Raw genomic sequence first — 72,089 nt, 5'->3', positions numbered from 1 at the left:
TGTTTTCTTTGAAACCAGATGATCATATTCTGACTAATGTGAATGCATTCTTTCAAGCTTTGGGGTTGTTGTATGACGAACCTAATGCCATTGATCAGGCTGAAAAGACCCTGCTGGCATTGAGCCAGGGTCATGATTCTGCAGAATTGTACTGTCAAAAATTTCGAAAGTGGGCAGTACTTACTACCTGGAATTATGGTGCCTTGGCAGCCCTCTTTCAGAAGGGGTTGTCAGAAGCCGTAAAAGATACTATGGTGGGATTTCTTGTTCCCTCTGGTCTTGACGACTCTATGTCACTAGCCATTCAGGTTGATCGGCGTTTGCGCGAACGCAAAGCTGCACGAAAGGTGTTGCCACCTGTTGAACAAATGTCTGAACTTATGCAATGTGATAGAGTTTTTTCCAGAGAGCAGCGTCAGGAGTTCAGAAGGCATAATAAGTTGTGTTTTTTCTGTGGAGATGCCTCGCATATTGTTTCTGTCTGTCCTAAATGAGAGAAACGCTTTGCACACACGTTTTCTGTTGGGGGTGTTCAACCTAAGTTTCTTCTGGCTATTACTCTGATCTGCTCCCTGTCCACATTTTCCGCCAAGGCTTTTGTGGATTCGGGAGCAGCCCTAAACCTAATGGACTTGGATTTTGCTAAACGTTGTGGATTTCCGATGACACCTCTACAGACACCTATCCCTTTGAGGGGGATTGATGCTACTCCTTTGGCTAAAAATAAACCCCAGTTTTGGACCCAGGTGGTAATGCGGGTCGCCCCAGACCATCAAGAAAATTGCAGATTTTTGGTGTTGCATAATCTGCATGATACTATTGTTCTGGGGTTTCCCTGGTTACAGATTCATAATCCAGTTTTGGATTGGAAATCTGTGTCTGTGGTGAGTTGGGGTTGTCGGTGTGCCTCTAGTGAGGCTCCGGTGTTTTCCACCTCTCCTCAGTCGCATGATGTTCCTGATTATTTGGCGGACTTTTATGATGTATTTAGTGAGAATGAGTCTGCGTCTCTGCCTCCTCATAGGAGTTATGACTGTGCAATTGAACTGAGCCCGGGGTGTAAATTTCCCAAGGGTCGGCTCTTCAATTTATCTGTACCCGAGCACGAGGCTATGCGATCCTATATTAAGGAGGCGTTGGAGAAGGGTCATATTAGACCATCCTCGTCACCCTTAGGTGCCGGGTTTTTTTTTGTAGCCAAAAAGGATGGATCATTAAGACCTTGTATTGATTATCGTGCCCTCAACAAAATTACTGTTAAATATCAGTATCCGTTACCCCTGATTTCTGATCTATTCTCCAGAGTTAAAGGTGCTTGCTGGTTTACCAAGCTTGACCTCAGGGGGGCGTATAATCTTATTCGCATTAAGCATGGGGATGAATGGAAGACGGCGTTTAATAATCCGGAGGGACATTTTGAGTACCTGGTGATGCCTTTTGGGCTCACTAATGCCCCTTCTGTCTTCCAGTGCTTCATGAACGATATTTTCCGAGATTTTGTCGATAAATTTTTGATTATCTATCTGGATGATATTTTGATCTTCTCCAAGGATTGGGATTCTCATGTGGAACATATTCGGACTGTGTTCCGGATCTTGAGGGAGAATTCCCTGTATGTCAAAGGATCTAAATGCCTTTTTGGAGTACAGAGGATTTCTTTTTTGGGATTTATTTTGTCCCCGTCAACTATTGAAATGGACCCGGCCAAGGTACAGGCCATTCACGATTGGGTTCAGCCCACTTCTTTGAAGGCCCTCCAGAAGTTTTTGGGTTTTGCTAATTTTTATCGGAAATTTATAGCAAAATTTTCTAGTATTGCCAAGCCATTGACTGATTTGACTAAAAAGGGTGCTGATGTGTTAAATTGGTCTCCGGAGGCTGTTTCTTCCTTTCAAGAGCTGAAGCGAAGATTCACCTCTGCCCCGGTTTTGCGGCAACCTGATGTCTCACTTCCATTCCAGGTAGAGGTGGATGCTTCTGAGATTGGTGCAGGAGCTGTTTTGTCCCAAAAGGATCCTGTAACATCTAAAATGAATCCCTGTGCTTTCTTTTCCCGAAAGTTCTCTCCATCTGAACGTAACTATGATGTGGGGAATAGGGAACTGTTGGCCATGAAATGGGCATTTGAGGAGTGGAGACATTGGTTGGAGGGAGCTAAGCATCAAGTCGTGGTCCTCACTGACCACAAGAATTTGATTTACCTAGAGTCGGCTAAGCGCTTGAACCCTAGACAGGCTAGGTGGGCCTTGTTTTTTACACGTTTTGATTTTGTGGTTTCTTTTCTTCCTGGAACAAAGAATGTCAAGGCAGACGCCCTCTCTAGGAGCTTCTTTGCTGATTCTCCTGTGGTGACCAAGCCTGCTACTATCTTAGGCAAAGGGGTAGTTCTTTCTGCCATCTCGCCCGATTTGAGACGTGCTCTGGAAGAGTTCCAGGAGGACAAACCTGAGCGTTGTCCCAGTGGAAAGTTGTATGTTCCTGACGAGTGGAAGAAGAGAGTGATGTCTGAAGTTCATTGCTCTGCTTTGGCTGGTCATCCAGGTATTTTTGGTACTAGAGATCTGGTGAGTCGGTTTTTTTTGTGGCCCTCCTTGTCTCGTGATGTCAGGAATTTTGTGCAGTCCTGTGGGACGTGCTCCCGGTCAAAATCGTGTTCTCGCTCTAGTGGGTTGTTGATGCCTTTGCCTGTCCCCAAGAGGCCATGGACCCATATTTCAATGGATTTCATCTCTGATATGCCTGTCTCTCAAAGGATGACTGTTATTTGGGTGATTTGTGATAGGTTCTCTAAGATGGTTCATCTTGTAGCACTCCCTAAGTTGCCGTCTTCCTCTGAGTTGGTGCCCCTGTTTTTACAACAGGTGGTTTGTTTGCACGGGATTCCTGAGAACATTGTATCTGACAGAGGAGTCCAGTTTGTGTCTAGATTTTGGAGAACTTTCTGTTCCACGCTGGGAATTCAGTTGTCCTTCTCCTCTGCTTTTCACCCTCAGACCAATGGGCAGACAGAGAGAACAAACCAGACCTTGGAGTCATATTTGAGATGTTTTATTTCTGCTGATCAGGATGATTGGGTTTCATTTTTGCCCTTGACCGAATTTGCTTTAAATAATAGAGCTAGTTCTGCCACTTTGATGTCACCTTTTTTTTGTAACTTTGGGTTTCATCCTCGATTTTCTTCAGGGCAGGTGGAGCCCTCTGCCTGCCCACGTGTTGACACTGTGGTGGAGAGAATGCACCAGATCTGGGACCAAGTGGTGGATAAGTTATCTCTCTCCCAGGAAAAGGCCCAGCGGTTTTCCAACCGACATAGGACCATTGGTCCCCAGTTTATGGTTGGTGATATGGTGTGGTTATCATCAAAAAATATTGCTATGAAGGTGGCTTCTCCTAAGTTTAAGCCTAGATTTATTGGACCTTACAAGATTGTGGAGATTATTAATCCGGTCTCTTTTCGTTTGGCTCTTCCTGTCACATTTAAAATCCATAATGTGTTCCATAAATCTTTGTTGAAGAGGTTTGTTGAACCTGTTGTTCCGGGGGTGGCACCTCCAGACCCTGTATTGGTTGAAGGTAACATGGAATATGAGGTAGAGAAAGTACTGGATTCCCGTCTGGCTAGACGGAGACTCCAGTATTTGGTTAAGTGGAAGGGTTATGGTCAGGAGGATAATTCCTGGGTCTCTTCCTCTGATATTCATGCCAAAAGATTGGTGCGTGCCTTTCATCGGGCTCACCCTGATCACCCTGGTGGCGTAGTTGAGGGTTCGGTGACCCCTCCTCAAGGGGGAGGTACTGTTGTGAGTTCATTTTCCCCTTCATTACTGAGGCCCGAGGAACTCCCTCTTCTGGTAAAGAAAGGTAGTGAGCCTGATTATCAAACACCTGAGGCTGATGATGATGACTGGCTGAGTGGAGTTACGGACTGGATATAAGGCTGCCGACGCCCTTCTGCCCTGCGGGTGATTTCTCTGTGGGATCCTTGGAGACCAGTCTGAATTCCTGCTCCTCTAAAGCTAAGTTTGCTGCTCGGCCTTTTGCTTTTGTGCTTTGACTTTGTTTTGCTTTGTTTTTCTGGATTTCTGCCATTCCCTGCTGGGGTGTGCTGAATTCATTTAGCTCTGTCTTCTGAAAATACCTGAGTGCTGATTTAGTTTTGGAAGCCTAGCTGCTTCAGGGCCTTTTTCATATCAGCTTGTTGGCTTATGTCTTTGATAGGGTTTTGGCAGATTGCAGATAGCAGCCTTCCTGTCCTTTCCTATCTAGATAGTTGCGGGCCCCGTCTTTGCTCAGTCTATCTTTCTGTCTGTGTTAGTATTTTCATCTTGCTTCACCGTCATTATATGTTGGGGGCTGCCTATTGCTTTGGGGTCTGCTCTGGGGCAGTTAGATTTCAGCTTTCTTTCTTTAGGCCTATGTAATTCTCTGGCTGTGATCGAGGGGTCTAGGGCTTCGTAGGAACCCCCCACGGCTACTGCTAGTTGTGTTGATAGGTTCAGGGGTCTGCAATCTGATAGTTGCCAACTTCTCTGGTTTTCTGGACTTAGCTTGTATTTCTGCTTTTGCCTCCTACGGTGACTCATTCATAACAGGAGCCGCTATGTAGCATGACCAGCAATGGCTGCTTCGCATTGAGACATGTTTTTAAGGGTTGGATCTTTCCTATTCATTTTAATGGAAAATCATCTTTGCTGTCTATTTTCTGAGAATATTTTTTCCCTGATAAGGTTTTGAAACCTTGCAAAGAAAAAAGAAGAGACAAGTCACTTCTTTGAGATAGATTCCTTGTGGCATCCACTGTAAACTTTACACTGTTAAATCAAAAGGTTACATAAAACTGTGTGGGGAAAAAAAGGATACGAGTGAGCCAGAAGAAGCGTGCACTCACTCGAAATGGCTGTTGCTCATTTCATTGATGTCTCTGTGCACTTTACTGAAATTGCAGGTGGTGAGTGCAGCTCTCTTCCTCTCCTGAATCTTCAAAAAAATATTCAAAAATCAGTTTGAAACTTGTCAAAACAACTTCAAAAATATCTTTCAGACAATATAAAATGTAACATATGTAACATAAAAGAAATACATAAAACATAACATAAAACATGTAACATTTGTAACATAAAATATAACATAGTACAGTATGTGAACAAGGCAAAAACAAAGATGGTCATTTACCTAAATGGTTTAAATAAAAGTGGCATATTCTGTATAAAAATGTGTTAATGATTTTAACTGGCCATAAAGATTAGAGTTTTATCTGTAGGCCATTGGAAAATCCAAATTATTCTAGTAACATCAGCTGTAAATTTCCCATACATATAGGACTAAAATCATACAAACCTCCCAAATTTGTAGTGATTGATCATTATCGTATGTGTATGGGAGACAACCAACTATTAATTCCAGACACCATGTTGCGTTATAGAAGGATCACATGAAAATGAAAAGTTCGAGAGAAATAGGTGTTGACTAAATAGCTGTTGATCTTGATTTTTAAAGCATTCAGCTGGCTCTGCCACTGATATACAGACAAATGTCCCTTTGTTTGGCCAACTTCATTCTCTTAATTCATAAAAATGTCCATCTAAATATATCTATAGTCTGTCCCATTGACTATATGACAGAAGATATCAGGTGGCAAAAAGATGAAGCGCTGAACATTCAGTCTCCCAATACCTTTTTTCTATCTTAATAGCTGTCTACAAATCTCTCAATAGCTGTCACATTGTAGAAGGGTCACCTTTATTCTCATTTGCACAAGGAAAGGCTAGAAGCAATGGGATAAAACTGAATGGGAGAAGACACAGATTAGATATTAGAAAAAACTTTTCGACAGTGTGATCAATGAGTGGAACAGGCTGCCACGAGAGGTGGTGAGTTCTCCTTCCATGGAAGTCTTCAAACACAGGCTGGACAGATATCTGTCTGGGATGATTTAGTGAATCCTGCTTTGAGCAGGGGGTTGGAGCAAATGACCCTGAAGGTCCCTTCCAACTCTACCATTCTATGATTCTATGATTTTCATTGGAGATAAGTGGCCACCAAACATGCAACATCAGTTTTATTATGGTATATATAGTAGGTCAGTAAAATAAATAAATTTAGGATTAAACGTTTGTAAATCCAAACTGCCCCCAATTTAGCAAAGTCAGACTGCCTCATAGACATGAGATTGAGGTTTAGGAATTGATGTCCCCCCAAAAAATTTCCTATCACCTTGGATGATGATTATGTGTTTGAATACAAGGTTTCTATGTGAGATCTGGGAGATCTGGGAGGTTATTATAAACCGTTTTATGTGTATTTTTTTTAGGAAAAGCAGTGGCTGCAAAATTAGTGAGGAAGGACAGAATTCTACTGAAAACCTTTCTGACAGAGTTTTCTTTTTCAATCACCTTATCTGAGCACCCTCACATTATTACTACTTATCCAGTCTTTATTGGCACAATTGACCACTATGTATTGAGCAGTGGTGGACATTGACAGCTTTGGGCCCTTGTGCAAGAAATGTGTCTGGGCCCCCTCCCTGCCCGGCATGCTGCTTATGATGAGGGCAATCTGGCTCCGAGCAACAAGCCAGATTGCCCTCATTATCAAAGCCCTGGTTAAAGCCCCCGTTACACACTGCGATATTGCTAGCAATATCACTGTAAAGTCACCGATTTTGTGATGTTGCAGCGATATCGCTAGCGATATCGCTGCATGTGATACTTACCTCCGACCGGCTCCCCCGCTGGTTATCGCTGATCGCGCGAGAAGCTCCTGGATCATTCCTCGTCGGCCACTTCCTGCGGCGCTTCCTGTGGCGCCGACGAGCAATGCGTGGAGCCGGGCGGGAGGACACAGGATCGCCACGTCTGACAGGTAAGTAGCGATCCCCGACCACCACTATGTCGCTGGTGAGATCTGCCTGTGTGGCAGCTCACTAGCGACCACCTAGCGATTCACCAGCGATCCTGACCGCGTCATATCGCTGGTCGGGATCGCTGGTGAGTCGCTAGGTGTAACGGTACCCTAGGATTCGGTTCTACTGGTTCCAGCGCAGTCAGACTTGCAGTCAGGTGACAACTAGTGTTGGCTGACAGTGAATAGAACACTGCAAATGCGGCTGACACTCTAGTTGGCACATGACAACAAGTGTGCAAAGCACATCATTGTGGTTATGTGATTACTGCGAGAACCGGCAGAGCCCCACCATGTATATATTATATTACATTATATGTCTGGTATCTGATAGTATACTACAAATAAAAGTATGGTATAGTGTAGTAGACTGCACTATTCCATACAACAGTATCCTGTAAAAGACGTACTACAGGGAGTGCCCCCACACAGCTCTCCCTATATACAGTATGTGCCCCCACATAGCCTCCTATATACAGTATCAGCACCCACATAGTTTCCAGATGAACAGCATGAGCTCTAACATAGCCTCCTATATACACTGTGAGCCCTCACAGAGCCCCCTATATACAGTAGGAGCCCTCACAGAGCTCCCTATATACAGTAGGAACCCTCACAGAGCTTCCTATATACAGCAGGAGCCGTCACAGAGCCCCCTATATACAGCAGGAGCCCTCACAGAGTCCCCTATATACAGCATGATTTCACACATAGCCCCCTATATACAGTGTGAGCCCTCACAGAGCCCCCTATATACAGTGTGAGCCCTCATAGAGCCCCCTACATACAGCAGGAGCCCTCACAGAGTCTCCTATATAGAGCAGAAGCCCTCACAGAGCCCCCTATGTACAGCATGAGCCATCACAGAGCCCCTATATAAAGCAGGAGCCCTCACAGAGTCTCCTATGTACAGCATGATTTCCCACATAGTAACATATTTAGCAAGGCCGAAAAAAGACATTAGTCCATCCAGTTCAGCATATATTCCATCAGACTAAATCCCCAGATCTACGTCCTTCTAAAGAACCTAATCACTGTAAGATATAATATTGTTACGCTCTAGGAAGACATCAAGGCCTCTCTTGAATTTCTCGACTGAGTTCGCCATCACCACCTCCTCAGGCAGGGAATTCCAGATTCTCACTGCCCTAACAGTAAAGAATCCTCTTCTATGTTGGTGGAAAAACCTTCTCTCCTCCAGACGCAGAGAATACCCCCTTGTGACCGTCACCTTCCTTGGTATAAACAGATCCTCAGAGAGATATTTGTATTGATATATGTATTTATATAGATATACATGGTTATTAGATCGCCCCTCAGTTGTCTTTCTTCTAGACTAAATAATCCTAATTTTGCTAATCTCTCTGGGTATTGCAGTTCCCCATCCCCTTTATTAAATTTGTTGCCCTCCTTTGTACTCGCTCTAGTTCCATTATATCCTTCCTGAGCACCGGTGCCCAAAACTGTACACATAGCCCCCTATATACAGTGTGAGCCCTCACAGAGCCTCAATATATACAGCATGATTTCCCACATAGCCCCTTATATACAGTATGAGCCATGACATAGCCCCCTATATACAGTATGAGCCATCATATATCCTCTATATACAGAACAAATCACACACATATAAAAAAAAAAATACTCACCTCATCCCTGTTCCCCCGACACTCTGCTCCGGTCTTTGCTGTGTGCACTTACTCGCCACACAGCAGAAGTCATGTACTGACATCATCGTGTCTGTTGTCTCAGTCGCATACGCTATGACTGGTGGAAGGAGCGGGTGGTTCTCCTCCACCATTATATTCACCGTTATGTGCATCCTGAAGATGCAGATGAAGGTGAAATTTGGATGCAGGTCGGCTGTATGGTGCGACCTGCGGACAGTGTTTTTTGGCGTTTGGCTATCACAGATATCCCAGTCCGAATTCCACATTTTGCCCAGGTCTGTTATATATGAGCCATATATTAATCTGTGTACTGGGTGTTATGTACTATACTAAGTGCACATATACAGTGTTATATGCACTGACTGAGCACTAACCAGGCTGCAGGACCTCACATTATAATGTATATCTGATATATAATGCAGGATGTCCTGGAGCCGGTCTCAGGGTCAGACAGTGCAGTCACTTTGAGAATCACTGTGAATTATTGAAGCAGCTGCAACCTACATACAGATCGGGTGACGCTGGAGCCGGTGACCCCACTAACAGAGTGACTCGATCTGTATGTAAGAGTAAAATGGTGCAATAAATTTCACAGTGCAGATAAGCAGATAAAATAGCAGGAATCAGATGAAGCCCAGTCACATACCTCCTGAGCCCTGCTCTGGCCCCCTGGTTCTGCTGACCTCATCTCTCCTCTCCGGCAGAGTGAAACAGGTGCGTTGGTGATGTCAGATCAGTGGACACACAGTCTGCAGTGTCTGCAATACAGGGATGCCGACAGACACTTATTCTCATCTAAGTGCCAGCGCCGATCTACTGAAGCAGCAGAAAGCCGGTACCCTGGCAGTATGCCCCTGCCCCCAAGGGCCCCCCTCCACCTCTGGGCCCCGGTACAGCTGGCGGGAGGACCACCCCTGGTATTGAGTCAGGAGTTGGCAACAGCAGGCACCTTGCACCATATCATCCGAAGTGAGGTAAGTAAGGCCGGTTCCATATGACTTCGTAGAATCAAACAATGATAAATTTATGAAACACCAAAGGTTAATGATAAACATCAAAAGTCAGGGGAGAATCTAGATATCCCTGTAAATGGCAGCCAAGTTAGCTAACTAACTAACTAACTCTGCTATTAGAAGTGGAAAGGAAGAACAAAGACAAAAAAAATCTAAATAATAAAAATATTGGCGGAAGAGACCAATCACAAACTAAATTGTTTCTATACAAATGCACAAAGCATGGGCAACAAACAAGGAGAATTGGAACTACTAACGCAGGAAAAGAAATATGATGTCATTGGAATCACTGAAACTTGGTGGGATGATACACATGATTGGAATACAAGACTAGAAGGATACAACTTATTTGCAAGAAACAGACTTGATAAATGAGGAGGAGGTGTCGCATTGTATGTTAGAAAAGCATATATCTGCACAGAGATTGAAGCTTCAGAGACTGGGAGTTCTGTGGAAACTGTTTGGGTAAGAATATAAGGAGAGAACAACGGAAAGGACACCATTGTAGGCATTTACTACAGGCCGCCTGTGCAAGCTCAAGATATGGATGAACTCTTTATGCATCAAATGGCCGAGTTCTCCAAAAAATATGACATAGTGGTCACGGGAGATTTCAACTATCCATATATATGTTGGGAATCTCTCTCAGGCAAAACTAATAGGTCAAGCAAATTCTTATCCTCTCTTGCTTGACAACTTTATCTTCCAAAAGGGAGGGGAGAAAACAAGGGGATCTGCTACCTTGGATCTAATCCTTATAAATAGGGAGGAAATGGTTGAGGAGGTAAGAGTGGCTGGGACCCTAGGAGGCAGCGACTATGCTATTTTAGAATTTTGGTTAACTAGAGGAGGAAGAACCTGTTAAAGTCAGACTTCAAGGTTAGATTTCACAAAGGCAGATTTTAAGGGACTCAGAAAGAGAATCGGAGGGATCCAATGGCTGGATATCCTTAAGGACACAAATATCCAGGAAGGATGGGAAATCTTGAAAAATTAGATTCTCAAAGCACAGTCATTAACAATTCCAAAAAGAGGGAAGAATACGAAGCATTTAAGGAAGCCAGGATGGATGAACACAGAACTTAAACACATGCTAAAAAGGAAGAAATAAATGTTTATCAAATGGAAAGAGGTAGGCATATCTAAAGAAGAATATAATGCTGTCTGCAGAACCTGCAGGGTACAAATCAGATTATTTAAAGCTGACAATGAATTAAGGCTTGCAAGAGACATCAAAAGTAATAAAAAAAGGATTTGAGAGATATGTGAAAAGTAAAAGAAAAGTCAAATAATGCTACAGGATTTTTACAGGATGAAAAGGATGAAATGGTAAGAAAGGATGTTGAGAAGTCTGAACTTTTAAATTCCTATTTTGCATCTGTTTTCTCTCAGAAAGGAAATGTAACACCAACTGATCTTCATTGTCCCACTAAAGGAATTGAAGTATCCAGGATATCTATAAACAGAAAGATAGTGAGGAAACACTTAGCTAACATCTTTGTCAATGATTTAGATGAAGGAAATGAGGGTACACTGATTAAATTTGCTAATGACACAAAGATTGGACCGATAGCTAATACTCGAGAAGAGAGAGAGGATTCAAAAAGAAATAAATAAACTGGAGCAGTGGGCAGCAATTGTGCTGTCCAGGAGCCTTACATCAGCTTAATGTCAGATATAAATTATAAAGTATAACATTTATTAAACCTTTGACTAAAACAAGGCAACCACACAGTGAATCAATCAACCGTGCCACCTACCATGGCCCTTAATAGTAGCCCAATTGTTGAGCTACCTGACAGCGGAGGTTGGCACCCTAAACACAATCGAGATTGGCACCCCCGCTCAATGATGGCTGGGTTAGTGCAACATACTGTCACTCAATTATCCAGGAAAGGAGTTTTATAGAGGTTGCCAAGATAGAGGTAGCTGGGTAGGCAACAAGAAGAAAAAGTGCAAAATGAGTGCAAGTGACACAGACAATAAAGTGACTTGTGCAAAAACAAATGAGTACCTAACTGTTCCCTGTGACTGAAAGCCTTCCTATTAGCAGAGGTTGGCACCCTACTGGTCAGCGGAATGGCGACCCCGCTCCACGACGGCTGTCCCTTGGAATCCCTGATATCTCTAATGATACTTAATAAGGGCAGCACAGCAATGCAATAATATGGAAGATATGATTTATGCCAGCAATATGATTTTGACAAATGCGGCACAAAAAAATATATTGATAACAGTAAGAAGATAAAAGGGTACTCAAGGTTGGTGGTTGATGGTTGGTGGTGCAGTGGGCAGCAACTAACAGAATGGTTTTTAACAGGGAAAAATGAAAAGTACTACATCTGGGCAATAAAAATGAAAAAAGCATATACAGAATTGGAGGAATAGGGTTATGCAACAGGACATGTGAAAAACACTTTGGTATACTAATAGATTATAAACTGAACATGAGTAGGGATGAGCGAGTTGTGAAATACTCAGGCTCACTGTACTAGTTACGAGTAGCTCCTAATACTCGGGTATTCATAACGACTAGCGAGTCCAATGTAAGTCTATGGGAAATGTGAGTAATGGGCTGAGAATGTGTGTGGGTGGAGAAATGGAGAAAAATATGTGCCGGGAATGTGTGCGGGTGCCTGTGGGGCTGTGTGTGTGCGGGGCTGTACCAGGCTCTGCCGGGGCTGTGTGGGGCTGTGCCGGCCTCTGCCAGGGCTGTGCGTGGCTGTGCCAGGAAGAGGCCGGCACAGCCCTGCACAGCACTGGCAGAGCCCGACACAGCCCCACACAGGCCCGGCAGAGGCCGCAGAGCCTGGCACAGCCTCGCACAGCCCACAGAGTCGCACAGAGCCTGGCACAGGCCGGCACAGCCCCACACAGACACGGCACACACACACAGCCCCACACACACACACACAGCCCCGCAGACAGACACACACATATTCTCCCCACACACATAGCCTCACAGACCTCTGCACACATTCACCGCAAACACATAGTCATAGCCTAATAGCCTATGGCTCATTGGCTATGATTATGACGCTGCGTGGCCAGCCAATCTCAGTAATGCCACCACAAAGAAGGTGGTGGCTTTACTGTGATTGGCTAACACATGCCGGGCAGAAGATCCGAATATTGCGAGGCGAGTAGTGAAAATTACTCACTAGGATTCGAGTACCGCGAGTACCGCATTACTCGCCGAGTACCGAATCCTAACGAATATACTCGTTCATCCCTAAACATGGTTCAATAGTGTGATGCAGCAGCAAAAAAGGCAAATGCAATTCTGGGATGTATTAACAGAAGCATACAGTCTAGATCATGTGATTACGTGATCCCATGTTAATGCTACTCCTGTGTTTTGGTGGACTTCTACGTCTAGGTGCCATGTGAATTTTCACCTATATGATCATTGGACTTCTACACATTAGTGCAGTGTGCGTGCTCATCCATAATATCACTGGACTTCCTCACTAAGGGCCATGTGCTTCATCTCGTATATGCTTCTGGACTCTTACGTTTAGTGCCTTGTGCCCACCTGTGTCATATTACAGTTGGACTGTTTCATATTAGCGGTTGTGCCTCGCTCTTACATTTCACTGGACATTCTATATTGTGCTGTGCTTTCATTACTATTGCAGGAAGTGCTCTGTTAGTTTTGCTACGCTTACATCATTCCATATTGTGCTGTGTTTTCGTTACTACTGCAGGAAGTGCTCTGTTAGTTTTGTTTCACTTCTTAATATACTTATTTACATCAGCTTTGGTCTCAGTCTCGTGTTATCACACGCAATCAGATTCCGTAGTGCCCTTATAATTGTTACACATTATTGCTCCCTACTCCTCTTTGGTCAGACCTCATCTGGAATACTGTATCCAGTTTTGGGCACCACATTTTAAAAAAGACATCAACAAACTGGAGCAAGTTCAGAGAAGAGTGACCAGAATGGTGATTGGTCTGCAAACCATTTCCTATGAGGAGCGGTTACAGGATTTGGGAATGTCTAGCTTGCAAAAAAAAGACTGAGAGGAGACTTAATAGCTGTCTACAAATATCTCAAGGGTTGTCACATTGTTGAAGGATCATCTTTATTCTCATTTGCACAAGGAAAGACTAGAAACAATGGGATGAAACTAAATGGGAGGAGACACAGATTAGATATTAATAAAAACTTTTGGACAGTTAAGGTGATCAATGAGTACAGGGCTGCCACTAGGAATTTCGGGGCCCCATACTGGCACAATTTTCAGGGCCCCTTGAGACTCCGCCCAGGCTCCACCCCTCGAACTGTCCACAGTCCCACCGCTCTCTCTCAGAAAAACTCACCAATCACACATTAACAGTTCCCATCTCCAGATCACACATATAGCCAGCAGCTCTTGTCTTGGCCAAAAGATTTTTTAAATCTGCCACAAGGTAGACTCTTCTGGCCGGTCCCCCCTCTACTCTAACTAAACATTTGTTAAAATATCCAATACAATTTAGGTATATATTTTTTTATTTTTCAATTGTTGAATTGACCAATAATATCACATCCAAAGGGACAAATACCACCGCACCATAACCAGACACCATATTACCACCACATGGTGACCAATAATACCACATACAAGGAACAAATACCACCACACCATGTCCAGACCACATATTACCACCACAGTGACAGAATAATATCACATACAAGAAACAAATACCACCGCACCACGACCAGACCACATATTACCACAACGAAGTGACCAAATAATAGCACATACAAGGGGCAAATACGGCAACACCATGTCCAGACCACATAGTGACTGCATACTACAATACTGATCAGTATTAAAAACAACACAATACTATCACCATAAGTGCTATTATGCAAAGGAGATCAGTACTTAGTATGCAGTGTCTGTGTACAGGTAATACAGTGATCAATTACATTATACACAGGAGCACTGTATATAATGTATAGGTAATACAGTGATCACTGGTGACATTATACACAGGACCTCTGAATATAGTATACAGTGTATAGTGTCAGTGTATAGGTAACACACTGACTCACCAGTGACATCTCTAGGTGAAGTCCTTCATCTTTGCTTTTCTTCTTTCATCCAGCACATACTGCCGTCACTTCTTCCAGCCAGGGCTCGTCTATGCAAGAAATAACACAGTTATCTAGAGCTCCGCTTGCAGAACGCATTACTTATTTTTTCCCAACTTCTACATTACACCACATGAAGAAAAAAAGGCAACATAGTATCACTCTACACAGTATCAGGACCGCCCCCTCATTTAAAACAGTATACTCAAAAAATAAAATAAATATCTCACTGCAGTAATAATGTCCCTTAATTAGCCCCTATGGTAATAATATCCCCCATCCTGGCCCCCGTGTGTCTCATTCCTGGCTTCAGCCATATGTTCTCCCATCCCACCCTCATCAGTATCCATTCTGCCCCCATACGATCTCCCTTTCCTGCCCCATCTGCCTCTATCGTATCCATCCTGCACGATCTGTCTCCAACCCTGCCCCATCTGTCTCCAATCCTGCCCCCAGTGTCTCCAATCCTGCCCCCTGTGTCTCCATTCTACCCCCTGTGCCTCGAATCATGCATCGTGTCTCCCTTCTTCCCCATGTCTCCAATCATGCCCCCAGTGTCTCCAATCATGCCCCCAGTGTCTCCAAATTCCAATTATGCCCCCATGTCTTTCATCCTGCCCCATGTCTCCAATCATGCCCCGTGTCTCCCTTCTGCCCCCTGTGCCTTCAATCATGCCCCGTGTCTCCATTCTGCTCCATGTGCCTCCATTCTGCCCCCTATGAATCCAATCATGCCCCGTGTCTCCATCCTGCCGAGTACCTCCATTCTGTCCCCTGTGTCTCCATTCTGCCCCCTGTGCCTCCAATCATGCCCCATGCCTCCATCCTGAACTGTGCCTCCATTCTGCCCCCAGTGTCTCCAATCATGCCCCCTGTCTCCAATCATGCCCCCAGTGTCTCCAAACATGCCCCCAGTGTCTTCAAATTCCTAACATGCCCCATGTCTTTCATCCTGCCCCGTGCCTCCAATCATGCCCCATGTCTCCATGCTGCTGTGCGCCTCCATTCTGCCCCCAGTGTCTCCACTCTGCCCCCTGTGCCTCCAATCATACCCCGTGTTTCCATCCTGCCACGTGCCTCTATTCTGCCCCCAGTGTCTCCATTCTGCCCCCTATGCCTCGAACCATGCCCCATGTCTCCATCCTGCACTGTGCCTCCATTCTGCCCCCTGTGTCTCCATTCTGCCCCTGTGTCACCAATCATGACCCCAGTGTCTCCAATCATGCCCCCCAGTGTCTTCAATCATGCCCCCAGTGTCTCCAATCCTGCCCCCATGTCTTTCATCCTGCCCCATGCCTCCAATTATGCCCGGTGTCTCCATTCTGCATTCTGTGCTTCCAATCATGCCCTGTGTCTCCATTCTGCTTCATATGCCTCCATTCTGCCCCCGATGCCTCCAATCATGTCCCTTGTGTCTCCATTCTGCCCCCTGTGTCTCTATTCTGCCCCCTGTGCCTCCAATCATGACCGTGCCTCCATTCTTCCTCCTGTGTCTCCATTCTGCCCCCTGTGTCTCCATTCTGCCCCCCCTGTGCCTCCAATCATGCCCATTGTCTCCATCCTGCCCCATCCCTCCATTCTGCCCCCTGTCTCCATTCTGCCCCCTGTGCCTCCAATCATTCCCCCTGTGTCTCCAATCATGCCCCTATCCATCCTGCCTCATCTCCATCTTGCCCCAAGTGTCTCTAATCCTGTCCCCAATCCTGCCAGTGCCCCATCTCCATCCTGCCCTCAATCCTGCCCCATCTCCATCCTGCTAGGCCCGGCTTGCCGGCGTTGCTGCTTGAAACTTAAAAAAATGAAAAAAAAAAAAAACACATTCTTACCTGGCTGCGTTCCTGCGGCGAAGCTCCCTGCTCGGTCCTCGCAGCTGATGCGTGCACTCGCTGGTGACGTCGGATGCAGGCGCCGTGTGTGCTGCGGGTGACGTCAGCTGCCAGCCTGTGATTTGCTGGCGGCTGTTAGCTATTGACGTGCGGGCCCATCAATAGTTGAGCTGCTGCAGCATCGCTAGGGCCCGGTGAGCAGATGAGATGGGGCCTGATGGAGGCCCCCTCTGCCCACCGGGCCCAATACGCCAGTCAGGGCAGTAATGCCCTGATGCCAACCCAGAATGTGTAGAACAGGCTGTCACGAGAGGTAGTGAGTTCTCCTTCCATGGAAATCTTCAAACAGAGGCTGGACAGACATCTGACTGGGATGATTTAGTGAATCCTACTTTGAGAAGGGGGTTGGACCAGATGACCCAGGAGGTCCCTTCCAACTCTATCATTCTATGATTCTATGATAAAAACATTCTCAAAATATTAAAAAGTCGGCATTTCCTGATGTAAATTCTTTTTGAAAACTTATTGGATTTTTCAAGCTAATAAGACAGAGGAGGTGATGTATCAAAGTGTTTTCACCCAAAAATTGGTATAAAACTTTTTATAAAGTCTCTCACTGTATTTTTGCTGAATCTGACAAATAGGCTCAGCCACGAGCTGACATCATCCTCAACAGCTCAGCCACGAGCTGGGTCATCCTCAACTTTGCCCATTTTGATGGAGGTGCATTTTCAAATTGATTTTTTTTTACTTTCTCAATAACATCAAGAATAGTTATTAACTGGACACTAAACATCTGATTATACTGCAGCGGAGGTGCAGAAGCACTTTTTTTTCTTCAGTACAGTTGTTCTCAAAAGTTTACATAACCCAGCAGAATTTTTGCTTTCTTGGCCTTTTTTCAGAGAATATAAATGACAACACCAAAACTTTTTCTCCACTCATGGTTAGTGGTTGAGTGACATCATTTATTGTCAAAATACTGGGTTTTCTATTTTTAAATCATAATGACAACCTAAAACATCCAACTGACCCTGATCAAAAGTTCACATACCCCATTTCTTAATACTGTTTATGGCCCGCTCTAACATCAATGACAGCTTGAAGTCTTGTGTGATAGTTGTGGATGAGGTTCTTTATTTTGTCAGTTGGTAAAGCTGCCCACTGGGCAAAAGCTGCCAAACGACAAAGACAAGGCGCAAGCGCAATGTCGGACGCTAGCAGCTACGCAAGTTGAAGCAGAGGAGCCCTGGCGCTGAAACTAACTCAGTCCCTATTCACATGCATAATATCAGAGGGAAGGGGTTTTAAATGAGTCAGTCACCAGAATCATGCATCCGTCCTCATACACACAGCAGCAAGTATGACTATACTAGTGCATGGCGGAACAGCCATGCGCGCCTTTTGTAGTAGCCGAGACCTTCTGCACACTTCCACATCTCTGAGATGGACCAATGAGAACTGAAGCGGGACCTGAGCACATGACTCCCGATCTCCAATGGGAGATCATCCCATGAGCATGCCCAGTAAGAGGACAGAAGGACTTAGCCTCAGGAGAGATTTGCTGCAAGGCAATCTCCTCTGCAATCTCCTCTGCAGTGGAAAAATAGGAGGAGAGTGCAGAATGTGAGGATCTGGATCCCTGCTGAGTAAACGCAGGAATCCGACTCCGAACATTACCCCCCTCCTAGGGCCCCTCCTCCCTGAGCATTATGAGCCATCAACTTGTACCCGTAAGAGGTATAAGCCTCAGACTCGTCCGCAGGCAAGGCTGATGTCCCGCTAGATGACGGAGAGACCCAGGACATGTGGAAGGCCTCAGGGGTGGCAAGATCGCCAGGTCTGAGAAGGGACCCGTGGGAGACAGCCGGAGCAGAAGTTAAAGTGGAACACCCTCATGTGTCGGCGGGCATCTCCGCTCTTCGCTTAAGGAGGCTATTCCAAGCACAAAAGGCGCAGGCCCGAATATATTTTTTAACATCCCGAGCCCTGTGCGGCCACCAGTAAGACCCTGCCAGGAGTTTTGTGGTCTGCATATAGCCGCAGTGACCACCACTCCTGGACATGTGTGCCCAGGCAAGAACCTTCGGCCGAAGGTGGGGAGGAACAAGGGTCTTACCCGGCAGTACAGAATTTAGCCGTTGCGGGGCACTGTTGTTCTGAGACCCTGTGTGTTGACGAATAAGGCCACGACTGGAGTCTTGTGCCAGACACGCCTGGAGAACGGCGCGAGACACCTCCATGGGCTCTGGGGGTGGAACCTCTGACTCGGGTAGCTGGAGTAACCTTCCGTTTGGATTGAGCACGCTCCATACCGCACTCCGAAAAACGGAGGTCAATGTGGGTGGAAATGGCAATCAGCTCTTCCAAACTGGCAGGAACCTCTCTGGTGGAGAGAGCATCTTTAACGTGCTCCGCCAAACCCCTCCAAAACACAGGGATGAGGGCTTTATCAGACCACTCCAACTCGGAAGCCAGTGTCCGAAAACGGACGGCATACTGACTAACCGAGAAAGCACCCTGAGTCAAAGCTAGAAGCTGAAGAGAGGTATCGTGCGTGACCCGTGGACCGAAGAAGACCTGCTTAATAGCTGTTAGAAAGTGAGCAGCGGTCCGGACCTCTGGGTCACCACGCTCCCATAGTGGCGTAGCCCACTCCAACGTTTTGCCCGACAGCAGGGAAACAATAAACCCCACCTTGGCCCGTTCCGTAGGGAATCGCGCAGCTAGTAACTCCAGCAGAATGGAGCACTGGCTGATGAAACCCCTACAGGAGGCGCCATTGCCAGAAAATTTATCGGGCAACGGGAGGCGGGTAACTGTCGGCGCGGGGAAGGACGTGGACATACGGGAAACCGCGTCTGAGATTGCCTTTACAGCAGCTTCGGTGGATTGTGCAGCTGAGAGAGCCCTCTCAAGAGTGGCCAGCCGGCCCTCAAGCTGCCGAATACACTGTAAGAGTTGCTGCTGTTCTGCCATCACTAGCCAGACCCTGGCACTAGTATAATGTTAGGAACGGCGGAACACACTAAATAAAAATATAATTAAAGTGTGCTCGCCTCTCGGGGTCCACCGTGCAGTAGGTGAAATAACCACTGCTAAGTGGTGGCAGGAGCAATATGGTGGGATTGCACACAGGGTTAAATTCCACCCAGATGCGCAGAGCAATCTCAGTTAAACTCACAGAGATGCCAAAAGTACAAACACAAGTAACTGAGCCTGTTGTAGTCACAGCACTCAGTAAAAAATGCACGCACGGTATATGGTCAAAGGAGTAGCCCAAGACGGCGGCACTACGTCTGTCTAGACCTACCGTGTGCGCGGTGTTGCAACTGCGAATGCAAAGGAGGCTGCTACTGCAGCGCGGCATGGACACTGCCGCCAAACGACAAAGGCAAGGCGCAAGCGCAATGTCGGACGCTAGCAGCTGTGCAAGTTGAAGCAGAGGAGCGCTGGCGCTGAAGCTAACTCAGTCCCTATTCACATGCGTAATATCAGAGGGAAGGGGTTTCAAATGAGTCAGTCACCAGAATCATGCATCCGTCCTCATACACACAGAAGCAAGTATGACTATACTAGCGCATGGCGGAACAGCCATGCGCGCCTTTTATAGCAGCCGGGACCTTCTGCACGCTTCCAGATCTCTGAGATGGACCAATGAGAACTGGAGCGGGACCTGAGCACATGACTCCGATCTCCAATGGGAGATCGTCCCATGAGCATGCCCAGTTAGAGGACAGAAGGACTTAGCCTCAGGAGAGATTTGCTGCAAGGCAATCTCCTCTGCAATCTCCTCTGCAGTGGAAAAATAGGAGGAGAGTGCAGAATGTGAGGATCTGGATCCCTGCTGAGTAAACGACTCCTAACACCAAGGTACCTTTTTAATCAGTATAATGGCACCGACCTGACACTGTGTGTAGGTTACTGTGCACAGTCCTCCTGACAGGTTCTTTTTAAGGCCAGGGTCAAAATTGTGAGAGCAATGCGAGAAACTCACGCAAGTCTCTCACATCAATACCCGGCACTGCCGCCGACACTCGAGACCAGAGTGTCGGGCTGCATAGAAATACATGCAGCCGCACACTCCGATCCGAGTGCCGGTGGCAGTGCAGGGTATTGATGCGAGAGACTCATGACAGATTCTCGCATTGCACTCGCAAGTGTGACCCCGGCCTAAGACTGGCATTCATAGTTTTTACAACAGCATATAGGTATATGCTAGAACAGTGGTCCCCAACCTTTCTGACCATGAGAGCCTCATTCAACTTAGGGAGAGAGTCGCGAGTCTCATTCAACACTGAGAGGGTCGTGAGCCACATCCAGCTCCCACCCCCTTCACAGTAGTGTCAACCAAAGCCCCCATTACAGGTATAATGATAGCCAAAGCTTTTCCACAGAAATCACTCCAAAGCAGTACACTGAGATCCAGGGGTTCCCACAATGCCCCCATTCAGTATCCTCTCATCAAGGACTCCCAACACACTGATTAAAATAATAAACCAACCTATACTCACCTTTCTGCCGTAATCCATTAATAACGAATGTCCCACGACGATCTCCCGTGGAGAGCTGCCACATCAGCTGACATAACCCTCCCGCAATGTATCATTGGAGTTCACTTTACGGTAGCACTGCTGTGTGAGAAAATTCTCACGCTGTAGTGCTGCCATAAGTCACAGGAGAACTCCTGTGACCGCCCGACGGAGTGATACAGCTGGAGGATTATCTCTGTCACTGTATCTCTGGAGCCCCTGTAGAGCAGTTGCATCAGCTGATGTGGCAGCTCTCCACGTGAGATGGTCGTGGGACCACATTAGCTGGATGATGGGAATACTACTTTCCCCTCATCTGCTAATGCTGTCACTGTAGCAGGCATAGCCTTATGGGACAAGTAGTCCCATCGGACGATTCCCGCACAGCCAGCAGAGCCCGAGCCTGTCACAGCCCTACACAGGCCCAGCACAGCCCTGCACAGCACCGGCAGAGCCCGGCACAGCCCCGCTCAGGACTGGCAGAGGCCAGCACAGCCCCGCACAGGCTCGGCAGAGGCTGACACAGCACAGCACCGGTACAGCCCAGCACATCCCCGGCAGAGGCCGGCACAGCCCCGCACAGCACCGACAGAGCCTGGCACAGCCCCGCACAGCCCAGGCAGAGGCTGACACAGCCCCACACAGCACTGGCACAGCCCTGCACAGGCCCGGCAGAGGCCAGCACAGCCCCGCACAGCACCAGCAGAGCCCGACACAGCCCCGGCAGAGGACAGCACAGACCGCAGAGCCCAGCACAGCCACACACAGGCTGGGGAGAGCCTGGCAGAGCCCCCATCCACACACAAACAGCCCCACAGACCCCCGCATACATTCTCCGCACACTTCTCTGCGCACATAGTCTCCGCCCACACACATTCTCTGCCCACACACATTCTCTGCCCGTTACTCGCATTTCCCATAGACTTATATTGGACTCACTACTCGTTACAAATACCCAAGTATTAGGAGCTACTCGTAATGAGTACAGCGAGTCCGAGTATTTCACTACTCGCTCATCCCTATTGAAGACACCAAATATTTTTACAGGTTCGTGCAGTTGGTATCTAATTCTGCAAGCATGTTTCAGAATGGTGATACTGTAGAAACAGCTAGACTTCCCAAAGAGAAGACTAAGGGTGCTTTCACATTGTGTTTATGCAGTCATTCAGTGCCACTGTTGGTGCTTACATCCGAAAGTCAAGCAAAACGGGATTCGGGCATATGTGCCAAGGGGGCCATAGACTATAATGCTGCTGACAAAGTGAACATGTGCTCTGCTGTGCATCATTTTTGGGAGTACTACACCTTAGTTTATGCCCTCAGTAGATGTACACGCCCGAAAATAATGCACGCTCACTGTGTTGGCTCCATCATAGTCTATGTCCGAATCCCGTTTTGCGGGGGGTTCAGACATAGCCCCGATGAGGGCACTGAATGCGATGAGAAAGTATGGCGCCCCCAGGAGTATGGTCACCACAGTAGCATTACCTTCCTCCTAGGGAGGGTGATGTCATGCTTGGAAACAATGAAGAATCTCTCTGTCAGGTAAATCCAGCAAACAGCACAGTTCCCACTCGAGACCAGCAGACGGAGCTCTGAACCAAACTAGGGGAGGAGCTGCTCTCTGGGGCCAGGAAAGGGAAGTTAGTTCAGTTCGTGTTAAGAAGGTGAAGTGTGTGGACGGGGGAGAGAGGAGCTGGAGGATTGAGCAGAATTCAGGCTCACTTCTAGCTGTAGCGCATGGTCCAGAGTCCGGTATCCGAGGTTGTATGGGTGCTGATGGTCCTGCAGCAGAAACTGGAGGAACAAGAAGCTGTAAATGCTCTGTTGCCAGCTAAGACTCGGAGGCACAGCAGCAACTTGTGTGAGCCAGAAAAAGGAGGCTACGGCTGTCTGCCATATGAGGGGAGTTCTAAAGAGAGCAAGCAAGGGGGACTTCAGTGTAACTCAGTACTGCAAGTGCCTCAGATAAGCGCTAGAAAGGAGACTACACAACCCATCTGCATAGAGAGATTCCTAAGTTGCTCCCAGGCTGATCAACTCCTGTTCCATCTGTAATCTGGATCCTAGACTGCACTTACTAAGCACAGTAAAGGAAACTGCACCCTGTTGTATCATTGCCTTCTTCCTGCAACCCCTTCAGCACTGCTACATCTCTGTGCCTAACACTGCACTCTCTTCCTCAACACCTATTACCACTGCCCTGGGACTACAGCTCTACCTGTGGGGAGCTATTACATCTTGCTGCCTTATACCATCTGTCCCAGAGGATCTACCTGCAGCGTCAGCTTAACCCCTTCATTGCCGAGCACCACACGTGGCATCACGTATCATCCACCTATAAACTTTATTCAGCCACGTTTCACCCCTTTTGCATGGATGCCCAGGGCTACGGACCGGGTCACTGCCACCGTGACACATCCCTCTGAGATACCGGCCCGGTACCGAGTAACCCCACTGCCCTGGCCGGCAATCCAAAAGCACCCTAAGATGATTTTTTACCTGCAGTGAATAAACGTTATAAAGACAGTTCAGGTAGTATTAATAAAGTTTCCTTTTCCTGTCCCAGTGATCACATGATCCTAAGGTGACAGAAGGATGAAAGAGCTGCTTGGTTTAGAACAGTGGTCCCCAACCTTTTTTGCACCAGGGTCCGGCTTCAAGCAAGACCATTCTTCAATGGCCTGGCAGGGCGGGGATGGAGGTGGGGCAGGGCGGGGCTTTGGTCATATGGGGGCGGGGCTTTGGATGGAGTTGTAGTATGTATAGCAAGATGGTCCCACACATATAATCCCCCCATGTTAGTATGATTGTCCCACACATATAATCCCCCCATGTATAGTATGATGGCCCAACAAAGTACTGATTATATATATATATATATATATATATATATACACATATACACACTGTGTACACTCGAATATAAGCCAACTAGAGTATAAGCCGAGGCATCTAATTTTGCCACGGAAAACTGGGTAAGCTTATTGACTCGAGTATAAGCCAGATATGCATTGTCCCCTCATTCCTATCCCGGTATGTGTGGTTCCCCCATCCTGTCCAGCTCTGTGTGGCTCCCACCCTTGTATGCATGGCTTCGCTCCCACCCTTCTATCCTTGAATGCATGGCTCTGCTCCCACTCTCCCATCCTGTATACATGGCTCTGCTCCCACTCTCCCATCCTGTATACATGGCTCCGCTCCCACTCTCCCATCCTTGTATATATGACTCTACTCCCACTCTCCCATCCTGTATACATGGCTCCGCTCCCACTCTCCCATCCTGTATACATGGCTCTGCTCCCACTCTCCCATCCTGTATACATGGCTCTGCTCCCACTCTCCCATCCTGTATACATGGCTCTGCTCCCAATCTCCCATCCTGTATACATGGCTCTGCTCCCAATCTCCCATCTTGTATACATGGCTCTGCTCCCACTCTCCCATCCTGTATACATGGCTCCGCTGTCCCATCCTGTATGCATGGCTCCCCTGTCCCATCCTTGTATGCATGGCTCCGCTGGGCTCCCCCTTCCTCCCCATCATACTTACCCTGCCACCGTCGCTGCACGTCCCTGCATCTCTATCCTGGCGCGTCAGTTTCTTCCTGTGCGGTGCGGTCACGTGGTACCGCTCATTAAGGTCATGAATATGGACGCCTCGTCTATGGGAGAGGAGTGGCATCCATATTCATGACTTTAATGAGCAGTACTACCAGACAGCTCAGCACAGGGTGCAGCTTCCACACCAGGACTGAGATGCAGGGACGGAAGGTGAGTATCAATGACTTCTGGAAGCCGGCGGCTGCAACTGTCACTACAGTGCTACAGCCGCCGGCTACCCGTGTGTCCAGCATTTGAGCCTGGCTCCGTGGACCGGCAACAGAAGTGCAACGGCCCGGTCCTGGGCCGCGGACCGGTGGTTGGGGACCCTTGGTTTAGAAGTCCCAGATCAGCTCTAGGCTAGGAGCAGACGAGCGTGTCAGCATAGTGCGATCGATTCTTTCGGATGAGGAAAAGATGGAGAAGAAAACGTCTCCATCTTCTCCATTGCGTTAGTTTGTGAAAATCATATTGCACAGAGATGTCATCTGATTGCAGTCTGATGGTTTCCATGGACTCATTGACTTGCATGTCCAAGTGCAATCCAATAATTGAATCAAAGTTGGGCATACTGTGATTTTTTTTTTCCTCAGATCGGCTCGGTCCGAGAAAACGTCTCACATGTACACAGCCTGATAGTCTATAAGATGATAGTTAGATGGACAAATAGGTTGTGGAAAATTGAAGATCTTAAAACCACATTTCTTAGCAAAAAATAGTATGAATGGGATCTGGAAGAAGTGAAAATTTTCAACAAAAATGCAACAAAAGTAAAGGGTCACACATACATGTACAGAAAGAGTGGATATACACAAAAAGCACAATCAGCTTTATGTTTTTTTCCTTAACAAGAATCTGTTATCAGATTTTTGCTTTTTAAATAGTGTGGTACAGCAAAGGGTGTTTTACTGGATGGGGGATACATTTCTCTCAGCAAGTTAATGTTTGGCCGGGATTTTCCCTAAAGACAAGGACCTGCGATGATGTCAGGGTCACGTGATCAGCCCATGTGATGTCTACCTCACCTGTGGGAGGGGTTATGGGCTATGTAATGGAGGTTGGTATTTGGCACATGGTGAGTGTGTGTGGAAGATACAGGAACTTGGCTGGAGTTAGCCTGACGTCCGGGGAATCCATGATGTCCGGAAAGCGGTTCATACAGCAGTTCCCAAAATGGAGAAGTCTGACGATGTTGAGACATACCTGGAGATGTTCGAAGGAGTGGCTGAGAGGGAGAAACTTCCCCGTGACCAGTGGGCAGAAATCATCGCTCCGTTTCTGGCCCCAGGACCGTTGAAAGCATATCAGGACCTACCCACTGAGCAAGCGGGCGGACTACACGATCGTCAAGGGTGAGATACTGGCACATCTTGGGGTTAATGTGTTAATTTGGGCCCAGCGGGTACACCAGTGGGAGTTTGCCCCCTCTAAGCCAGCTCGGTCCCAGTATTACGACCTGGTGCACTTGTTACAATAGTGGTTGCAGCCTGAGGTATTGTCTCCCACTGCCATGCTGGACCGCATATTGACTAATAAATTTTGGAGGGCTTTGCCCCATTCCCTCCAAACATGGGTCGGGCAGGCATCCCCTACTAATGCCCTCCAGATGGTAGACCTCATAGAAAGATATGGGGCTACCAAAGAGCTACAGGCAGCGACTCCCCGGAAGGTGACAGGAAGGTTCCCTAAGTCCCCACACCTGGCTCGATGAGCTGAGACCAGGAAGGCCGCTCAGGACTTATCTGGGGAAGAAAGGAGCCCCATAATCTACTGGCGATGCCGGGAACCAGGTCCATGTGAGAGCTGATTGCCCCCATCTGTCTGAGCCCATGGACACAAACTTTGGGTATTGCCAGTCCACTATGCCGAAGCGATGTGTGCAATGGGCACCCTGAAGGGCCCCCATATGGAACATTTGTGTAAGGTTGAAGTGGAGGGCACCCCGGCTTTGGCCCTAATGGACTCAGGGAGTCTCGAAACCCTGGTACGAGCAAGCCGGGTACAAACCAGCGAGTATACTGGTCGGAAAATTGGGGTGTTGTGTATACATGAGGACTTAAAAGACTATCCTACCACACTAGTGGTGATAAACATGCCAGCAGGAAGGCAGTGCCACAAGGTGGGGGTTGTGATTAATTTGCATTATGAAGTGATAATTGGAAGAGACTTTCCTTTATTTTCTGTGCTTTGGCCATCTGTTGTCCCACCCACTGAGCAACTGCCGGCACCAGAGGCAACCAGGTTACATTCTCCAGAGGTAGGGCATGAAACTGGTGGCCCAGAGGAAGAAGTGCTGGCTGTTGGGGTAACCTTCCCTTCGGTGGAGGAGGGGAAGAATTATCCCAAGTATTGGCTGGAGAGGTGGAAGACTTGCCGCTGACTTAAATGTATCAGGGGACAATTTTGGTACGGCGCAGTTCCGAGACCCTACTTTGGCACGAGCCAGGGAAAATGTACTATTTGTCAATGGGGAACCCCAATAACCTGGGGCAGCTACAGTGTTGCCACGCTTTGAGCTGAACCAAGATTTGTTGTATCGAGTCGAGAAAATACTCGGGGAAATGGTAGAACAATTGCTGGTACCTCAGGCATATCGTAGGCTGGTAATGGACTTAGCGCATGCACATGTACTCGGTGGGCATTTGGGCCAAAAGAATACCCTAGACTAAATTCTGCAGCGGTTTTACTGGCTAGGTGTCCATGAAGAAGTTAAACGGTACTGTAATTCCTGTCCAGTGTGCCAGGTAACCAGTCCCCAGCCTCACTTTTCGGAGTCCTTTGGTGCCTTTACCAATTATAGAGGTACCTTTCGAAAGAGTGGCAATGGATCTGGTTGGGCCTGTCAATAAGTCATCAAGGGGACACCAACACATTCTCGTATTTCTAGATTATGCTACCCTGTATCCTGAGGCCATTCCACTGCGCCACACATCAGCTAAGCTTATAGCAAAAGAACTCATGGGCTTGTTTTCACGAGTGGGAATTCCTCAGGAGATTTTAACAGACCAGGTAACCCCCTTTACGTCAAAAATTATGAAGGAACTCTGTCGCTTGTTAAATGTTAAACAATTGCGCACATCGGTCTATCATCCCCAAACAGATGGTCTGATAGAAAGGTTCAATAAGATGCTGAAGAGCATGTTAAAAAAAGCAGTTTCCAAAGATGGGAAGGACTGGGATCTCTTATTGCCATATTTGTTGTTTGCAGTGCGGGTGGTGCCCCAGGCATCTACGGGGTTCTCGCCCTTTGAACTATGGTACGGCAGACATCCATGGGGCTTACTCGATATAGCCAAAGAGGCCTGGGAGAACCAACCTACCCCCACAAAAGTGTGATAGAACATGTTGCAAAAATGCAAGAAAGAATAGAGACAGTCCTACCATTAGTCTAGGAACATAGCCTTCGGGTCTATAACCGAAAGGCTCGGGTAAGAACCTTTAGCCCTGGGGATCGGGTATTGGTACTTGTGCCTACCGTAGATAGCAAATTTCTTGCAAGGTGGCAGGGACCCTACGAGATCATGGAGAAGGTGGGGCCAGTAGACTACAAGGTACACCAACCAGGACGGAGAAAGCCAGAACAGGTTTATCATGTTCATTTTCTAAAACCAAGGAAAGATAGAGACCACCTTGGTGGGGATAGTCCACTGCCTGCATTTCAGGTGGAGAAGGCTCCATTACCTCTGGGTGAGTCAGGAGAAACCTACTCCATAGTCAAAATAGCAGATACTTTGTCTTCTAGACAGGTTCAGGAGGTCTGGGAGTTTGTTAGCCGAAATACAGATGTTTTTTCGGAGCTCCCTGGAGGCACCTCCTTAATCCAACATGACATTGTCATGGAGCCACAAGCCAAAGTCCGACTAAAGCCATATCAGGTGCCTGAGGCCCGGCGACAAGCCATCTCGGAAGAGGTAAAAACTATGCTACAGTCAGGGGTCATTGAACAGTCCCAAAGTGAGTGGGCCAGCCCAATAGTCCTAATACCCAAGCTTGATGGGGCTCTAAGGTTCTGTAATAATTTTAGAAAACTTAATGAAATTTCAAAATTTGACGCCTACCCCATGCTCCAGGTTGATGAGTTAATAGAGCAGTTTGGGCAGGCACGGTATTTTTCAACTCTGGACCTCACAAAAGGATATTGGCAGGTACCCCTAACAGAGGCGGCGAGGGAAAAAACGGCTTTTGTAAAACCCAAGGGGCTGTTCCAGTATAAGGTGTTACCCTTTGGGTTGCATGGCACGCCAGCGACGTTCCAGCGGTTAATGGATATTGTTCTCCATCCCCATCGCCGCTATGCCTCAGCCTATCTAGATGATATTGTGGTGTACAGTACAGACTGGGAAAGTCACTTACCAAAAGTACAGGCAGTGATAGATTCTCTGCGACAAGTATTGCTAGCTGCCAACCCAAAGAAGTGTTCCATACGGTTGGCGGAAGCTCGGTCTTTGGGTTACGTCATTGGGAGAGGAGTCCTCAAACCCCAAGTAAGCAAAGTGGAGGCAATCCAGAACTGGCCCCGTCCCCTCACAACAAAACAGGTGAAAGCCTTTTCAGGTTTAGTGAGATATTACAGGCAGTTTATTGCCTACTTTGCCACCCTGTCCACACCTTTAACAGACTGCTTAAAGCGGAGGAAGTCTGTGATGGTCCACTGGAATGATCAGATAGAGGAGGCCTTTGTAAAGTTAAAATTGGTACTGTGTGGTATGCCAGTTCTAATCACACACGATTTCAAAAGAGAGTTCATTGTGCAGACTGATGCCTCTGAGATAGGGCTTGGTGCCATGTTGTCTCAGGAGGTTAATGGGGAAGAGCATCCTGTTAGTTTCCTAAGCCGGAAGCTTACCCCAGCTGAAACCAGGTATTGTGTAGAGAAAGTGCCTGGCCATTAAGTGGGCACTTGAGTCATTGCGCTATTATTTGCTCGGGAGAACGTTTTGTTTGGTGACAGATCACTCCCCTCTTACGTGGATGAGTCAAGCTAAAGAGAGGAATGCAAGAGTCACCAGGTGGTTTCTGTCCCTGCAAAATTTTAAATTTTCAGTAGAACATCGGGCAGGCAGACTGCAGGGGAACGCAGATGCCCTGTCCAGAGATCACTGTATGTCATGTGTCCACCCCCCTAGGGTTGAACATAGGAGGGAGGTATGTGGTACAGCAAAGGGTGTTTTACTGGATGGGAGATACATTTCTCCCAGCAAGTTAATGTTTGGCCGGGATTTTCCCTAAAGACAAGGACCTGCGATGATGTCAGGGTCACGTGATCAGCCCATGTGATGTCCACCTCACCTGTGGGAGGGGTTATGGGCTATGTAATGGAGGTTGGTATTTGGCACATGGTGAGTGTGTATGAAAGATACAAGAACTTGGCTGGAGTTAGCCTGAATCTGTTTGCTGGACTGCATGTGCTGCAGAACTATAGCAGCAAGACTCCAAACAACCCTGGGAATGGCACCTGGTGGATGTCGCTGACCTGGCAGCTGCTTAGTTAAGCCCGTCCCATGCAAGGGTGAGTCTGGGACCAGTGGTTCTCCAAGCTGGAGTATATTTGTGTTTTTCCATTACTTTCTGTTAACCTGCTGTCTTAAACTGACATTAAACCACTGAAGTTGGACTCTAAGCCTGTGTGTTGCCTCAATTCTGCGTCCCTGCCATTGCCTACCAGAGCAAATCCCTACAATAGTCTAATCTGAATGCAGAATAAGACAGTGATGTTTCACTTACTGGGCTGCTTGTTGCAGTTTTCATAAAATCACCGTTTTATCAGCAGAGAATTATCACTACAGAACTAATAATTTTGCTACCATGTAGTCCTCCATATTCATAAGCTCTGTATAACCCCACTGCGAACAATGATTGGAAGCTTTCTGTCTATGCACAGTTGTGGCGCCCCTGAGGCTCAGTCGCCACAGAGGTACTGCAGCTTCTCCTAAGGTGTGGTTCCCCACCATCCAGGTAAGGTGGGAACTCCTGACCACACTCCAACACTCGCACCCCACACAATAGAGTAGTTCAGCAAAACCACATTGTGGCTCCTTGCTTAGAGAGAAGCAGAGCACCTTTGGTGGTTCCTTGCTCAGAACACTAAACGTGCTGGGAGGTGGGTGGAGTTGATGATACATAAAAGAGTGGGAAGGTTTAGGATTACAGGTCAGTCAGCGAAGTCAGTCAGTAGAGGAAGTAAGACAGGAGAGTCTGAGGGAAGGAGATCCCTGGAAGAGGGATGGAGGAAGGAGTGCTGCAGCAGGCCTGAGTGACCCAGGTCTGCTGGCACGGGAAAGGAAAGAAGGAGTAAGACGTGGAACTGAAGCCTGAGCTTCCATAGGAAAGAAAGACAAGTACGGAACGTAGGAGAAGAGGGAACACAGAGGACGTGGGTTAGGAGAGAACCCTGCCTAGAAGTTCTAAGCGCAAGGTCGGGGCCCGGTCCCCGAGGTTGTATGGACACTAATGGCTCTGCAGCAGACACCGGTGGAGTAGTGGGCTGTAAATGCACTACTCCCATCTAAGACTTGGGGGCACAACAGCAACACGGATAGAGAGCCAGGGCTCAGGAGTAAGGAGTCCCCGAAGCAGGCTACAGCTGTTTGCCGTACAAGTAGAGTTCTTGGAAACATCTGATAGGAGGAACTCCAGTGTAACTCAGTACTAGGAGATCTTCACACTTAAAGGTGCTATAGAGGAGACATTCAGAATAGGCACATAAGCTGGCGGAGTGTTGGAAGGGAGCATTCCATCTTGCCTGGAGGCTGACTGAGTCCCTGACCCGGAGGACACGGCACGGAAGTGGGCACTACAGACTGTGAGTAAAGCTTTGGAACTACATGCCCTGGTGTCCTCCATTCCTTCCTGCGTCCGCCAGCCCGGCACTGCTACATCCTCTGCGCCAGACACTACACCATCTAAGTGTCACATCACCTATTCTGCCCTGGGACAACAGCCCTGCCTGTGGAGGGCTATAACATCACTGCTGCACCACACCATCTGTCCCAGAGGATCTATCTGCAGCGTCGGCCTGACATCTCACTTGCCGAACACCACAGGTGGCGTCACAAACTCTTCCATTAACTACATTCCACCATAAGCATTATCCCACCATTACTTGGGTGCCCAGGGCCACGGACCGGGTCACCGCTGCTGTGACACACCACCCGCTGAGACCGGCCCAGTACCGAGTAACCCCGCAGCCCTGGGAGGGCGACCCACAGTGACCACAGAAAGCTGCAAATCAGTTGTATGGGTGGTGTCATACAGAGCTCAGCAACAGGTTGATCTGCAGCAAAGAAAGGGATTTTAGCAAATTTCCAGCAAGCAGCTCAGTTTGTGATATATGATTGCAATAAGGGTCCCTAAATCTTGCTACTTTGAGATGAGGCTGCAAAAATCTGTTGACAGATTCTGATAAAGAAGATATAGGGTGAGATAAAGGTTTATCAAATCTGAATTTTTCAGGAGGAAACCTGTCTGCATTCAGGGGCAAACCAAGGCATATAAGCCTTTTCTATTTGATTGAGAATTTGAGCACCAGCGTGGAAGTGTAAAGTTTGTTCCTCGCTCTTATTCTTGGCAGCAGATATAACAAAAAGCAAATGTGTCTGTGATCTTTACGCACCTCGGTGCACATTATGCTTCAGAGCCTATCCAAATTACATTTGTGTAGATTGGCACATCTCTAGTCAAAATACTGGAATAAAATCTAGCAAGGGTTACAGTCAGGAAAAAAAAATCACACAACATGAATTACATTTCCTCTTCTCAAAAACTGCCAGATACTTAGCGAGCAACTGATATTTCATGAAAAGTGTATGTAAAATGATGTGTCAAGATGAAAGGCAATGCCAGTTTGTGTACAATTGGTTTTATTGTTGGCATCTATACAGGCAACTGTTCAAAGGAAAATTCCATTGGCACAAATATAAGACAGATCAATCCATGTAATGCATTAATCTGAACTTCATTTCCCCTTAAAGATTCTTTCTGCACGTCTCAGAGTTGGCACTGCAGCGTATAATCCACAAATACACGAACAGTAAGGCAGGCTGAAGCACGAGACGTCTTGGAGGCGATCGGTTCAAAGAGCAGAACTTATATAAAATAACATTTAAGGATCTGCCTACTGTATCAATGCTTGGACTGGTTCATAGGAAAACAGGAGAATCCTCTGGTGGGCCCCAATGAAAGAGTGGGCCACCCCCCTTATATATATATTATTAGTATTTGTCACAATATACTTGAGCCACTATGTACAGACAAAGGCAACACTTTATTAATTTAACAATCTATTCATGTCATTGTTATTTAATTTGTGATTGAGGATAATGTCACATTTACATGAAGCTGAAAAAGTGGGGTCTGGAGTTGGTTACTGGTGGGCCCTTTGGCATTCCAGTCCATCACTGACTCTATCTGATACAAAAGCATCATATAAAATGCTTAACGACCCATCATTTTCTAGTACAGTAAAAAAAAAATCTTTAATTAAAAGGAATAATTTACTGATCTTACCCTTAATTTTGATTTACAGGGATCCCAATACTATCATTACTCTTAATCTGGCACAGCACTCCCCCCAGAACTTGTGACTAATGCGGCTAATAAATGAATGAGCGTGGGAGTATGGCAGCTCAGTATATGCAAGAAACCAGCAGGAGACTATTAGCCGGGGTAATGGACCATGGACAGGAGCAGAATCAGGTTAGAAAGATAAAAGTGTTAAAGGCAAAATCAATATCTACTAATCATACATATTAGTATCCCTTTATGTAACATCTTATGTTCCATTCTGCCTCTTTGTTGACAAGCTGCAACGATGACGAAACTACTACAGCGCTCGTGAGTCGTTAGCCAATCACTAAGCTCAGTGATGACGCCGATGCTCATGGCATGAAAACTGAACATTGTATTCTCAATTCTTAATAATGAAAATCCAATAATAATACAAAGGGTGCGTGTACTAACAAGAGCTTATAATCTGAGGGTGTTTTAAATCTCATTCACGCACAGTCATTGTGCTGAACATTGACCCCGACGGAAGCCCAATGTTACAGATTTGCGAATTAGATATATAAAAGTCCCATTTACATCCTAAATTCTAAAATTGCACATTTTTAGCATATTTTGATTTTTTTTGTGTTCAGTGGCAATTTTCTAATAGAACTAAGCCTACACAGTGACTTTGTTGACAAACAAGAAAAATTGTCACTATCAAAATAAATCCAATGCAACGCATCGGACACACAGTCATGGTTGTACATTCAGTCCGATCTGTGGACAGCATGGTATAGGGAAAGAGAAGTTGAGCAGAATGATATACCGGTTTGTATGAAAAGATTCAGTAAAACTTGTATTTTATTTATTGAAATCACTCTCGTGTGTTTGCATTGGAGTCCAGTGGGTGGTCCTAATCAGTGATTGACAGATATCTCTGCATACAGGGAATACAGTCAATCAGTAAACTGGGTCGTCTAAATGTTAGGGATTTCATTTAATGTAATACACGCTATATTGCAAAAAAAAATGTAAATCAATCTGATCTGCTCCTCCTGCGCTGTAACGTCCTGCCTACAGATAAGATACCGTCCTTTATTTTCAACATGAGAGGTTTCCTTTAATCCAAATGGTAGACTACCCTCTGGCCAATTAATCTATATGAAAGAGTGATAACATAATACAAAGCCTTCATCCAAGATTCAGCACCTGTACAGACAAATATAAATATGGTATACGGTAAGATCTTGCATATGCCTCTGTATGTTCAAGCAAGGATTATTAATAATAATAATAATAATAATAATTTTATTTCTATAGCGCCAACATATTCCGCAGCACTTTACATTATAGAGGGGACTTGTACAGACGATAGACTTACAGCCTAACGATAATCACATAGATCATAACAGATACCAAGAGGAATGAGGGCCCTGCTCGCAAGCTTACAATCTATAAGGAAAAAGAGGAGACATGAAAGGTGGATGGTAACAGTTTCTTTTATTGTTTTTATTGTTTGGACCATCCCTAGTTTAAGAATTGGGTGTTCCGGTTGCTGCATGAACCAGTTAAAAGTCTAAATATGTAACAGTACATACACAGAGGACTATTACATGCATAAAGCATGTGAGAACATGATGCGAGGAACCTGGTTATGGTACAAAATTTTGAATGAGTCACACAGGGATATTTAGGTTAATGCGTTGAGGTGGTAGACCAGTCTGAACAAGTGCATTTTTAGAGCATGCTTAAAACTGTGGGGATTGGGGATTAATCGTATTAACTTGGGTAGTGCATTCCAAAGAATTGGTGCAGCACATGAAAAGTCTTGGAGACGGGAGTGGAAGGTTCTGATTATTGAGGAAGAAAGGAAGGAAGGAAAGAGCAGTCACATGACCTATCACACAACTGCAAAGTCCATCACTGTGCCATTTTTACTTACTTGGCCTCCTATCTCATAACACAAGATCAGACAAGAGGAAATCACAAAATCTAAAGACATCCTATGAGTAAGGCCTCCTTCACACATCCATTTTTGTGTCCATATGTGGTCCATTTTTTAAGGACAATAAGTACAAATACATACACACCCATTGTATTCATTCCTGGTGCACACATGTCAGGTTTTTCCTACGCACTGTGTGTCCGTTTGAAAAATATGCAGACATGTCAGTTTTTTTACACACATCACAGACAAAATGCATGTCACACACATGCACACTGATGATACATGGATGACATCAATGTGTCATCATTGTGATACATACCGGCGACTGTGAAAAAGCAGTACAGTTTGCGCTGTTCCCAGGTGCCGGGTGCTGTAGAAAGCGCTGATCATTGTCGTCTGGTCTCCCTCTGATCAGTGTGAACAGACGACAATGATGGGAATTGTATTCAGCACCCGCTGTGTTCTTTATGTGTAAAATAAGAATTCATTTTAAAAAACCATCGATGCCCATGTCCTCTGTAATAGCCAACAAATAATAAAACACCATATTGCTCACCTGTCTGACGAGAAGATTATACATTTGTCCCATGCCGTAATCCATCTATGCTACAACTGGATGTCTTGATATGATGAATGATGGCATGATGTGACTGTTCACCCTTACATCCAGGAGACACTGAGCTGAGGGTCATAGTACAGCTTCAGTGATGAGACGTAACGCCATAAAGGTTACCCCCGGTCACTGCCAGGTGTTCCTATCTCAATTCACTGTGAGCCAGCCAATAAACTGGGGAAATCTTCATGACGTCATTGCTAGAGAAATTTTTCACACCACTAGCAGTGATCTCATTCAGGTCACCACAGTTCATCAGGCCACTTACAAAGAGCTGCCCCTGGGAACCGCTGCTTCAGTGATCTGCAGTAACCTCAATAAGGTCACTGCAGGTCACTGAAACCTACTCTCAGCAGCTCAGTATCTCCTGGATTTCAGTCTGAATGGTTGCATCATGCCACAGTTTAGCTTGAAATTCAGATGAAGCAGAGATGGATTATGTAGTGGGACAAATGGATTATCTTCTCGTCAGACAGATGAAGAATATGGTGTTTTATTATTTTTTGTCTTATACAGGAGACATGGGCATCAATGGATTATCGTCAGACAGGTGAGGAATATGGTGTTTTATTATTTTTGGTCTTTTACAGGGGACATGGGCATCAAAGGATTATTGGCAGAAAGGTGATTATAACCTTGTTTTATTTTGTTCTTTTTATTCTGGCTGTGTCTCTTTTACAACATGACTATGGGGTTAGTAATGAATGCATCTTATAAACATCTCTCCATTACTAACCTGTGCATTTGATGTCAGCTCATTTTCTTGAGATGTTGAGGGTTGATGTTGGTAGCCTGGGAGGAGGGTCAATATTCCTGACCCCTTCCCAGGCTATTAATATCAACCCACAGTTATATGTTCAGCCTTTGCTGGTTAGAATTTATAGGGGGACCCTACAACATTTTCTTCTTGAGTCCCACATAAACTAACCAGTAAAGGCTAAGCAAACAGCTGTGAGCTGTTATTAATAGCGTCAGGCTATTTGATCTTGACATGGCTTAATTTGCCACAATAAAATATTGTTTTTTTATCTCCATGGAGTGCCGTCAAAACCCTTTTTTTCTCCACTTCGTTATTAATAGCATGGAACCTTTTGGGATATTGTCCCCTTTCCCAGATAAGTAACATCAGCCCCTAGTCCTGCACTTTCCTTCTGCTAGTTATCAAAATTACATGGGAGTCCACGCCATTTTTTAATTTTTTTTTTATTTTGCACACGATGTGCACCGTGGGTGCTCAATACAGCTCCCATCAATGCCTCCTGGTCGCGCTGATTATTGCGAGACCAGGCGACAACGAAGAGAGCTGCCTTCAGCACCTGGCACCTGGGAACAACTGCCTGTACTGCTCTTCTCAGGTGCTTGTACATGTCACACAGATGGCACATGGATGCCACAAGAATGGGGACACACGGAGGAGCAACCGTATACACGGATGTCAGACGGATGTCACATACGTGCATACGGATGGCACACAGACAAGGAACACAGTTCTCACCAGTACTGTTTTTTTCCTATACAGGAATCACCGGGACATGTGAAGGAGGCCTACAGTGAATGTAAGAACATATGACATTCATGAAGAAGGATATATCACTCTTTGGTCTTTTGTCGGGATAGTAAAACCCTGTAGAAGCTTTTCCTGTCATGCACGCTAAACAGAGTACAATAAATTAATTTTAACAGGATCTTAAACAACTGAAATCAACCAAAAGAATGTGTACTCCTCAAATCACTGGAGATGCACTTTAGTCAGTGGAAAAAGATCTCTCCGATATGTGCTGATCATGCAGCCATCAATGGTGATATATAAGTATAGCAAGTGTTGGATTATCAGATCAGTGCTTAAGTGTACTAAACGTGGGAACATAAACACATCAGAAAGGATAATGCACTGCAGGGAATGGTGCCCACATTGAAAGACACTCCACTCAGGCATCATAAAACATCTCGCCTCAAGCAATGAGTTATCAATTTTAGAAATGGAGTGCAGAATGAACTGTGCAAAAGCGAAACATTGCCAAGGGGCGTAATAATAAAGATAAACTATACTGTAAAATTGTCAGTGTATTATTGTGGTTTGACAGAAAAGTACAAATGTTTATATATAAATGTATATATTATTATAAGAATTCTATGATCTGCATGTACGCCGCACCATTTTTTTTACTGTGGTCATTACAAATATCATATAGCAAGATGGCACCATATCTGAGAAATGTACCATCACAGGAAAAGTCAGATGATGAAGTCATGGGTGCTCTGGTGCACATCTGTAGATGTCAATTTTTTTCTCTTATGTACAGCGCTAAACATAACAATAGAGGATTTTATGTAATAAGGGAGAGGGCTATACATAACAAGAGGGGATGCTATGAAAGAAGGGATCATTTTTTCCCTTACAGCGCACCCCCAATTTATTATAATGTAATAGATTTTCACCCATCCCCCACCCCAATTCATAATACACAGTGCTGTTACCCATCCTCCATCCAAATTAATTATAACATACTGTTATCTCACCCATCTCACACCTCAATTCATTATAACATACTGTGCTCTTGCAGGAGAATGCAAAGTTTATCCCTTTAAGTTGTTTATATTGCCGTATATATATATATATATATATATATATATTCACATATATAGTATATATATATAATGTTTTATTAGCCACATATGTTATATCTCTGCTATGTAAATAGTTTGCATAGGGAAAGTGTAGTACCTAAATTCGGTCACTAGATGGGGCATTTTAGTTTACACTGTTTTGGATAGGAATAATAATAATAATAATAATAATAATAATAATTTTTATTTATATAGCGCCAACATATTCCGCAGCACTTTACAATTAAGCGGGGACATGTACAGACAAATTCAATACAAGTTAAGACAATTCAAACAGTGACATTAGGAGTGAGGTCCCTGCTCGCAAGCTTACAATCTACAAGGAAATGGGGGGACACAGTAGGTGAGAAATGCTTGTTAATTCAGGTCTGGCAATTATAATAGGGATTTTCATATAAAGCTGCATGATCCGGTCATCAGCCCGTGTGTTTAAGTGCAATAGACAAGTATCAAGTGCAGTTATCATGTGTATGAAGGGTGTGGAGACAGATGAATAGTAGGGTGCAGATTCAGAATAATATTTGGAAGGAGGGAACAGGGCAAAGTTAGCTTGCTGAGTAGTTGATGCGCGCTTGAATAGGTCAGGACTAGGTATCAGTCTGATCGTCTGGGGAAGTGCATTCCAGAGAGCTGGAGCAGCACGAGAGAAGTCTTGGAGACGGAGTTGCGAGGTTCGGATTACGGGGGATGTTAGTCTTAGGTCATTTGTAGAACGGAGGGCACGTGTAGGGCGATAGACAGAGATGAGAGAGGAGATATAAGGCGGTGCAGAACAGTGGAGAGCTTTGTGGGTGAGAAAGATGAGTTTATACTGGACCCTGTAGCGAATAGGTAGCCAGTGTAATGACTGGCACAAGATGGAGGCATCGGTGAAGCGGCTGGACAGAAATATGACCCTGGCTGCCGCATTCAAGATGGATTGGAGAAGAGAAAGTTTGGTAAGAGGGAGACCGATCAGAAGAGAGTTGCAGTAGTCCAGACGAGAATGAATAAGAGCGACAGTAAGAGTCTTAGCAGTTTCAAAGGTGAGAAAAGGTCGGATTCTGGAGATGTTTTTAAGATGCAGATGACAAGAGCGACTGAGTGATCGGATGTACGGAGTAAAGGAAAGTTCAGTGTCGAATATGACCCCAAGACAGCGGGCATGCTGCTTGGGAGTTATGGTTGAACCCTCCAGGGTTATTTCGATGTTAGGTAGAGTGAGGTTAGTAGAGGGGAGAAACACAAGAAGTTCAGTTTTAGAGAGATTTAGTTTCAGATAGAGGGAGGACATGATGCTAGAGACAGCAGACAGACAATCCTTAGTATTTTGAATTAGGGTAGGGGTGATGTCAGGGGAAGAAGTGTATAATTGGGTGTCATCAGCATAGAGATGATACTGGAACCCAAATCTGCTGATTGTTTGTCCAATAGGGGCAGTGTATAAAGAGAAGAGGAGGGGGCCGAGGACTGAGCCCTGCGGGACCCCGATAGTAAGGGGATGAGAAGAGGAAGAGGAGCCGGAAAAAGATACAGTGAAGGAGCGGTCAGAGAGGTAGGAGGAGAACCAGGAGAGGGCTGTGTCCTTGAGGCCTATAGAGCGGAGCATAGTGAGGAGGAGCTGGTGATCCACAGTGTCAAATGCGGCAGAGAGATCCAGGAGAATCAGCAGGGAGCAATGACCTTTCGATTTAGCTGTTATTAAATCATTAGAGACTTTAGTGAGGGCAGTTTCAGTAGAGTGTAAAGAGCGGAAACCAGATTGTAAGGGGTCGAGAAGAGAGTTATCCGAGACATAGCGGATTAGACGGGAGTGGACCAGGCGTTCCAGGAGTTTAGAGATGAAGGGAAGGTTAGAGACAGGTCTGTAGTTAGCAGTGCAGTTCTGGTCCAGGGATGGCTTTTTAAGTAAAGGGGTTATGATGGCATTTTTAAATGAGGAGGGAAATATACCTGAAGAAAGAGAGAGGTTAAATATTTTAGTCAGGTGAGTGGTGACCACTGGTGAGAGAGACTGCAGGAGCTGTGAAGGAATAGGGTCACTGTTGCAAGTTGTAGGCCGAGCAGAAGCGAGGAGCTTGGAAACTTCTTCTTCTGAAACAGGCTCAAAGATGTCTAGTGAGCTTGAGGTGTGGCAAGGAAGGGGATCCAGGCACTGAGGAGATAGGGCTGAGATATCCTGATGGATGTGGTTGATTTTTTCTAGGAAATAAGTGGCCAGATCCTCACCGCTGAGGTTGGTGATGGGGGCCTGTACTTTAGGTTTCAGGAGGGAGTTTAAGGTTTCAAAAAGTCGTCTTGGGTTGTTGGATAGTGAGGTGATGAGGGTGGTGAAGTAGGATTGTTTGGCCAGATGAAGGGCAGAGTTATAGGTTTTGAGCATGAACTTATAGTGGATGAAGTCTTCTGCTAAGAGAGATTTTCTCCACTGCCGCTCTGCACACCTCGAGCAGCGCTGAAGAAAGCGTGTTTGCGTTGTGTGCCAGGGCTGCCGTTGTCTGTGTCGGGTCTTTCTGCGTATAGAAGGTGCTGCTTCACCTAGGGCATTCTTCAGTGTATTATTGAAGTGACAATGCTATGTCTGGACAGGAGAGGGTGGAGATGGGGGCTAAAGATGTGTGGAGATTGTCCCTAAGCTGTTGGGTATTAAATGGTACGTGTATTCCGATAAGTGTGGTAAGTGGGGGTGTCCCGGGTGAGGAGACAATTCTTGACAGAGAAGGAAAGAAGGTTGTGGTCCGAGAGCGGGAGAGGTGAATTAGTAAAGTCGTGCAGCGAGCCGGGACTGGAGAAAACCAGGTCCAGAGTATTCCCGTCCTCATGTGTAGGAGAATTAGTAAACTGTGAGAGGCGGAATGAAGAAGTTAGAGAAAGAAGATGAGAGGCAGACTGGGAGAGCGGATCATTGATGGGGATGTTAAAGTCTCCCATGATGAGGGTGGGGATGTCACAGGATAGAAAGTGAGTAAGCCAGGTGGTGAAGTGGTCTAGAAACTGGCGGGAGGAGCCTGGAGGGCGATAAACGACCGCCACTTGTAAGGAGAAGGGCTTAAAGAGTCTGACGGCGTGGACTTCAAAGGAAGGAAATGTAAGTGAGGGAACCGGGGGGATGACCTGGAAAGCACATTGTGATGAAAGGTGCAAACCAACACCTCCACCCTGTCTGTTCTCAGGTCTGGGGGTATGTGAAAATTTCAGCCCACCAAACGAGAGAGCGGCAGCAGCGGTGGTGTCTGAATGCTGGATCCAGGTTTCTGTAATAGCCAGAAGGTTAAGGGAATTAGAGAGAAAAAGATCGTGAATGTAAGTCAGTTTGTTACACACAGACCGTGCATTCCAGAGAGCACATTGGAAAGTGAGAGGAGAAGGCATGCACTGAATGTTAATAAGATTAGCAGGGTTTCTATATGCAGCTGGAGGAGAGTAACGTATGCTGGTGGAGGGAGGCCCAGGGTTGGGGGAGATGTCACCTGCAACTATTAAAAGGAGAAAAAACAGAAAAAGCAGGTGGTGGGATGATTTGTATGAACGTTTTGAGTGCTGCATGGAGGTTTTGGATGGTTTGGTGTGGGTAAGAAATGTCAATAGAGCCTCAGAGTTAAACATGGGAGAGGGGAAAAGGGAGGGGTGGATATGCAAAGAGTGCACAGAATGTGTAAAAGGGCAGGCGAGTTGTTAAAAAGCAGAAGTGAAGACAAATAAGCAGCAGGTTGATATGATCAATGCATACGTAGTACGACTGACCAAGAAGCAAGCGTGCATGAAAAACTTATGCACCTTACCTGTCTCCTGCCCTGTCCAACTGCATTGTCTAACTGCAAAACACTTGATCCTCACATAGTGCAGATAGTTAACAGTTAAAAACATAGGAGGGGTCATCTGCTGTTAAGAAAGGAAAGACTTCCTGATCTATTCAGTCAGGCCTGGGTGCTCACAGCTCCTGCATGGGGCTTGAGTGCCCAGGAGTTGTTCCAGAGACCACACACCATTATGCTAAAGGTACTGTCACACTTAGCGATGTACCAGCGATCCCGACCAGCGATATGACGCGGTCAGGATCGCTGGTACATTGCTAAGTGGTCGCTAGTGAGCTGCCACACAGGCAGATCTCACTAGCGACATCGCTGGGGACGGGGGTTGCTACCTACCTGTCAGACGAGGCGATCCTGCGTCCTCCCGCCCGGCTCCACGCTCGTCGCTCGTTGTCACAGCAGGAAGCGCCGCAGGAAGCTGACGATGAGAAACAGTCCAGCCTGTTCTCGCGCGATCAGCGATAACCAGCGGGGGAGCGGGTTGTAGGTAAGTATCACACACAGCTATATCGCTAGCAATATCGCTATAACGTCACAAGTTATAGCGATATTGCTAGCGATATCGCCTAGTGTGACATGCCCTTAAGTGAAAGTCAAGCCATCTGTAACAACAGGCCAGGGAAACCACAAGACAGGACTACAGTGGGCTACAGCAGTGAGGTACAGAAGTTGAAGGAAAGGCCAGGAGAGTACAGGGACACAGGAGACTCCAAGATGTGGCAACTGATCACATGGCCTGATGACTTCAGATCAAGGGCAAAATGGCTGAGGGAATCCCCTACCACAGTGAGTGTAAGCGGAGAGCATTATGTGATACCGTCAGGGACGGTGGGTCCCCGTAATGTACTGGAGGCCATAGGAAGTACTGCAGGAGAAGACAGAACAATACAGGAGGGCAGGTCACTCACCATGTAGCAGCTGATATCAGGGGCTGAAGTTCTAGTGTCTGGGGCGAAACAGACTAAAGGATGCCTAACCATAGCAAAATTGGCCAGGGGGGACACTGAGGAACCATATGAGACACCATGCTGTGTGTCAGAGAAGAAAGCACAGGGAAAGAGGAAGATATGTACTATGTGAAGCCTGTAATTAATGCTGTGAAATACTTGGATGTGCTGAGAAATGGAAACAGTAAAGATGTTCAGTTTCAAGTTGAAATGGACTGTGTCTCAATTCTTGCTGAATCATATGCAGACTGCCTTCAGTGGCACAGGAGAGAGCCTGACGATGCTGGACCTGGAGACACAGATATGCTGACTAAGGGACACTATTTTCATGTGAGGGGAGGCCAGGGTGTGATAGAGCAGAAGTCATCAGCCATGACTACCACCCTGGCTTGAACCTTACACTCTCATCCATCCTCCATTCCATTTTATAGTAACATAGTAACATAGTATGTAAGGTTGAAGGAAGACTTTAAGTCAATGTAGTTCAACCCATAGCCTAACATGTTGATCCAGAGGAAGGCAAAAAAATACCCATGCGGCAAACATTAAGCTCCACACTGGGCAAAAAAATTCCTTCCCAACTCCACATACAGAAATTATTATTATTATTATTATTTATTATTACAGCGCCATTTATTCCATGGCGCTTTACATTTGAAGATGGGTATACATAATAAAAACAATTACAGTAATCTTAAACGATACAAGTCACGACTGGTACAGGAGGAGAGAGGACCCTGTCCGCAAGGGCTCACAATCTACAAGGGATGGGTGAGGATACAGTAAGTGAGTGTAGAGCTGTTTGTGCAATGGTTTGGTCAATCAATGGTTACTACAGGTTGTAGGCTTGTCAGAAGAGATAGGTCTTCAGGTTCTTTTTGAAGGTTTCCATGGCAGGCAAGAGTCTGATATGCTGTGGTAGAGAGTTCCAGAGTAGGGGTGATGCGCAGGAGAAATCTTGTATGCGATTGCGGTAAGAGATAAGAGGGGAGTATAGAAAGAGATCTTGTGAGGATCGGAGGTTGTGTGCAGGTAAGTAGCGGAAGACGAGGTCACAGATGTATGGAGGACACAGGTTGTGGATGGCTTTGTACGTCATGGTTAAGGTTTTGAACTGGAGTCTTTGGTTAATGGGGAGCCAGTGCAGGAATTGTCAGAGGGGAGAGCCCGGTGAGTAGCGGGGGAGAGGTGGTGGATTAGTTGAGCAGCAGAGTTTATAATAGACTGGAGGGGTGCAAGAGTGTTAGAGGGGAGGCCACAGAGCAGGAGGTTGCAGAAGTCAAGGCAGGAGATGATGAGGGCATGAACTAGGGTTTTTGCAGATTCTTAGTTGAGGAATGTACGGATCCGTGAAATATTTTTGAGTTGAAGTCGGCAGGAAGTGGAAAGGGCTTGGATATGTGGTTTGAAGGAGAGATCAGTATCAAGGATTACCCCAAGGCAGCGAACTTGTGGGACTGGGGAGAGTGAACAGCCATTTACTTTAATGGATAGGTACATTAGGGGAGAGGAGTGAGATGGGGGAATGATGATGAATTCTGTTTTTCCCATATTAAGTTTTAAAAATCTAGCAGAGAAGAAGGGTGAAAGAGCAGACAAACATTTTGGGATTCTGGTTAGTAGGAAGGTGATATCTGGTCAAGAGATGTATAGAGGTGATACTGAAAGCCGAGAGATTCTATGAGCTGTCTGAGGCCGAACGTGTAAATGGAGAAGAGCAGAGGCCCTAGGACTGAACCTTGCGGGACTCCGACAGATAGGGGGCGAGGCAAGGAGATGGTGTGCGAGTGGAAAACGCTGAATGTCCGGTCTGTTAGGTATGACGAGATCCAAGATAGTGCCAAGTCAGTAATGACTAGAGATGAGGGTCTGTAATAATAGGGAATGGTCCCCTGTGTCAAAGGCAGAGGACAGGTCCAGGAGGAGGAGGACAGAGTGGTGTCGCTTGGATTTGACGGTTAATAGGTCATTGATGACTTTAGGGCAGTTTCAGTGGAGTGATGCGTTCGGAAGCCAGATTGTAAGCAGTCGAAGAGGGAGCAAGAAGAGAGGTGGGAGGACAGTTCAAGATGGACGTGTTGTTCCAGTAGTTTTGAGGCATAAGGGAGAAGTGATATAAGGCGATAGCTAGATGCAGAGGATGGGTCAAGAAAGGGCTTTTTGAGGATAGGTGTGATTGAGGCATGTTTAAAGCTTGAGTGGAAAGCACCAGTTGTTTGTGATAGGTTGAAGAAATGGGTTAGGGTTGGGATGAAGACTGTGGTGAGATTTGGGATGAAGTGGAATGGAATCGGGTCAAGTGCACAGAAGGTGAGATGTGATCTTGACAGTAGAGTGGAGAGTCGATCTTCTGTAATGGTGGTGAAGTTGGTTTTAGAGGAGGGCTGAGCACTTAGGAAGAAGGGCTCTGGGAATTGTTGACCAAAACTGTCTCTGATGTTATAATCATCTGCTTGAAAAATGAGGCAAATCAGACTAGTTCCCTCGATCAATGCCCTTTCAAGGAATCTAGTATAGTATATTCATTATAGCTTAATGTGCTCTAACCCATTCTTCATCCCAAATCATTATAACATACTGTTCTCTCACCCATCCCCAAACAATTTATTATAACATACTGTCCTCTCACCCATTCTCCTTCCCAATTAATTAGGGCATGTTTCCATGGTCAGTAAACGCTGCGGATTGGACGCTGCGTACAGCTGCAGCGTCCAATCCGCAGCGGCCTGATGTTACAGCATAGTGGAGGGAATTTTACGAAATCCCATCTCCACTATGTGTGCCAGGACACCCGCGGCTTCTCTGTGTAACCGCAGCATGTCTATTTATGTTGTGAAGATGCAAGATAAATATCACAGTCCAATGTATAGTATGCGGTGATTCCGCATGGTTCAATGAACACATGCGGAATCACCGCGAGTACAAAAGTCGGCAGTGCTTTGGACAGAGCTGCATCCAAAGCGCTGCCAATACTGAACATGGAATCATACCCTTATAAGATACTGCTCTCTCACCCATCCCCACCCCATTCCCAATCTAATATATAAAGCTCAAAGTGTGTATGCACGTATGTATGTGTGTGTGTGTGTGTGTGTCCGGGATAGTGTGTCTGTGTGTGTGTGTGTGTGTCCGGGATAGGCATCTGCCCCGTCGCAGCTACAGCCACAAAATTTGGCACAGTCACACGTCTGGACCCCGAGAGCGTCCTAGGCTATGTTGTGAGGCGATATTTTAACCCCGCACATTCCAATTCACCAAACAATTTTGCCCCTATCTACATTCTGGGGAAACAGTGTGTGCGCGTCAAGCCCTGCCCCTTATTATGATGTCACAATGGTTGCCATGGCGACGCTGATGTCATCAAAGGTTGCAAGCCCCACCACTCATTATGATGTCATAATGGTTGACTATGGGATGGAGGATGTGTGATGGGTATAAGGGCACTGGACTATGGGATGGAGGATATGTATGACGGGTATATGGGCATGGGACTATGGGATGGCGGATATGTATGATGGGTATATGGGCATGGGACTATGGGATGGCGGATATGTATGATGGGTATATGGGCATGGGCCTATGGGATGGAGGATGTGTGATGGGTATATGGGCATGGGACTATGGGATGGAGGATTTGTATGATGGGGATATGGGCACGGGACTATGGGATGGAGGATGTGTGATGGGTATTTGGGCATGGGACTATGGGATGGAGGATATGTATGATGGGTATATGGGCACGGGACTATGGGATGGAGGATATATATGATGGGTATATGGGCATGGGCCTATGGGATGGAGGATATATATGATGGGCATATGGGCATGGGCCTATGGGATGGAGGATGTGTGATGGGTATATGGGCATGGGACTATGGGATGGAGGATATGTATGATGGGTATATGGGCACGGGACTATGGGATGGAGGATGTGTGATGGGTATTTGGGCATGGGACTATGGGATGGAGGATATGTATGATGGGTATATGGGCATTGGACTATGAGATGGAGGATGTGTGATGGGTATATGGGCATGGGACTATGGGATGGAGGATATGTATGATGGGTATATGGGCATGGGACTATGAGATGAAGGATATGTGATGGGTATATGGGCACTCGACTATGGGATGGCGAATATGTATGATGGGTATATGGGCATGGGACTATGGGATGGAGGATGTGTGATGGGTATATGGGCACTCGACTATGGGATGGAGGATATGTATGATGGGTATATGGGCACAGGACTATGGGATGGAGGATAATTATAATTTGCTATTACTAACCACAGTTAGTTACTATGCCCGGGCAGCGCCGGGCTCTTCAGCTAGTACATTATAAAATACTGTTCTCTCACCCATCTCCATCCCTCTCCCAATTCATTATAACATATTTTACTGTCATCCATCTCAATTCATCATAACATACTGTGATCTCACTCATCCTCAATCCCAATTTATTATAACATACTGTGCTCTCACTCATCCCCAATCCCAATTTATTATAATAGTGGTTAATTATAACTAATTATAATAATTATCCTCCATCCCATAGTCCAGAACCCATATACCCATCATACATATCCTCCATCCCATAGTCCTGTGCTCATATATCCACATACATATCCTCCATCCCATAGTTAAGTGCCCATATACCCATCATACATATCCACCATCCCATATTCCAGTGCCCATATACCCATCACACATCCTCTATCCCATAGTCCCGTGCCATTTTGACTATGATGTCATAATAGGTTGCAACCATCCTGACATCATCGTCGCCATGGCAACCTATTATGACATCATCATCCCCATGGCAACATATTATGACATAATCGTCGCCATGGCAACCATTATGACATCATCGTCGATATGGCAACCTATTATGACATCATAATCACCACCGTCACCGTGGCAACCTATTATGACATCATCGTCGATACACACACACATACACACAGACATACAAACACATACACTCTTTTTTATATATATAGATATAAAGATTGTGCTCTCACCCAACTCACCACCCCAATTCATTCACTTTAAAGGAAAAAAAGTAAAGAACATCTCACCTCTCCTGGCGTTCTACTGCAGTTCTGCTTCCTTCCTCTTCTTGTCAGTGCGTGCATGATAAATGATGAAGTAGGGCGATTATTGCTATGGCTGAGTCATAAAGTAGGCGACAGGCTTCAGCTACACTCCATCTCTCTATAGTCAGCAGTGGAGCAACAGGAACCCTACCTGCCAGCTATAAGCGGGTTACAAATATTATAATGAAGGCAATCTGGTCATGGACCCCTCCCCCTAGATCTTTGTGTGCAGGGCGGTAGTCCAGATTGCCCTCATTAAAATCTGCCTATGCTCTAGGACCCTGATAATGGGGCTCAGCAGCTCTGTCTTGAATGCAATAAGCATGCTTGACCTCCATTTCATATATATTTTTAATAGGACTGCCGGAAAGACAGTACAGAGCACTGATGGCAGTCCCATAGATATTGAATAGCATGAAGGTTGAGCATATGCACCTCCACTCTATTCAAAACAGGTCCTAAGGCTCTCAGCACTCAGTTAGTAATTTTTTAGCCTTTGGCTAGGATATAACTAGCAGTTTTGGAAATAACCATCTAAGACTTTATCTAGTTTAATTGGCATTTACACTGCAAGAAAATTGTTAACAAGGTTTGCTAAAAACACTTGTTTTACGATATTATTTACATGTAAAGAGGTTGCCAATTGCCCGATGACCAAGGAAAACGCTTGTTCGTAAGGTGAATTGATCTTTTCGGCAGCACAAAATATCAACGCGCATTAGGACAATCAAAGTTGGTTGACCTTTAGGAAAACCTGTCTTAGCCTTTTATTTTTTGGAGAGCTCTGTAGGATGGCAGTGGGATGAATCTATCACTTCAGTCAGGGTCTTACATGTAGCCCATGGCCACGGTTTTCATTTAAACCTGCAGTTAAGGTTGGGGTGTGTCAGCTTTGTGTTTGGATTACACATGTATCAGAGCAGAAGGTGCTGTGAATGTATGCCTGACTGTATGAAGCCAACACAGATAGAACCAGCGATGTGGACGAACACGATTGCATCCGAAAACCTTACAGGGGTGCAAGTGCCAGCGGCACTGGACTTTATTTACATATTCCTGACTGTGATCCAGAGGTGAATGATTTCATGTGTGCAGTATTTGGACAATAATGATAACTAACCTGGGTCATTGTATCTCTAAATTCACTGGCGGTAACACCGCTACTGTAAAGCAGTCAAAGACGCACTTTGTGCAAGCCACCAATGCTAGACAAGTCCTAAAGGGATATTCTTCAACCCCTCCTGAAATGGAGGGGGGCTTTACAGAGCCCTTCCCAGACTGCTGTCCCAAGATAGCTAGCGTGTGGTGACATGGATGTTGTGATGTCAGGTACAAGAGTAAATCCACAGCTAGCAAAAAAAATCCAAATAAAAACCAAAGGGAAACCCTGGGGCAATAACTAATAAAGAAGAATCAATAAAAACCATAAGCAATTACTAAAAATAACAACTAATATAACACATAGTTTCTCCACATTTGAATTTCTCAGAATTATTTCCCCCCTTCAAAAGTATCTAGAATAACCTATACACACGTGGTCAAAATTGTTGGTACTCCTCGTTTAATGACAGAAAAACTCACAATGGTCACAGAAATGAATCTGACAAAAGTAATAATAAATAAAAAATCTATGAAAATTAACAAATGTAAGTCAGACATTGCTTTGCAACCAAGCTTCCACAGAATTTAAAAAAAAATTAAACTCATGAAATAGGCCTGGACAGAAATGATGGTACCCTTAACTTAATATTTTGTTCCACAACCTTTTGAGGCAATCACTGCAATCAAATGATTCCTGTAACTGTCAATGAGACCTGCACATCTCAACAGGTATTTTGGCCCACTCCTCGAGAGCAAACTGCTTCAGTTGTCTCATATTTGAAGGTTGCCTTTTCCAGACGGCATGTTTCAGCTCTTTTCAAAGATGCTCATTACGACTTAGATCAGAGCTCATAGAAGGCAACTTCAGAATAGTTCAATGTTTTCCTCCTTGCCATTCTTGGGTGTTTTTATCCTGTTGCAAGACCCATAACCTGCGACTTTTGCTACCATTCATATTATACATCTCTTTGTCATCAGTTTTCCTCCTGCGGCCACGTCCAGGGAGGTTGGCTACACAGTCCCATGGACCTTAAATTTCTGAATAATATGTGCAACTGTAGTCACAGGAGCATCACACTGCTTGAGGATGGTCTTATAACTTTTACCTTTAACATGTTTGTCTATAATTTTCTTTCTAATCTCCTGAGACAATTCTTTCTTTCACTTCCTATGGTCCATGTTGAGTGTGATACACACCATGTCACCAAACAGCACAGTGAGTATCTGTAGCCCTCTATACAGGCCCACTCACTGATTCCAAGATTGTAGACACCTGTGATGCTAATTAGTGGACACCCCTTGATTTAACATGTCCCTTTTGTCAAATTATTTTCAGGGGTACCATCATTTCTGTCCAGGCCTATTTCACAAGTTTTATTTTTTTAAAAATTCTGTGGAACCATGGATGAAAAGCAATGTCTGACTTTCAATTGTTCATTTTCATGGATTTTTTATTTATTATTACTTTTGTCAGATTCAAGTTATTTCTGTGACCATTTTGGGTTTTTCTGTCATTAAACGAGGGGTACCAACAATTTTGACCACGTGTGTAACTGTTATGATCTGCTGCATCACCAGACACCAGCTTCTTGGCAATCTTATCCCATTCTTCATTGGCAATTGCCTCCAGTTCCCTAATACTGTTGGGTTTGCTTGCTGAAACCACCCTTTTTAAATCCCATTAAAGATTTTTAACAGGGTTCAAGTCATGCAGCTATGACAGCCACTTCCTAATCTTCCAGGACTTCTTATGAAACCAAGCTTTGGTGAACTTTGAGGTATGTTTGGCATTATAGTCTTGTTGGAAGATTCAAAGATACCCAAGCTTCAGCTTCTTGGCCGAAAGTATGAAGAAGCCAACTTTTCTTGTGCTTTTTGGTCAATAGAGGTGTAGATCTTGGAGTTCAGAATGAAGATCTTCAGCATTTAGTATACGTGAATCCAAAAATATTAGTGAACTGGAGGCCATTGCTCATCAGGAATGGACTAAAATTCCTCAGAAACATTGCCAGAAGCTCAGGTCTTTCATCATATTTCCAGAAGGAAACTTGTTGGCATCATGCTTCCATCCGTCAAAGGGGCTCAAAAAGATAACTATCATTGAGGGGTTGAATAATTCTGAAACAGCAATAGTCAGTAAAAGAAGCATTTTGTGTTGACTTTGGAGAAACCACTCCTTAGTTGTGTTGAGATAGTTACTGTAGATTGTTCTTGTCTTACTGGTTTATTATAAACAGCAGAAAGTTTCTAAACTTTGCCAGTAAAGTAAATTTGCAATTGGGGGGGTTAAATAATCTTGATAGCGCAACAAACCATATTTTTCTAAATGTTAAAAATAAATAGAAAAATAGATAATTCAAATGTTCCCAGGAGCTTAGATAGTTTGCCCGGGCAGTGACAGAAGAACTTAACCATGTAATAGGAAAATGCTAATAAGCCCAGGTTTCCATTATACACTGTGGACATATGTTCACATCACAAAAGCACAATATACATATACTATAGGGCTACGAGGGCACGTTGTACATTAAAGTGTGGGAAAAGTTAATCATCAGGATCTTATGCTAAATAATAAATAATTTTACCAGTCATTCCCATCAGTTTTCTCTTTTTAGGACCTCATATATTCTTGTATACGCCATTGAAGCAGACGATATTTCCATAGATTAAGTGGGTATATTTCAATGCATTTACCTGCAGAATTGTACCATAAGCAGCCCTTTTGTTCAGTTACTCAGAAACCATTTTATAAGGACTCGCTGGAATTTATAGATTTTCCATTCTTAGGGTCTTAAAATGAGCAGTAAAGACCTTTAAAGCTGTCTTGTTAAGGTATTTGAGGGCAACGCATGCCTGCAACCCTGTGTTTACTGCACTTCTCCTTACTAGTAAAAATCAATTCAATTAATTATATTCTTTCAATTAGAAAAGGCTTTATTGTTGAAGGAAAATTGATTTATTAGAAGGACTAATGATAGCCAGATTGCCCAGTCTAGGCAGCACTATACAAGGTCTCATTGTGCTTAGGCGGCATAGTAACAGTGAAAAGGGCCCCGATCACCAATTTCTGTCCATTCAATGGCTGCGATGGGAGCAGAGGACTTGGACCCCGTTACTAGAAAGGAGCAAGTTACTAGTGTCAGTCCGACATCGCTAGCTAATTAAATGCTGTAGTCCAGAGTAAATATTCACACCGCCTGTGTCATTTTTTGTTTTCGAGCCAATAAAGCTTTTCATGGCGAAGGAAGCCTGCACATTGTAATCATGACATACGCATTTATTTTGTGTCACCGCAGAGTGACGATCTCTATAAAACAGATGTGTGCAGCAGCCGCAGACGGTCACAGGTGCCTCCGAACACTCTGTCCCCAATCTGTCAGTCTCACAGAACATGACGGGAATGGAGCATTAAACCTGATCTCCAAACACGTTGGTTACAACTTTCTTCCGCCTACAAATAAGTATTCTTCCATTCATACTTGTGTACAGGTTTAAGTGCTGATAGGCTCCCGGACTGGCTGATAGAATAATACATTTCTTAGACATCGTGGAAGACAACTTGCAGGACATGAAAAATGCAGCAGCAGGATTACTAGCTCTCGGGTGTTTCTTTAACGTTCATTTTATTAAGACAAAATAAAAATTGATAGCGAACATTGTAGCCAAAAAAAAGGATCAGACGAGAGAAAATAGTGCCATCTAGTGGTAAAAGCTGGTATTTACTAAGTAACTGGAAATGGCTCAGATTTAAGTCACCTAACAATCATTGTGATAAAATAATATTACAATTTTTATAATTACTAGTACTCTTTTTTTTTGGTCTTTAATTCATTTATTGTTTTGTAAGTGCAAGAATTGCATAGAACAGCGGAGTAATCAGAAGCTGACTGCATTGTAGATGATACTATCTGAAATCCTAACTTAAGCATACAGAGTTAAGGTACTGTCACACTTAGCGATGTACCAGCGATCCCGACCAGCGATATGACGCTGTCAGGATCGCTGGCACATCGCTAAGTGGTCGCTAGTGAGCTGCCACACAGGCAGATCTCACCAGCGACATCGCCGGGGACAGGGGGTCGCTACTTACCTGTCACACCAGGCGATCCTGCGTCCTCCCGCCCGGCTCCACGCGTCGCTCGTCCTCACAGCAGGAAGCGCCGCAGGAAGCTGACGACGAGAAACAGTCCTGAACGTTCTCGCGCGATCAGCGATAACCAGCGGGGGAGCGGGTCGTAGGTAAGTATCAGACACAGCGATATCGCTAGCAATATCGCTATAACGTCACAAGTTATAGCGATATTGCTAGAGATATCGCTTAGTGTGACAGTACCTTTAGTAAAAATGCAATTTAAAGGGAAAGTGTCATGCCAGCTGACACCATTAACCTTAAGATATAGGGTTAATACCGTTATGAAGGTGCCCGGCCGCCGTACTGAAAATGGAGAAACTTTATTTCTCCCAAGAACTGCTTTCAATCATACAGTTGCATCGTTGTTAAAGTTACACAGCTCACACCAATGAGAGTGGTGGCTTTAAGCTCACACCTCAGTAGTGATGGGCGAACACTAAAATGCTCAGGTGCTCATTGCTCAGGTCGAGCAAATTGGAATCTTGGGTGCTCGTTGCTTGGGTCGAGCATGTTAAAATGCTCAGGTGCTCGATCCGAGCAATGAGCCCAATGTAAGTCTATTGGAAACCCGAGCATTTTTGCAGCGATCCACCCCCCCAAGGATCTTTATAGGGTCTAAAAACATCAGAAATCGATGGGAACAGTGCTCAAATGACATAGGAACAACATAGGGAAGATCCCTGGAAGTATTTCTACCTCCCAGGTCACAACTGTGAACAATGTTGTCAGAGTCTTATGCCACTTTTACAGGTGCACAATAAGACATACAAAAACAAACACAAAATGGATTTTCCTGGGAAATATGTTAAGGAACATCCTTTCCGGAGTAACGATTTGTATATAAGGCAAAATAAATAGCCCAAAACAAAAATGTTCCTCCACCACTTGGGCTATGTTCACACGTAGCGTTGTTGATGCGTTTTTCAACTTTAGCATTGCTTTCAACCAAGGGAAATGCATTCCCTGGGAATTTTACAACCTTATCTAGCCATGTGGTATGTGACACATCATCAGACACATCCTGTTAAATTTATAAAAGAGGGACTTTGAAAGTCACAAAGCCTATTTTTATAGGGCCAGCAGTCAGCCCTCAGTATTCTTAGAGAGCCATCAGCCAGCTATGCTTTGTTGTTCCCATTATTAAACAGTGGGTCTCTTATACTGTCATTGCGTATGGAGTGAGTGGCAGGGCTGCCCAAAATTTGGATGCACCCCAATAACTCATTGAACTGACGTCCTGGATGGCCACATGAAACCAAATTTCCTATTATTCATTTGGTACTCCCATCCTGCTTGTTTATGCATTGAATGCAAGGCCTGCCCTGCCCCAAAGTAAAACGCACCTCAATACCCCTTTGAACCGACGTCCTGGATGGCCAGATGCAACGAAATTTCCCATTATTAATTTGGTACTCCCATACTGTTTGATTAGGCATTGAATGCAAGGCTTGCCCTGCCACAAAGTTACACGCACCCCAATAAGCCTTTGAACCGACATCCTGGATGTTCACATGAAATCAAATTTCCTATTATTCATTTGGTACTCCCATACTGTTTGTTTATGCATTGAATGCAAGGCCTGCCCTGCCCCAAAGTAAAACCTCAATACCCCTTTGAATCAACGTCCTGGATGGCAACATGCAACCGAAGTTCCCATTATTCATTTGGCACTCCTATAATGTTTGCCCATGAAGTGAATACAAGGTCTGCTCCAAATTTGGACGCACCCCAATAACCTTTTGAACCGACGTCCTGGATGGCCACATGCAGCCAAAGTTCCCATTATTCATTTGGTACTCCCATATTGTTTGAGTATGCATTGAATGCAAGGTCTGCCCTGCACCAAAGTTACATGCACCCCAATAAACCTTTGAACCGAGGTACTGGATGGCCACATGAAAACCAAAGTTCCCATTATTAGTCATTTGGTACTCCCTTAATATTTGCACATGAAGTGAATGCAAGGCCTGCTTCAAATTTGGACGCACCCCAATAGCCCTTTGAACAGACATCCTGGATGGCCACATGAAAGCAAAGTTCCCAGTATTAGTCATTTGGTACTCCCATAATGTTTGCCCATGAAGTGAATGCAAGGCCTGTTCCAAATTTGTACGCACTACAATAACCCTTTGAACAGACATCCTGGATGGCCACATGCAACCAAAGTTCCCATTATTAATTTTGTACTCCCATATTGTTTGTTTATGCATTGAATGCAAGGCCTGCCCTGCCCCAAAGTACTATGCACCCCAATAAGCCTTTGAACTGACGTCCTGGATGACCACATGCAACCAAAGTTCCCATTATTAATTTTCTACTCCCATACTGTTTGCTTATGCATTGAGTGCAAGGCCTGCCCTACCCCAAAGTTACACGCACCCCATTAAGCCTTTGAATCAACAGCCTGGATGTCCACATAAAACCGAAGTTCCCATTACTCATTTAGCACTCCTATACTGTTTGCTTATGCATTGAATGCCAGGCCTGTCCTGCACCAAAGTTACATGCACCCCAATAAGCCTTTGAACCGAGGTACTGGATGGCCACATGAAACCAAAGTTCCCATTATTAGTCATTTGGTACTCTCATAATGTTTGCCCATGAAGTGAATACAAGGCCTGCTCCAAATTTAGACTTACCTAGATAACCCTTTGAACCAATGTCCTGGATGGCCACATGCAACCAAAGTTTCCATTATTCATTTGGTACTCCCATACTGTTTGCTTACGCATAGAATGCAAGGCCTGCCCTGCACCAAAGTTACATGCACCCCAATAAGCCTTTGAACTGAGGTCCTGAATGTCCACATGAAACCAAAGTTCCCATTATTAATTTGGTACTATCATACTGTTTTCTTATGCATTGAATGCAAGGCCTGCCCTGCACCAAAGTTATGTGTGTAGGCGGTGCATCGGGACCGTGTGATGCTCCTCTCCCTTTCCTCATGTTGATATTGTACTGCTTGTATAATTGTGTATTTAATGTTTTTGATGCTGCTATGTATGTATATATATATATGTGTATATATATATATATATATTGTGTAGATAGCGAAAGTGCAGTACCTCAAGGTGGACACTAGATGGGGGTACATAGTTTGCATAGGAGGAGCCAATCGTGAATAAGATAAAGGGTTTTCCTTTTTCAGGTGAGTGGGGCTGTAGAGCCCGGACAAGGCAGTTAACTCTGTAACATTGGGAAGTGGGAAGCCCAGCCGTCCAAGGCCGTTGGGCCAGAAGTACAGGAGTACAGACACGCAGGTCGCTCTAAGTAGTGGCAGCATACTACGTGTGTAGATGCCCTCATGTCTGGGGTGAAACTGACAAGGGAACTCCTGAACGTAGTGAAGATCAAGAACAAGGAGGACACTGTGGTGCCGGTCGAGATGTACAACCCGGTTACAAACTGAAGAACATAGGGAAGAGCACAGGGAAAGTGAAGGATGTGGACTGTGCAGATCTCTGTGTTGATGCTATAACTGATGTGAACGTGCTGCGATTGAAAACATGTACATTTCTACGTTTAAAGTTGGTATTGGACTCTGTCTCTTTATGTGCCAGATCAAAGGAAGAAGTGTCTCTGCGTCTAAGGGAGGCATCTGAGAACCAGGCAAGTAAGACAGTGTGAATTTGTGTATATAGTGTGGGTGGCCAGGGTGCGCTAAAGCAGACATCTTTGCGGGCCATGACTACAGCCCTTGCTGCCGCCCACACATGCACCCCAATAAGCCTTTGAACCGAGGTACTGGATGGCCACATGAAAACCAAAGTTCCCATTATTAGTCATTTGGTACTCCCTTAATATTTGCACATGAAGTGAATGCAAGGCCTGCTTCAAATTTGGACGCACCCCAATAGCCCTTTGAACAGACGTCCTGGATGGCCACATGAAACCAAAGCTCCCATTATTAGTCATTTGGTACTCCCATAATGTTTGCCCATGAAGTGAATGCAAGGCCTGCTCCAAATTTGGACGCATTCCAATAACCCTTTGAACCGACGTCCTGGATGGCCACATGCAAGCAAAGTTCCCATTATTAATTTTGTACTCCCATACTGTTTGTTTATGCATTGAATGCAAGACCTGCCCTGCCGCAAAGTTACATGCGCCCCAATTCCCCTTGGAATAAATGTGGAGGATGGCCTCCAAAAAATGTTTTCCCAGTTTAAAGGAGCGGGTCTCCTATACTTGTAATGCCCATGCATTAAGTGTATGGGCTGACAAACATTTCCCCCTGGGGGATACATATCAACATATTGCGTAAACTTTCAGTTTACAGGCATCATAAACACCCTTGAAAAAAAACCGAAACCCTTGCATCACGGAACACGTTCACCCTGGTGATCTAGTGTCGGAAGAGACGTGGAGGATGGCCTGCTAAAAATCTTTTCCCAATTTAAAGGAGCGGGTCTCCTAAGGTTGAAATGTGCATACACTAAGTGGTACACATCAACATAATTTGTAAAAAAAATGTTTACGAGCATCAAGAGCACCCTTAAACACAATAATGTGGCTGTTGCATCATGGACCACGGTCACCATGGTGATCTAGTGGTGGTGGACGATCAGGATGAGGAGAAGGAGGATAACAGCAAATAGGCAAAATCAGAAAGCGTATACCCATGTGTGGGTGTGAAGAGGTGCATGGGAATATACCTCACAAAAAATGACACTGGATTTGAGTTTATGTTTCACTGTTATCATTCGGTGGTGTAGAGAGGTCTGGCCCAATCCAATCCTTTATATAAGAGTCAGCCTGTCAGCATTTTCAGTTGATAGATGGATGCTCTTATCAGTTATAATTCCACCAGCAGCACTAAAAACCCTCTCTGTCAAAATGCTAGCGGCAGGTCAGGCCAGTACCTCCAAGGCATAGAGAGCCAGTTCATGCCACATGTCCAGCTTGGATACCCAAGAATTAAAAGGCACAGAGGAATCACAGAGGTCGTTGGTATGGTCAGCAAGGTACTCCCACAGCATCTTCCAAAACTTTGCACTCCTTCTGAGAGTACCCTGCACATCAGGGCCAGTGTGATGGGAGGGTCTGAGAAAACTCTCCCAGAACTTTGCCAGTGTTACCCTGACTCTGCTGGATTGGAGTTGTGTTTCTCTCGTCTCTACTCTTTGTTTGTCCAACAAACTGTGACCTCTGCCGCAAGCTTTTTGAGATGGGAATATCTTTAATAATTTCGCAATAAGGGCCCTCTGATACTGTCATATTTTAGTAGACCTGTCTGCCTCTGGAATAAGAGATTGAAAGTTCTCCTTGTAGCGTGGGTCTAGAAATGTCACCAACACGTAATGAGTGTCACCCAAAATTTTGAGAATGCGAGGGTCATGGGAGAGGCAGCGCAACATAAAGTCAGCCATGCGTGCCAGACTGCTAACAGGCAAGACTTCCTTCCTCATCGAGAGGATGACTGACCATGTTCTCCTCCTCCTCCCTGTCCTCAGGCCATCCACGCTGAACAGATGGTATGACAGTTGTGCTTGCAATACCATCTATAGCACATGAAACTTGCTCCTGTTATTAATCTTCCGCCTCTTCCTCATTGTCAGCCAATCCACATTGCAATGACATGAGGCTGGCTCTGTGTAATCACCCAGGATGGTTCCTTGCTCCATCTCATCGTGCTGCACCTGCAATGCATCCTCTTTCATTGTGAGCAGAGTTTTCAGAATACAGAGAAGCTGGATGGTGATGCTAATTATGGCATCATCGCTACTCACCATCTTAGTAGACTCCTAAGTTTTGTAAGATGGATCATATGTCTGACATCCATGTCCACTCCTGAGATCTTGTGTGTGGAGTCTAAACTGAATACCGATGGACTTGATGATGCTGGTAGTCAAGAACTGCCCTCTTCTGCTCACAAATCCTTTCAAACTTATGCAGTGTAGAGTTCCAATGCGTGGGGAGTGGGGACATCACACACCAGTCGGTGAGCCGGATGCTGCAAACTCTGCTGAAACACGGTAAAGGCGGCTTAAACTGTAGCTGACTTTTTAAAATGATCATACAGGCGGTGGACTTTCACAAGCAGATCTGGTAACTTTTGAGAAACCATTGAACAACAAGGTTAAGCACATGGGCCAGGCATGGCAGGTGTGTGAGCTCTCTTCACCACCAGGTTCCGGCCATTGTCACACACCGACCATGCCTGGCTGTAGGTTCAGCGATGTCAGCCACAGATCTGGCTGCTCTTTCAGAGCTGTCCACAACTCTTCTGCATTGTGCGTTTTGTCACCTAAGCATATTAGCTTCAGCACAGCCTGTTGCCGCTTGGCTGAGGCTGTGCTTCTAGCTTGTGCCTGATGTGGTCATTTCAGAGATGAAGGCTGAAGAGGAGGAGGAGGAGGTGCAGGAACTGTAGACTGTGGGGGCAACCCTGATTGACATAGGGCCCGCAATCCTCGGCGTCTGGAGGACGTGTTCCATCCAAAGGTCTGACTGGGTCCCAGCTTCCACTCTGTTAACCCAGTGTGCCACCAGCGAGATTTACCATCCCTGCCCACAAGCACTTGTCCACGTGTCCATGGTTAGGTGGACTTTCCCAGTAACAGCATTGTTGAGGGAATGGGTAATGTTGTGGGACACGTGCTTGTGTAATGCCGGGATAGCACAACGGGAGAAATAGTGGCCGCTGAGGACTAAGTACTGAGGGACGGCTGCCGCAATCAGGTTGCAGAAAGCTTCCATCTCCACGAGCCTAAAAGGCAACATTTCGAGTGCAAACAGATGAGAAATGTGTGAATTTAGTACTGTGGTCTGCGGGGCGTTGGCAGCGTATTTCCGCTTGCGTTCCAATGACAGGCATATGGACAACTGAAGGCTGTGCTGGGTCAAGGATGTGGACGGCCTTGATGATGGTGCTTGTTGAGTGTGGGCAGCGACAGGTGCAGGGCAGGAGGCATCTTCGCAGGCACCATGGACAGGGCATTGGCTTCCACGCACAACAGCGAAAGAAGCAGTGGTGTCACCAGCAGACAGTGCTTCTTGCCATGTGCCTGATCATGCTGGTGGTGGTCAGGCTGGTAGTTTTGCTACCCCTACTGATGCGAGCATGTCAAGTGGTGCAAATGGCCTGTTTGGGGTTATCGGCAGAGTCTTTAAAAAGCAACCAGACTCGGGAAGACCTAACAGTTGTACTGCAAACTTCCGTCGTGTTGGTGTTATGAGGAACGGTTGCCCGCCTTCTGTCTGCGGCCACCACACTGCTTCTTCCTGCCTGTTGGGGTGCTACACCTCCCTCCCACTGTGTGATGCTGTCCTCACTCTACATGTTCTCCTGCCAGGTTAGGCAGGTACTATATCATCCACCACCTCATCTTCCACTTCCGCACCGTGGTACTACTACTACTGACTTTCTGGCAATTATGTCTCATCATCGTCCACCTCTTGTGACACGTTCCCACCATCGCCTTTGTGTGACTGGCTGTTAGGGATGGCGGAATGCACTAAATATAAATAATAGGAAGTGCGATCGCCGCCCGGGGTCCACTGTGCAGTAGGTGTAACAACCGCTGCTGAGTAATGGCAGACTCGCTATATGGCGGTATACTGCTCTCGGGTTAAACATCACCCGAGGTACGCAGAGTGGACTCTGTTAAACTCACAAAGGCGCTTTAGTATAAATAAAGCATAAACGCCGAGCCTGTTAGCTTCACAGGTCCCAGCTGGTGTGCACACACGGTATATGGTCACAGGACATGGCCCAAGGCAGAGATCGGTGTCAGTCTTGGCCTACCGTGCGTGCGGCATCGCTACCGCGGACGCCAGTAAGTGCTGCTAACTGCAGCGCAGCGGTCACTACTGTCGCTGTACGACAGTGCCGTGAGGCATAACACTATCGGACGCTAGTGTAGCGGTGCGGTATGCACTGTGGCGTATGGCTTGCCACTGACTGGCGCTGACTATAACTCTAACTCCCTAACCACATACGTAATATCAGAGGGAAGGGGTTTCAAATAAGTCAGTCACAGAATCATACATCCATCACCATTCACACATAGCAAGTATAGTAGCACATGGCCGAGCGGCCATGCGAGCCTTTTATAGCCATGCGCTTCCAGGACCTTCCAGACCTCTGACATGGACCAATCAGATCAGGAGAAGGACCGGAGCACGTGAACCCCGATCTCCACTGGGAGATCATCTCGTGGGCATGCCCAGTAGCATGGCGAGAGGACTTAGCCTCTGGAGTGGTTTCCTGCAAAGCTATTGGCGCTACCATTGCTGGTCCAGAGGTGGCAGCACCATCCAGACCCAGAGAGCTAGTCTGAGCAGGGTGCCTGGATCGCCAAGATTGCTGTGCAGGTCCCTGAGCGGTTGGAAAGGAATGGGAGACCGCTGGATGTATGGCTCTGGATTCCTGCTGTGCAGCTTCAGGAATCTGATGCCTAACATTACTCCCCCTCTTAGGGCCCCCCCTCTGAGCCTTGCTGCGATCAGGAGTGGAGCGTGGATGTTCTCCACTGGCTCCCAGGTCCAGGCCTCTGGACCATGACCCTTCCAGTCCACCAAATAAAACTTTTTGCCATGCACAATCCTGCGTCTCACAATGGCGTTAACCTCAAACTCGTCCGAAGACATGTCTGATGACCCAGCAGATGACTCAGAGAACCGGGCCATGTGAACAGGTTTGAGAAGGGACACGTGGAAAATGTCAGAAATGGCTAAATGTGGAGGAAGAGCCGGGCGGTAGACCACTGAGCTGATTCGCTCGAGAATCTTAAAAGGTCTGATGTATCGCAGCGTGAACTTGGTGGACTCGGCCCGCAGCTTGATGTTTCGAGCAGAGAGTCACACCAAGTCGCCGGGGGAAAAGGTTGGAGCGGGTCGCCGATGTGTGTCGGCGGATGCCCTCATTCTTTCTTTAGAGGCTCGAATAGCATCCTGAGTGCGATCCCAAATGTCGCGAGCCTCCACTGCCCAGTCTGCCACCCTGGTGTCAGCGGAGTACACTGGCATCGGATCAGGGACGCGCGGATGTTGGCTGTAATTTAGAAGGAACGGCGTCTGACCAGTGGAATCAGCCACTGCATTATTCAGGGCAAATTCAGCCCATGGTAGCAAGGATGCCCAGTCATCCTGCCTGGCAGAGACAAAATGCCGCAGGTACGTGACCAAGGTTTGGTTGGCTCTCTCAACCAAGCCGTTCTTCTCGGGATGGTAAGCGGAGGACAGGTTTAGCTCAATGCTGAGTAGGTTGCAGAGCTTCCTCCAAAACCGGGACGCGAACTGGGGACCTCGATCACTAACAATTTTGTCCGGCATGCCATGCAGACGGAATACATGTTTTATGAACAGTGTGGCAAGACCACGAGCAGAAGGCAACCGAGAAGCACCTGGTCAATCCCATCTGGCAAAATGAACAAGGACAGAATCTCACGATTAGAGGGTGAGATTGAGAGCCTGAGTGGGGCTGTCTGGTGGGTCACCTGAAATGGTAAAGGTGCACCATTAACCACCCTGATGGTCAGAGGTTGGGGCAGTAACACCAGTGGAATAGCGTGTTTCTGGGCGAAGGTCGAGGACATAAAGTTCCCCTCAGCCCCGGAATCCACAGTAACCTCTACCTCCCAGGTGGAGGCCCCGCTATTTAAGCTCCCTCGGAATACCGGTTTGGGAGAAAAGAGTTTCATATTTGTCTGACCACCACCTATGACAACTGGACATGATCGTTTTTCCAACCGCAGAGGACACGTTCTAGCCGAGTGACCAAACTGCCGGCACTGGTAACAACGTGCGGAGCTTCACAACGGACGTGGCTGGGGCCGGCGCGAGACACCTCCATAGGTTCGGCGGGTGTAAGCTCCTGGGCGGGAGATCTTAGCGGCACGGTGAAGGTGGGAGCCAAGTTAACCCTTCGTCTGGATTGCGCACATTCCAGCCCGTGCTCCGTAAACCGGAGATCAATGCGGGTGGAGGTGGCAATCACTTCCTCCAGACTTGTGGGGACCTCTCTGGTTGCTAGAGCATCTTTGACATGCTCTGCTAACCCTCTCCAAAACACAGGTATGAGTGCTTTATCAGGCCACTCTAGTTTGGAAGCCAATGTCAGGAATCGGACGGCATAATGGCAGACCGAGAGAGACCCCTGTGTTAGGGCCAATAATTGGAGAGAGGTGTCGTGCGTGATCCATGGTCCCAAAAATACCTGCTTCAGCGCCGTGAGGAACTGAGCAGCGCCCTGAACCACGGGATCATCACGCTCCCACAATGGCTTAGCCCACTCTAATGCCCTGCCAGATAGAAGAGAAACAATAAACCCCACCTTAGCCCGCTCTGTAGGGAACCGTGCAGCCAGTAACTCAAGCTGTATCGAGCACTGACTCACGAATCCCCTACAAGTGGCGCTGTCACCCAAAAACTTGTCGGGGAGCGGGAGGCGAGACATTGTCGGCATAGGCGTGTGTTATGAATGAGTCACCGGAGGAGGAAAAAACAAAAATACAAGCTAAGTCCAGAAAACCGGAGAGGTTGGTAGCTAGCGGATTGCAGACCCCTGATCTTATTCACAACTAACAGTAGCCGTGGGGTGTTCCTACGGTGGTCCTAGACACCTCGTTCACAGCCGGAGAACTAAATAAACCTAAAGAAAGAAAGGGGAAATCTAAACTGCCACAGAGCAGACCCCAAAGCAATAGACAGCCCCCAACATGTATTGACGGTGAAAACAGATGAAAACACAAACACAGAGAGAAAGACAGGCTGAGCAAACGATGGGGCCCTCACTAACTAGATAGGACCGGAAAGAAAAGCAACTGTCTGCAATCACGCAAAAACCCTGCCAAAAATAATGTCCAACACGTCTGATACAAAAAGGCCCTGAAGTCACTAGACTTCAAAATCACTATATCAGCACTCAGGTATATTCTGAAAACAGAGCAAAGAGATCAACTGATCAGAGACAAAAATGGAGTTCAGCCAGTCCCAACCAGGGCTGGCTGAACACAAACACTAAGTAAACCAGACAAAATCTCATGGAACAATAGCAGAGCAAAAACTTAGCTTTAGTAGACAGGACTAAACTGGAGGCCAGAGCTCAGAGCAGAGAGGATCACCAGCAACCCAGCAGGGCGTCAGCGGCCTTATATCCACTCAGAGATTCCGGATGTCCAATCACACCCCACCTGTTCAGATGACAGGTTTTTCCCATCCAAATCAATTTCACTACCTCCTTTCACCAGCAGAGGGAGTTCATCGGACATCAAAGGTGAAGGAGAAAATGAGCTCATAACAGGCGTGAGTGTGGGCGCGTGTGAGACAGCCTCTGCGACTGCCTGAGCAGTGGCTACTGTAGCATTCGCAGCTGAGGTGGAGCTCTCGATAGCCGCCAACCTGCTCTCCAGCTGCCGAATGTACCGCTACAGCTGCTGCAGGTCCGCCATTACTATCCAGACCCTGGCGCTAGTATAATGTTAGGGACGGCGGAACGCACTAAATTTAAATAATAGGAAGTGCGTTTGCCGCCCGGGGTCCAACGTGCAGTAGGTGTAACAACCGCTGCTGAGTAATGGCAGACTCGCTATATGGCGGTATACTGCGCTTGGGTTAAACGTCACCCGAGGTGCGCAGAGCGGACTCTGTTAAACTCACAGAGGCGCTTTAGTATAAATAAAGCATAAACGCCGAGCCTGTTAGCTTCACAGGTCCCAGCTGGCGTGCACACATGGTATATGGTCACAGGACACGGCCTAAGGCAGAGGTTGGTGTCCGTCTTGACCTACCGTGCGTGTGGCGTCGCTACCGCGGACGCCGGTAAGTGCTGCTAACTGCAGCTTGGCGGTCACTACTGCCGCTGTACGACAGTGCCGTGAGGCATAACACTATCGGACGCTAGTGTAGCTGTGCGGTATGCACTGTGGCGTATGGCTTGCCACTGACTGGCGCTGACTATAACTCTAACTCCCTAACCACATACGTAATATCAGAGGGAAGGGGTTTCAAATGAGTCAGTCACCAGAATCATACATCCGTCACCATTCACACATACCAAGTATAGTCTCTAGCGGCCATGCGGGCCTTTTATAGCCATGCGCTTCTGGGACCTTCCAGACCTCTGAGATGGGCCAATCAGATCAGGAGAAGGACCTGAGCACGTGACCACCGATCTCCACTGGGAGATCGTCTCGTGGGCATGCCCAGTAGCGCGGCGAGAGGACTTAGCCTCTGGAGTGGTTTCCTGCAAAGCAGGTTGCGCTACCATTGCTGGTCCAGAGGTGGCAGCAACTTCCAGACCCAGAGAGCTGGTCTGAGCAGGGCGCCTGGATCGCCGAGATTGATGTGCAGGTCCCTGAGTGGTCGGAAAGGATTGGGAGACTGCTGGATGTATGACTCTGGATTCCTGCTGTGCAGCTGCAGGAATCTGACGCTTAACAGTGGATGCTCAAATATTTGGGTATCGCTACATGCAATCTCATCTTGCTCCTCTTCAAGTGGACCAGGCGAGAGGCCCTAATCTATAAATGGAAAAGTGAACAGCTCTTTGGAGAGTCCAAGTGTAGGATCAGTTGTCTTCAGGCACTCGGCATGGTGGGAGGAAGGAGGATGAGGGTGAGGAATATGCAGTCCAGACTCATGGATACGCAGACTTGACAGGGTGGTGGTGGCAAAGTGATGGGAAGCATTATCCAACCATCAACCCTATGACCCTGCTCTGGGTTCAATAGTGGTGTTCTGTGGTCCCCTAGTAATTCAAACAGGAAGGTCGGGTGAGAAGATGTGGGTGTTTGTTGTGGCACAATTTCAACTTGCCCACAGTCTTGGCCTCTGCATGCACCATCACTTCCTCTTCCCTGTCCCTTGCCACGCGGCTTGCCCATTTTAAATGGTCTACAATATTTTCCACGTTCTTTGTGAACAAGAAAAAGAGACAAACTATACACTAGGGATCACAAAAACGTACAAATAGTATCAAAAGATTCTTTATTCAGATTGTCATAGAAAAAAACACACACCAAGAAATGGTTAAAATCAATTAAAAGCAGGACAAAAAGTGCCCATAAGGTGTTATAGTCCCCCTGAACCTAGTAGTGGGAATGTGGACAGAGCAGGAGACATTGCCGGACACACATCACGGGTTCAGCTGTCGTTACTGAACCCCAGTAACACAGGAACAAGTGTTGATTGTGCAGACGGCACTTCTGAGCAGCAACTGGCGGTGTTGGAGGCCAGGAACAATCATGGTGTAGGCTGAGGCCTACTTGGAGCAAGTTTAAAATCTGATGTAGTGTTATTTTGGAGGGAGCAGGAGATATTACCGTACACACAGCAGGGGAGCAGCTGACGTTACTGAACCCCACTAACACTGGAGCATGTGTATTTTTCTGTGCAGACGGCACTTCTGAGCAACAACTGGCGGCGTTGGAGCCCAGGAACAATCATGGTGTAGGCTGAGGCCTACTTGGAGCAAGTTTAAAATCTGATGTAGTGTTATTTTGGAGGGAGCAGGAGATATTACCGGACACACAGCAGGGGAGCAGCTGACGTTACTGAACCCCACTTACACAGGAGCTAGTGTTTTTTTTCTGTACAGACGGCACTTCTGAGCAACAACTGGCGGTGTTGGAGCCCAGGAACAATCATGGTGTAGGCTGAGGCCTACTTGGAGCAAGTTTAAAATCTGATGTAGTGTTATTTTGGAGGGAGCAGGAGATATTGCCGGACAAACAGCATGGGAGCAGCTGACATTACTGAACCCCACTAACACTGGAGCATGTGTTTTTTTCTGTGCAGACGGCACTTCTGAGCAACAACTGGTGGCGTTGGAGCCCAGGAACAATCATGGTGTAGGCTGAGGCCTACTTGGAGCAAGTTTAAAATCTGATGTAGTGTTATTTTGGAGGGAGCAGGAGATATTGCCGGACAAACAGCAGGGGAGCAGCTGACGTTACTGAACCCCACTAACACAGGAGCTAGTGTTTTTTTCTGTGCAGATGGCACTTCTGAGCAACAACTGGCGGTGTTGGAGCCCATGAACAATCATGGTGTAGGCTGAGGCCTACTTGGAGCAAGTTTAAAATCTGATGTAGTGTGATTTTGGAGGGAGCAGGAGATATTGCCGGACCCACAGCAGGGGAGCAGCTGACGTTACTGAACCCCACTAACACTGGAGCATGTGTTTTTTTCTGTGCAGACGGCACTTCTCAGCAACAACTGGCGGTGTTGGAGTCCAGGAACAATCATGGTGTAGACTGAGGCCTACTTGGAGCAAGTTTAAAATCTGATGTAGTGTGATTTTGGAGGGAGCAGGAGATATTACCGGACACATAGCAGGGGAGCAGCTGGCGTTACAGAACCCCACTAACACAGGAGTTAGTGATTTTTTCTCTGCAGATGGCACTTCTGAGCAACAACTGGCGGTGTTGGAGCCCAGGAATAATCATGGTGTAGGCTGAGGCCTACTTGGAGCAAGTTTAAAATCTGACGTAGTGTGATTTTGGAAGGAGCAGGAGATATTGCCGGACACACAGCAGGGGAGCAGCTGACGTTACTGAACCCCACTAACTCTGGAGCATGTGTTTTTTTCTGTGCAGACGGCACTTCTGAGCAACAACTGGCGGTGTTGGAGCCCAGGAACAATCATGGTGTAGGCTGAGGCCTACTTGGAGCAAGTTTAAAATCTGATGTAGTGTGATTTTGGAGGGAGCAGGAGATATTGCCGGACACACAGTAGTGGAGCAGCTGACGTTACTGAACCCCACTGACACAGGAGCTAGTATTTTTTTCTGTGCAGACGGCACTTCTGAGCAACAACTGGCGGTGTTGGAGCCCAGGGATTACAGTTCAGGTGGTAGAAACATGAACACATCAGGAGACCTGGATACTGTTACCAACCAATTATTTAATCTGGAAGAGGACTGGCAAATTCCGGCGAGATCCAGGCCTTGTTCATTTTCAGAAAAGTTAGCTGGTCAACGTTATCGGAGGATAGTCGCGTGCGACGGTCTGTTAGTACACCACCTGTGGCACTAAAGATTCGTTCCGATAATACACTGGCAGCAGGGCAAGCCAGCACCTCCAATGCATGCTGGCTGAGCTCTGGCCATGTATCCAGCTTAGAGACCCAAAACTTGAAGGGGGAAGAGCTGTCTGGGAGTACACTGACAGCGCAAGACATGTAGTCTGTCACCATCTGATGGAAATGTTGCCTCCTGCTTACTGGAGCCATCTGTGATGGTGTAGACATTTGAGGCGGGCACACAAAACTTTGCCACATTTGGGCCATAGTGGTCTTGCCTTGTGCTGAGGCGCTGCCTCTGCTGCCTCTTTGTGCCGAGTTTCCTCCACTGCCTCGATGCACAGAGCTGCTTTGTAGAGCACTAGCACCACTGCTGTCGGGTGGAATGGAAAACATGATGGACTGCAGCAGTGTGTCTTGGTACTCCCGCATTTTACGCTCCCGGTTCAACGGTGTTATGAGGCTTTGTAAGTTGTCCCGGTAGCGAGGATCTAGGAGGGTGTACACCCAATAATCAGCCGTGTTGAGAATGTGGGCGATGCGGCGGTCGTTTCTCAGGCACTGCAGCATGAAATCAACCATGTGCTGCAGACTCCCAACTGCCCAAGAAACGCTGTCCCCTGCTTGAGGCGTCATCTCTGCCTGCTCTGCATCACTCCACCCTCGCTGTACATACTGACTACTAGAGCATTGTGTACCTCCCTCCTCTGGAGAGATGTCTTCCTCCTCCACTGACTCCTCCTCACAAAGTGTCCCGTGCCTAGGCCTTTGTGAGGAACCACGTTGCGCAGCCTGTCCAGAAGCAGATGGCATTTGTGACTCCTCATCCTCCACCTCTTCCAAAACCTCCTCCCTTAGTGCTTGCAGTGTTTTTTGAAGCAGGCAGATAAGGGGGACAGTCATGCTGACTAGTGCATCATCTGCACTCGCCATCCACGTGGAATCATCGAAGGCACGCAAAACAAGGCAGATGTCCTTCATAGAGGCCCACTCAGTGGTGCTGAAGTGTGACCGACGCACAGTGCGACTAGTTTGCGCCTGATGCAGCTGGTACTCCATTACTGCTGCCTGCTGCTCACACAACCGCTCCAACATATGTAACGTTGAACTCCACCTGGTGGGTAGGTCACATATTATGCGATGTTCCGGAAGACGGAATCGGCACTGCAGAACTGCAATGCGCGATCTTGCCATGCTGGAACGCTGCAAGTGAGCAAACTCTATGCGGACCTTGTGCAGCAGTGCATCAAGATCCGGATAGTCCCTCAGAAAGCTCTGCACGACCAAGTTGAGCACATGTGCCAGACATGGGATGTGTGTGAGGTTGCCTAGGCCCAGAGCTCCCACCAGATTTTGGCCATTGTCACACACTACCTAGCCTGGCTGGAGATTCGCTGGCACAAACCACATGTCACTCTCCTGCTTGATGGCATTCCAGAGCTCCTGCACTGTGTGGCTTCAATTCCCCAAAGAAATTAATTTCAGTACAGCCTGTTGATGTTTGGCCACGGCTGTGCTCATATCAGTCGTAACAGGCTCCTGCAGCGCTGATTCTGAGGAACTGGAGTATGAGGAGGAGTCAATGTGTACAGACTGGATTCCTGCAATCCTTGGAGTTCGCAGAACACGTACAGCGCCACTCTCAAGATCTGTACCCGGCTCCACATCATTGACCCAATGAGCAGTGAGGGAAAGGTATCGTCCCTGTCCATGGTTACTGGTCCATGCATCGGTGGTCAGGTGGACCTTGCTACTGACGGCGTTTGGTAGCGCATGTTTAATTTTTCCCTCCACATGCTTTTGCAGGGCAGGGACGGCTTGCCTGCTGAAACAAAAGCGGCTGGGCACGTTGTATTGTGGGACTGCCAATGCCATGAAGTTACTGAAGGTGTCAGTCTCCACCAGCCTGAATGAGAGCATTTCAAGGGACAGTAGTTTTGCAATGCCAGCATTCAGAGCCTGTGCTCGAGGATGGTTTGCCGAGTATGGCCACCTTTTCTCCCATGCCTGTGCTACAGATGGCTGTAGAGTGGCCTGGGAGTGTGAGGATGACAGGGAACGTGGTGCTGTGGGTGGAATGTCACTGGGTCTCTGGACAACAGTGCCAGAGGTTCTTCCATGACGATCCTGTGAGGAAGCCAAACCAGCTGTGTGTGAGCTGGAGGAAGAGGCTACAACACGAGCTGAAGAGGTGGTAGGTGGTGCTGTAGGTTGGCCTACATCTTCAGTGTGTCTTTGTAACTCCACCACGTGCTTGATCCGCACATGTTTCCACATACAGTGGGGAAAAAAAGTATTTAGTCAGTCAGCAATAGTGCAAGTTCCACCACTTAAAAAGATGAGAGGCGTCTGTAATTTACATCATAGGTAGACCTCAACTATGGGAGGCAAACTGAGAAAAAAAAATCCAGAAAATCACATTGTCTGTTTTTTTTTTCATTTTATTTGCATATTATGGTGGAAAATAAGTATTTGGTCAGAAATAAAATTTCATCTCAATACTTTGTGATATATCCTTTGTTGGCAATGACAGAGGTCAAACGTTTTCTGTAAGTCTTCACAAGGTTGCCACACACTGTTGTTGGTATGTTGGCCCATTCCTCCATGCAGATCTCCTCTAGAGCAGTGATGTTTTTGGCTTTTCGCTTGGCAACACGGACTTTCAACTCCCGCCAAAGGTTTTCTATAGGGTTGAGATCTGGAGACTGGCTAGGCCACTCCAGGACCTCTCAGACAGCCTTGCACAGTGCAGATAACTGGGCACTAGCACTGAAAGGCTGCAGAAAGGCTCCGCTGTCTACTCCTATAGTGTTTGCAACCAATGTAAATGGAAACGGATGGATGCACACTAATAGGAAAATTAATGAAAAATGAGCAGCAATAAAAGAAAAATATGTATGAGGCAGTGACACACGCTGAGCAGCCTACAACCAGAGGTGGCTGCAGGACACACTACACAGCGTGAGCTGCACTCACACAGACCTTGCAGACAGCTGTGAACAGCACTGCAAGGCAAAAGAAAGCTACAGTGATTGATAATGTAGCCTGGGTAAAGCACAATATTATTTGGAAAATCGTTATCTCTAACTGTCCCTCAGAGTCTTGAACAGCAGCCTGTCCTTAACTGAATTCACAGCAGAGTGAACCCTAAATGGTGGCGGCGGTGGCTTTTATAATTCATCATGACATCATTTCAGCAGTCAATCACAGCCATGCCATTAGCTAACATGCCTACATGCCTAACAGGATGTGCCCACACTTCTGAGGATTCCTCATTGGCTGAATCAAATCAAACTGGCTGATAGCATTATGGGAACTTCCGATTCCGGTATTCGATATGCTAAAAGTATTGGAACTCAGTATCGGAATTCCGATACCGTGAATATCGGCCGAGACCCGATATTGCGGTATCGGAATGCTCAACACTAGCGCTGAGTCTTAAATTGATACTACACCAGCACTGTAGACGGAAACCGCAGTGTAACCAATCGTATCCCCAATATTATGGGATATCGTAGGAGGTGGTACCAATCAAAATGTAGATACATTGTATGAAGGGGACGCCGCATAAGAGAGTCGCTAGATGCCTGTTATTAATGAGCGGCATCGCTGTACTAGTCAAAACGTACTATACAGAAGGTACAGCTAAAATGTTCCACATGATATATGCCTAAATAAAGATCTATTTTCATAATCGCATGTGCCCATCATTGTCAAATGGCAGCCTGGCTAGTTGCAGTTGTCATAAGAA

This window comes from Dendrobates tinctorius, unplaced genomic scaffold, assembly GCF_039654945.1.
Source record: "Dendrobates tinctorius isolate UK_male_01 unplaced genomic scaffold, ASM3965494v1 ptg000046l, whole genome shotgun sequence".
Lineage (NCBI taxonomy): Eukaryota > Metazoa > Chordata > Amphibia > Anura > Dendrobatidae > Dendrobates > Dendrobates tinctorius.
The sequence above is the reverse complement of the archived record's forward strand: the minus strand, read 5'-3'. Positions refer to the sequence as shown.